At 52.4% G+C, this 66,945-nt stretch overlaps 3 protein-coding genes across 3 annotated transcripts in view; 1 reads left to right on the top strand and 2 right to left on the bottom strand.

The window, feature by feature from the left end:
* Window positions 1-17,542, bottom strand: part of PRAG1 (PEAK1 related, kinase-activating pseudokinase 1) — a 24,435-nt gene extending 6,893 nt beyond the window's left edge. Inside the window, exons 1-4 of the mRNA XM_057419123.1 lie at window positions 17,456-17,542; window positions 14,674-15,068; window positions 11,079-12,910; window positions 1,948-2,105 (exon numbers count right to left, since the gene is read on the bottom strand). Of these exons, the coding sequence (XP_057275106.1) occupies window positions 1,948-2,105; window positions 11,079-12,910; window positions 14,674-15,030 (2,347 nt within the window). The 5' untranslated portion in view covers window positions 15,031-15,068; window positions 17,456-17,542. The remainder of the gene's footprint in view (window positions 1-1,947; window positions 2,106-11,078; window positions 12,911-14,673; window positions 15,069-17,455) is intronic.
* A 21,431-nt stretch (window positions 17,543-38,973) lies between these two features.
* On the top strand, window positions 38,974-41,154 carry CLDN23 (claudin 23). Its single transcript, XM_057419053.1, has one exon. It carries the CDS (start codon window positions 39,149-39,151, stop codon window positions 39,848-39,850), a length of 702 nt encoding a protein of 233 aa, XP_057275036.1. The 5' UTR covers window positions 38,974-39,148; the 3' UTR covers window positions 39,851-41,154.
* Window positions 41,155-44,932: 3,778 nt separating this feature from the next.
* LOC130604580 (prolow-density lipoprotein receptor-related protein 1-like) lies at window positions 44,933-57,418 on the bottom strand. Its single transcript, XM_057419190.1, has 30 exons — window positions 57,245-57,418; window positions 56,511-56,630; window positions 55,988-56,107; window positions 55,680-55,907; window positions 55,359-55,472; window positions 55,139-55,258; window positions 54,732-54,857; window positions 54,427-54,633; window positions 54,092-54,260; window positions 53,784-53,952; window positions 53,332-53,557; window positions 52,846-52,971; window positions 52,369-52,584; window positions 51,837-52,145; window positions 51,425-51,637; window positions 50,672-51,247; window positions 50,071-50,286; window positions 49,636-49,874; window positions 49,423-49,552; window positions 48,911-49,089; window positions 48,618-48,804; window positions 48,067-48,285; window positions 47,684-47,867; window positions 47,225-47,426; window positions 46,990-47,154; window positions 46,521-46,721; window positions 45,885-46,428; window positions 45,621-45,749; window positions 45,330-45,437; window positions 44,933-45,258 (listed from the first exon to the last, which is right to left on the bottom strand). Exons 1-30 carry the CDS (start codon window positions 57,381-57,383, stop codon window positions 44,933-44,935), a joined length of 6,207 nt encoding a protein of 2,068 aa, XP_057275173.1. The 5' UTR covers window positions 57,384-57,418.
* Between the last annotated feature and the right edge of the window lie 9,527 nt (window positions 57,419-66,945).

Genomic DNA, 66,945 nt, shown 5'->3' with positions numbered 1-66,945 from the left:
ATGCAGGCTCAAAGCCATACCAACTGTGCCAGAGCAGCACACCCTGCTAGCTGCTCACCACCTGAGACCACAGATGCTGCCATGACCTGTCCTGGTCCTTCCTCACCAGAGTTTGGTAGCATGACATCCGTTTTCATTTGTCCCCTCCACTGCTAAGACTGGCTGTATGCTCCTGCTGCAGTACACCCCATCCTAAGCAGCAGTGTTGAGACACACCTGAGGAATGAGCAGCACCAATTTCACCTTCTGCAGATGATGAGTTTCCCAAGCAAGGCAGTTTTGGCACCCCATTTCTGACAACATGCTCAGAAACAGCTCTGTGGGAAGTGCTGTGAATCAGCACACGTCTCTCTTGCTCTTGTTCCTGGGTGCTAAGCTATATGCCTCCTGTTGAGCGCCTGCTCCAGGTGTCTGCCTGCATTGTACACCCAGTCGCTCTCCAGTTTCAGCTGCTCTGTAGCTGCACAGTTAACTGTGGAGCTCACAGCTCAACAGAGATACATGCCCCAAGCTTTAGTGAAAGCCAGACATCTGCATCATACCCTGCCAGGTCCTTGAGAACGATCCCCTCCATTAAAACCCTGTCAAAAGCCACAGGCAGGGATCGTTCAGCCTGGCATCTCTTGCCACTTCCAGTCCCAGGGGCTTTGACAGAGGATAGAGCCAAGAGAAATTCTTCAGTGTGCAGCCCAAGAGCAACTCAACAAAGGCATCTCTGCCAGGACATGCAGCTGAATCAAGATTTACTTGACAGAGTCTTACGGAACAAACGTCAGCACTGGAAACTTTGGCAAGTGGTCCACATGCCTGGCCAGCAAATGCTAAACTGCTCTTACCTTTATTCACGTGGTGCTGGGCTCTGCCCCAAGCACAGGGTAACTAATAAAAACCTTTCACAACTTTCCTACCATTGCTCTGGACCTTCAGCATAGAGTCCTTCTGCCTGTCAAGGGCTTAAAAACTCCCCCCCCCGCCTTTATATTTTACCATCTGACAGCACAGGCAATTAATTGGAGCTCACCTCACTGACTGACTGCACAGCTTCTTGCTTGCATCAGCAAGAAAAACTGCGTTTGGGTTATTCACTTAAAAACTCAACTTTCCCAAGATGAGCTGAAACAGTTGCTCCTCTTAGTGGAGGCAGAGACATTTTCTTGTCCAGTATCACTTTGGACAGCAAATTGCTTCTGTGCCCAGCAAGTAAAGATCCAACACATGTGAGTTTTTCTTCCCCGGTACAATTTCCTGGCACAGTTTTACTCTCAGGCTCCAAGTTAGCGGTGGAAAAATGGAGTTCCCAGAGCCCTGGCTCTTAATTTTATTGCTGCGCATTGTTGCTCTTGGAAAGGCAGAACTTCCACTACACGAAGGTTGCTTTTGCAAAGGGAATATTTTCTGAGCTGCTGAACACGTTAGTGCATGTCTAAGTTACGCACTGATGAAAAAAGTGACTTCATAGTAAGTATATTTTAATCTCAGTTAAACGAGTGCAGGCAGATTTTTCCCCTTCAAGAAATAACTGGCAACACAATGAGAGGGAGAGATCACCTCTCACACAAGACTCCTCCTGGTACTCCTCAAATCTACAAAGGACGTTCTACGGTAGGGCTACCTGTGACCTGTGCAATGTATGAAGCACGAGCAGGATAACGACAACTGCTTTCAAATAGAGGTTTTATCCAGAGAAGAGGAGAGCTACAGGATGAATAATTTGGCACTTGCTAAATGAAAGAGGGAAAAGCCCATGATGTTGGCCTGACTGTCACATTCATCTTAAATGCATTAAGAGGCAGAAGGGTAGAAGTGGAAAGGTGAAGGGTTGCTGAGTGAACTAGGTGACTGGATCCTCGCGATCTCTGCTTTGAGGATGCTGCCCCAGCAGTGGGCCTCAGAATGGAGGTAACTCCTTCCTCAGGTCCAATGCCACCTCTCCCAACGGTCACTTACTGCCATCACTGCCAGTCTGTGTGTCTGAATCGAGGCTGTCACTGGAGCCAGCTGTGAAGCTGACGTGGACGCTCCTGAATGGTGGGCTGAGGCTTTCAGCAGAGCTGTTGCTGACCCTCTCCAACTCAGCGTTATTTGAGTTCATTTTCAGAGCATGCCTAGAGAGAGTGAAAAAGAAGAGTCAGAAGACAGATGGCAAAAGATAGCCTGCACGCACCTGTACATGAAGACTCAAGCTGAGAATAGCCTTGGTCTCTGCACATCCATGCACACACTGTGCAGCCTTGTACCACACCACAGCAGCTCATTCCTGTGCACTTTTCTTCTTTCTCTGGCACCCAGGGATCACATCTCCCTGACACTGAGCAGGTTATAGGCTTGCAGCCCCTATGCCACCCCCCACGACAAACCAGTACTTGAGCAGAGAGAGCATGCTGAGCCAACAGCATCCAGCCCCAGTGTGTGACTTCTTTACCTAGCACCTGTGGGGTCTTGGACCACATTCCATCTTGGCTACCATCACAGGGAAGTGGGGACCCACCAGTGTTTGCCTTCAGTAAAGTTCTCAAAGGAAGAAGTGACATCACATCTCCCTTCTCCTTCATCCCTTTACAGAAGGGCAGATTGATGCTGGGTGTCAGAACCCAGTTCCTCCATGGTGGAGACTTAAGTGGAAGAAAGGTCCATCCCCAGCAGCTGTTGTCTCCTCAGTGCATCACAGTAACAACTAATCCCCTGAAAAGGAGAAGTGCCTTTGGAGAAAACAAGTGTCTGCCAAACTCACAACCTACCATGCAGCTTTTAATGCAAGAGCTACAGTTTTCCATGCCACTTCTATTTAAATAATAAATAAACAAACCATAAACTGGGCTCATAACCTGCCAGGTCACAGTTCAGGTGATCAGTTGTAGGCAAGCAGGACTTTTTACTAAGATAAAGAATTTCCCCTGCATTTTCTTCATTTTTCCCTCCTTGGAAAACAACAGAAACTGTTGAAACCAGGCAGCACATCAGAGCACCAAGACTCCTCCCAGCTTGGTACAGTTCAGACTCTATCATGCAGCAAATGAATGCTATCGGTCCACGTTTTTTCAGTAGAACTGCCAATCTGCTGATAGAATTCAACACGTTGTTGATTAAGAATGTAAAAAGGTTAGTGGCAGACTCGTAAGAAAAGAAAAAGGACTTCCATCAGCTGTCCTGCGGGAAGGTATCCAGCGTTTTCTAATCAGGAGGCTGAATGGCTGTTGAGAAAGACAAACAAAAGACGCGCAAGGCCATTTTCTTGTGGCACCCTGTTCACGTTCACGGGATCCCTCCTCTTCCACAACCCCCAAGCACGGCAGATGCCACGAGCGACTTCTATTTGAAGACTGAAAACCATTTCGTTCCCCATCCAGACAAAGCACTTACTCTCATGTCCACACCACCACATGGAGAGCAGAGTGCATGAGAAGCCCGGAAGAAACTTCTGCCAGACTTCCTCATTTGCCTGAGCAGCCTCAGCCTAAAAATATTCAGGCGGTGATGAAAGCAAAGCTGTAAAAACCACCTCAGGTAGAACTCGGCAGAGACACTGGTCTTGCACCAGTGATGAATCTACCACTCAAACCTCCTGGGGATGATTTACAGAACTTTGCAATGCGCCACACAAGTGACAGTTGGAAAATAGAGACAGAGGGAAAGTGAGACACACACGCTGAGGGGTTTAGCTCTGTTATGATTGGTGCTGTTGAAAGCAACCAACTGGTCTTCAATTTTATATATACATATAAATATCCACATATATATATATAAAGATAGATGTTTATCCCATAACTTTCTCAGACATTAAACTTTTAGTAATTTGGGGGTAAAAAGCACATGGGTGAACACCTGTGCGGATGCACTCTCTACCTGGCAAGAACCAAGAAAGCAATTGAACCCATAAGAAAAGAAGATTTTGCACCAGTGTTGGTCTCCATAAGAGGTTTTCTAACACACTCCGCTCCTTCCCCACCCCACCCCACCCCCCCCCCCGAAAAGGTGGTGCATTTCTGTTTCCTTCCCATCACTTAAACACAAATGCACAGATCTGCCTTACCATTCCCGCACTCAGAGAGAGATGGGACTTTGCTCGGCGGGGTCCAAGGTCCACCGCACAGCCACACCTATTCCTCCAAGCAACCTGGGCGCAACGCAGTGCCTGCCAGAACCATGCTGGCTGCTGCCTCTGCTGAGCTCAGCGCCGCAGTGAAGTTGGATGCACAGAGAGCCCCGTTTCCTCTCCGCGCCGCCGTGACTTATGTAAACTGCAGTTCCTGAATAGGCACACCGAAATAGAAATTGTTTGCCACTTAAACGACATCCTGCTCTTGTTTCAGATGTTACAGTCGGCCTGCTAATGCCGCCTGGAAATAGCGCTGCTTTACATCTCCCTCTTTTCCTACGGGCTGCCTGAAGCCTGGGCTGCAGCCTCCACAGATTGAAATACCGGCCACTATACCAAAGAATTACTGAAAACACTCGATGGGGTCAAACTCTCCCAGTTCAGTAAAATTCCACCCCAAAGCAGAACAGCCCATCACTGTGACAGCCTGCGAGATCCTGATTTACAGCCAACCCAAACCTCCTCTGCTTTACCAGCGTTCCTTCCACCATGCGTGACTACAAGGGCAGAGGTGGCTATGATCCTCTCTTGCTCTTTTCACCAGAGAAGATTGGAAATAAAGAGCATCAACCCATCTTAAACCTGAACGAATCATTGGGATTGCCCCCACTGTAGCTTGCTAACATCCATGGGCTCTACTCCCCTTCAGAGAGATGTAGCAGTGCTTAATCTACCTCCATTTAAAAAAATCCAATCTCAGCACTTTAAATGTAAATGGCACCTTCAAAAGTGGCACCAGAGCCTCCTTCATGTGCCAGTGCATAAAAAACAGGTCACAAGAGTCAGCTCTCCCAACCTAGTTACCAAAAAAGACAGGATTTCCAGCTCTCAAAATTACTCTGATGGCTTTAAATACACTACAATTACTCAACATCCTCTATGCAATATGCTGGCAAATTCAGGCAACCCTTCCCGTTCACTATTCCCCAGTTTTCTCATCCTAAACAATTCCATCCAGCTGGCTTTCCACATGATTCCCACAGTGCTGCCTAAAAATTAAGAAAGGTGGAAAACAGTGGTCTTGAAAAAAAACAAAGAAAACAAAAAAAAACAAAACATACCCCAACCAAACAAAAACCCACCCGTGTGGAGTTTTGTAACGTTGCAGAGGGACCCGGATCATTTGCCGTGCCCCACATTGCCTCTCTCGCCAGGGAGTGCTTTGCCTTTCCCACAATTCATGTTCAAGCAGTAGCCATGTGTTTAATCTCACATTTCCTAACAGATTGGGGTTCTACCTGATGCTGCTGTGGGACTCCAGCACTGCTGACTGCACACCTTGCACTTCTCAGAGAGAGAGAATGGATAGGGGCACCAAAGCATGACTCTCCTAACTGCAGCAGACACATGTGCCTTGGGGTACCACCCCAGGGATCCCTCAGACTCCAGGCATACCTTTGGCTTGAATTTCCTGCCTGAGATTTGACATGGAGATTTGGTTACCTTCCAAAAGGGCAAGGGACAGGGAGGTCTTGAGTGGAGAATGCTCCCCCTTGCTCCATTTCAGCAGCCATCACACACACACAGCCTGTTGGCAGCAGTGGAGGATGTCGGAAAGCATCTCTCCCTTGCTCACAGACCTGATCACAAGGAGCACCAGCTCTACAGCCCCATCACAGGGGTTTCTGTGCCTGCTGTGCCAGCAGGAAGGGTCACTCCTCCTCAGCACAGATGGGAGGACCTGAACAGATAACAGAGATGCTGAGCTTTTAAGTCATGCAACAGGGGAAGGAAGCAGAGGAGAGCAGGGAACCACCCACACATCACCACAAACCAAACCACGGTCCAGGAGAGGCCTGGTGACAATGTGAACAGGACACCCTTCCGCAAATAAATGCGGGCAGAAAAAAAAGCCAGACTGCATTACAGCATCGAATACAACACATGGCTGGACATAATTATTACACAAGAGGAAGCACCGTTGTACCATATGCTTGTCCAACATGAAATGTTAATAATTACATCTTTCTCCTCCCTCCGCTGCTGTTTCTTCCAGCATCTTCTCACAGATGCACAGGGCAGTTAAAAACCTGCATACAGCAGCTTACAACATTTGGGGCTTGGATTAGTACTTATCCTTATGCTACCCGCTGGCAAATGTTTAGAAACCAAAAATCGAGGTGAGGGAAAGGCAGGATTTTGAAACTCTCCTAGCTCTGTCCAGAGGACTGTGCGGCTCCTCCCTGTACCAAAAAGGTTTTATGTAGTGCAGGTTAAATTGAAACAAGGGTTTTCAGTCTGGAGGTGCAATGGAAAATTCAGATAAGGTGCAGAATTAAGACAGTAGATGGGTCAAAAATTAAATCTCTGCATGCTCCAATGTGGTGAAGAGGACAAACCATCTCATTTCCAGCTCTGCTTTTTTAAGTGGTAAGAATAGGAACCACACAGAAAAGCAAATGACATTCATGTAAAAGAAACAAACTCTCCCAAAAGATGGGCTGATAAATCACAACTTTTAAAAAGATATCCACTGGCAGAAGCAGCGTGAGAAATTCCCAATTAGTTTTGGGCAAAAAAAGCAACACGGGGAATCCTAAAGGTATATTCCCTCCCTGTCCTGGAGTGTGATTCTCTCTTCTTCTTGAGCCATATCCTCCCTTCTTTATTTTCTTTAATTGCTTATTTATGTATTTAAATAGACTCCACTCAATTTCTTATTTATTAATATTATTATTTACTATTTTTAAAGTAATAAATCTGGCTTGTCCTAGACAAGACAAGTCCCTGCTGTCATCTACTGTCATGGACAGGAGGGTCAGAGCTTGGGACACGGATGACTTCCGATTGCATCTGTAATTGCCACAGCAGCTCTATGTAGCCAGTCTGCTTTAGTTAGAGGTTAAATTCTGACACTGAGCTCCAAAAGAGAAATGGCTGCTTCAGGAATGGTAAGGAATAGGGAATATTCCATCTCAGGTGCTCTGTCACAAACCGATTCCTGGCAAATAACACACAGCACAGTCCCACCAGCCAGCACCACCTCCCCAGCAAGGAACAAACCTGCCTCTTTTCCTGGTGATCCAATTCCCAACTTGGTTGTTTTTTTGTAATGCTCTTGTTGTGATCCTTCTGGCAAAAAGCAGCAGTGGCAGCAGCAGCACCGTAACATGCAGTCTTGGCATAGCTCATGCTCATTTGTGTTTTCAGTGACGGCAGGTGTTGGGATGTGCTGTGCTGTACACCTTTGTTACCCCAAGCAAGCACATTCAGCATATTTCAGGAGCTATCTGTGGCGCTGCCTTTGGAAGCTGGCATTAATTATGATAAAAACAGCTCAAGAGCCAACAGTGTGAGATGCAAAACAGCATCGCTGTTTCCTTCCTTCGAGGCACATGAAATATTTTACCATCAAGGCTTTGCAGGCTAGAAGGAACTGTGAGGATCATTTAGCCTGACCCTCTGCATAAGAGAAACATAAATTTCGGCAGAGATTCATTCCTCATGCCAAGAAATTGAAGGCCACGCTAGAGCATTTCACAACGAAGAATCTTTATATCATCATTGCACATACAAGTCCTGGGGATCCCAGTTCCCTTGGTGAGCCCTTTCCTTAGCCAACTATCTTCCCAGCTTTTGGAAGAAGACCAGCCACCATCTTCCCCTTCCAATCTCTTGTAATGAGGCTCACTTTCCATTCCATTTCAGACCACACAAATCTTAAATATCTATAATCTTTCAAACAAGCAGGAAAAAAGGATTGTATGAAGAAACAGCTGCAAGAGGTCCACAGTAGCTTTACATAGGATGAAACAGGCACAAATTCATTACTTTCATTTTTTGTGCCAATTTTCAAAATCCCTAGAATCATTCCTTCTGCCATCCTAAGAGAAGCTTACTTCAAAATCAGGGTTTCCTCAGTGCCTGGCAGGAATTTACCCTCTTAAAACTTTTTTCCTTTTAATTGTGAACAAAACAAAAGGTGAACAAAACAAAATATACAGACTTGCTTTTTCCTTCTCTGCTTTGAAACTAGCTTGAACACACATGCACCTTTTCTTTAAAATAAGCAATTAAGTTTAATTAGGAAAGTCAATCAGGCAGGCTTCATTTTCCAGCATGCAATCAAATACTTTGCTGCACCTTGAGATCTAGAAGAAAAAGGATGGTTACATGACTTCCCTGCGTCCCAAGTCCCAAGCCCCAGGACTGTGTCACAACCAGGTCTACACCGGCTTCATCTCCATCCACACCTAAAAGGAGCCTTTCAAGCTGTGCTGAGGTGCTCTGTCTGTGTCAAAGACTGCATAAGCATAACAGTAGTATTGGTAATTCTTCCATTACAGGCAAGGACATACACTCAGACTGCCCCAGCCTAGGAGAGTATGGATATGTCTCAGAGTTATCGACCTCCTCCCTTCTTAAGGCATTTAGCTGCAGCCCAAGAGGACCAGAGGAGATGTTCTCCCAGCACCACATCAGAGCCATGTCATGACCCAAAGCTACAAGGAATGGCTGTCCAGGGTAACACAATCCTGCTATGGTGATTTTAAGCAGTTGTGCATGTAGCCATCCCTCCCACCATCACACGCAGGTAACAACACCCTGGTTCCTGCATCGACATGCTCAAAGAAGCCACACTTGAGATGAAAACAAGAGCACCCTCAAAGCAAACAAACAAAGCAACCAGCTGGCTTTTCACAGCTTGTGAAACCTGCCATCTGATGAAACTGCTGCTCAGGCTGGCGGTGCAGGGGTTTGGTAGCCCGAGGGAGGGCTATGCTCTTTAAGTAAGGTGCCCCACGGCTCCGCTGCAGCTATTAAGGTGCTTAGGAGGCAAATACATGCAGCACAACACATGGCCTGCAGCCACAAGGGGTAACAATGCCATCACCTACCTGAACCACCTGGCAGGGTTTATGCCAGGGATCCTGATCCTGACCATCGATACCACTTGTTCCCTGACCTTAGCTTCCCTGCCCATTTTCACACAGGCTTTCTAGCAGACAGATGCTTTCAGCATGACTCAGAAGCAGCATTACAGTTGGCACAGCCTGATCACACCAGGAGCATGAAACAGCCCCTCCAAAGAGAAGAAAATGCTCCACACCCCTCAGGACAGACTGTCATAACTCCTTATGGAAGACAACAGCAGGGCATGCCCCTGCTTTGGAGCACAGCTGGTCCAAGTCACCCAGCCAAGGGGACACCCTGACGTATCAAGGAGCCCCTTGCCTCCATTCCCAGCCCTCATGAAAGCAGAAAGGAAACTCCAAGCTCTGCCAGGGAAGCATCTTTTCCCCCAGTCCAGAGAGGGCTTTCTTTCCTCTGTGAGTGGAAGGAGGTCTCAGCACTGCAAGTGGAAGATGCTGCTGGGAAATATATTGCTGAGTTTGAGTGCCATCACCTTTCTGGCCTACCCAATGACCTCTGCTCTGCAGAAGAAAGAATGACGTTCTAGAGGACTTTCTCCAGGCAACTAGGCATTTCCTAAATGACTGCTCCTCAATAGCATCATCTCATCTCTGCTAGGTCACTGCAACACCTCATGTGACAAATACTACCCCAAGCCACAGGCTGATAAGGGACAAGTGGCAGCAGCCATGGAAGAAAGTTCACAGGATCGAAACGAAGCACGTCTTACTGCTGTCTTTGCTTTTAAAGGCAACAAAGCTCATCTGTGTACTCAGTTGCTTGTGGACTTTTTCTTTCCTCTGACTCTAGCAGACATGCAGCATCACAGCAGGAAGCACAGCATCAAGGAGAACTAAAACCTCTCATTCATCTTTTCCCTTTCCTTGAGGAACCTAATTTGTTCACCACTTGGTCAACTGAAAACACTAGTTCCCTGGGCTAGCTAACCTTTAAAACACTGACAATTCAGTATGAGAACAAACATAGGATGGGCCAACTCAACCACAGTCTGAACCTGGAGGTCATGGAGGCCTACGCATAAGCTTGACCATGGACTCCAAGAGCAAGTGTTGAGGGCACTTGTGACTCATTGACATGGGTGCTCTCCTCCGAGCATCCATCCCTTCTTCTGTGAACTTCTACATCAAGGAGCTGAAGTCACATCTGTTGTGCAAGGCACAGTCAGACGATGAAACTGGAAACACACAATAAAGCAAATACAGGACACCACAGAATGTGAGACGTGTCCCTCCCCAGCATGCACAGACAACCTAGTCCATTAGTTGCATGGAAAGGAAATAAATTTTTCTTTGCCGATTTTCTTTTCCTTTTTTCCCCCTTTTTTTTGGTGACACACACAGCTGCAGACACTGAATGAACACAAAGTATCGGAAGCCTGGGTTTTCAGTTGCTTCACAGAGCTACTTCCTTCCCAGATGGACAGCTCTCCCTCATTCACGTTTGTTTTCTAGGGCCCGCGGTGGCCCTGCGTGCAAACCTCACTTCAGGAGAGCTGGGAGGGGAAGGCTGCCTGAAGCCAAGCAGCTCCCACACACTGTGAGTGCATGTGGGGCAAGCTCCAGTTACCTGCTTGCAGGCAAGGAGCCCTCCCTGGGAAACTGCATCTTCAAGAGTTAACCTGGAAAGCCAGAAGACATTAGAGCCAAACTGAAAATGAAGATTTCAGAGCTATTAGCACCAAGAGAAGTTGCCCTGTTCTACCTACAGTAGCTGCTCACAACCCCAGATTTTCTACCCTATTCGATGAGAAGGAATTGTGCCGAGACAGAATGAAGCTGACCTCAGAAACACCAGCCATCCTGAGTGCAGACCTTGTTCTCATTTGAATATTGGGACCTAAGGCTGCACGTTGCAGCCCTGAAGGGCTTTTGCAAATGCATACAGCATTCAAACTGGGACTTGCAAAGATCTGACAGCTTTTTGGAGTAAAATGGTAAATAGTTTTCCAGCCGCGCAGTCACCTCCCACCCTCCTGAAAGCCCACCTTTGAACAGAAAAGGAAGACAAAAAAGAATGGGAAGCATCTCCTGGAAAATGAATCCTTGCAGCAAACATCCCTATTGCAAGTGGTTAATAGATCAGCACGCACACACTCACAGAGCTGTACCTGGACTGCTTTTTCGGCGGCGGTGGTGGTGGTGGTGGTGCAAACTCCACTCCATTGCTCTTGTCCTTAGGGAAATCAAAGGAGAAAGATGATGATTTGCTGATCCTAGCCTGATGCTCCAGCATCGGGCCATCATCCACAAGGTCAGCTCCAGCTCTTCCATTCTCAGCTCCCACTGTCCATGGGTGGGTTGAGAGCTCCTGCTCTTCCTCCTCTTGCTCCTCCTCCTCCTCCTCTATCCGGCACTGCTTGGTCCATGTTGGGGTGAAGTATTTCTGCCTCCTGTCATAGGATGAGCCTGCCAGGGCTCTGCTGGACTCCTCCACAGAGACCCCATTGACATGTGTGCACAGAGAAGGGGATGCCCCAAAGGTGCCTGTATCCGTATAGCTCCTTGGCAGCAGCTGAACACCAGCTCCCTCATGGCTATTGTCATCACCAAGCCTTACCGGGGGCACACGGTTCCCATCGCTGCCCAGCTGGCCATTTCGGGACATCTTTGGGGGAATGGCTGGGCTCTCAGCAACTGAAACCTTGGCAGGAGCTGCCAGATGAAATCTGGTGCTGTTTTCACTTCCAGATGCTTGAAAAATCTCTCCGTGCTCAATGGCAGGCGATGAAGTCCCAAAATCAGGGTGGGAAGTGGGGCTGATACATGGCCACTGAACTCCCACTGCTGAGTCAGGGCTGCTGAGGAATATTGTCTTGTGATCATCCTCAGTGTGCGCTGTCATTACAGTTATCTTGGCTGCCACCTGGCCAGTGGAGTCCTGGTATTCCTTCTCACCACCTAAAGCCCAGCTGCCATCCCTCCACATCCCATCAGCTTGCTCCTTGCCAGTGCTGCGGGCCAGCTTCTCTGCTTTTGCCTGTCCTCCACTAGCGTTCAGCAGCACCTTCTTCCTCTTGGTGCTCTCGGCATAGATGGGATCACTGCGGGCTGGCTCAGCAAGGCAAGGACGCTGCGGCTCAACCAGAGCCTGCTGAGGGGCGCTTGAACCCTCAGGCCAGGGGCCTTTGGTGACAGAGGCCTCTCCAGGGAGAGGCGAGTCCTCATCCTCTGGGGACAAAGCAAAGGCAGCTGTGTTGCTGCTCCCTGTGCTCTCAGGGAGGGCAGCAGGCTCAGCATGGAAAGCCAGCTTTTTCCTCTCTGAACACAGGGCATAGGGGAGATGATCACCCTGGTTTTTCGTGATGCAGAAGGCCACATTCACAGCTCTGCACTCCTCGTCACTGAACTTGACCGCCCGGCCACTTGGCCTGGGAATCTCGGGAGCATCCCGCTGTCTCCATCTGCATGGAGCAGAGCCATCCTTCTCACACCGGGTGCCCTTCACCTCCGAGCAGCGTGGCTCCCGTGAGACAGGGTGCTCTCCGTGGCACTCCGTGATTGAACAGTACTCGCCCCCCTCACTCTCAAAGCTGGAGGAGAGGTGACCACAGTCACCCTCCAAGGGGAGCGCTGCTCCTTCTGTGGCTTGGGAAGAAGGGTTTCTGTTGGGGTTTGTGCTGCTTCTGTCCCTCAAGGCAGACAGACTAGGGCAGGGGGCATGATGCGGCAGGGCAAACTTGTCTTTGGCTCTGTCTTCCTGCTTGCCCACTTCACCCACAAGCACCAGGCTGTGGATGGAGACATTTCTCTCCACGTGACTCTCCAAGCTGCGCAAGCCCACCATGGAGTAGCTAGGAGGACAGCAAGACAAGCAGTCGCTGGGCGGGTTGTGAAGGAAGGGCTTTCTCACACCTCCGTTGCCAAAACTGTCAAGGCAGACCCGCTGTGCATCTCCTGATTTCAGAAGGAGCTGTTTGCCAGAAACCATGCCCCAGCTGACCTGCATGGGCCAAAGAGACAAGTGCACTGTCAGGATGTGCATAGGCAAAATGGAAGAGAAATTAATATAAAAATAATAATAATAATAAACAGCGCAGCTCTGCAAAAAAGTTCTCTGGCATTCATCATCTGTTTTGCTCTGTGCTCACCAATAACTACTGCCAACCTTTTCTACTTAACCTACACTTGTCCTATTTCCTGGACCATTTGCAGTCGTTGCATTACCATCAATGGCAGTGCACTGAAATAAGGCACTCTCCTTTCTCTTTCTATGGGTTCTGTGCCAGAAACATGTCCAACCTGTCATCCTCCCTGTGAATCACTGTGCAATTAGGGGAAAAAAAAAAAAAAAAATCAGAGGGAAGGAATATTTGCACCTCTCTCTGCTTATTTTCATTTCATTTCACACTACTGTTCTGGAGTTCCACTCCAGAGCACAGACACAGACTATCACAGGTTATCCTGGGATAGCAACTTGGCTACGCTCAGCACCAAGGACTGTGAAGCAGGTGGGGAAATATATCCAAAATCTCTTCATTTCATAGAATTATAGAATCAGTTGGGTTGGAAGGGACCTTAAAGATCATCAAGTTCCAACTCCCTTGATACGGGCAGGGACACCCTTCACCAGACGAAGCTGCTCCAAGCCCCATCCAACCTTGCCTTGAAAACTGCAAGGGATGGGGCATCCACAACTTCTCTGGGCAACCTGTGCCAGTGCCTCAGCACCCTCATAAGTAAAGAACCTCTTCATTATATCTAATCTAAATCTACCCTCTTTGAGCTTGAAGCCATTACCCCTTGAACTATCACTACATTCCCTTTGTACAAAGTCCTTCTCCAGATTTCTTGTAGTCTCCCTTGAGGTACTGGAATTAATTATTATGCATTAATTATCGAAATTAAGGTACTGAAAGGCCACCAGAAAACAAGTTTGAGGGAGATCTATCCTGCTTGCCAAGGGAGGAGTTGGGCAAGGCAGAGTGCCTGATTTGTGCCTGCAAAATAACCCCCCATACCAGGGTGGCAGAGCCCTCTCCCATAGCACGACACTCAGCCTGGTGACAACTCTGCACACGCAGATCGAACCCCACCAGTGATGGCAGCCTGTGCTCATGTGCCCTGTACCCCCAGAAAGAAAGCAAGGTTGACCAGTGGGAGGCTAAGAAGAGAGCTGTGAGTTCTGATACTCCTCTGGGGCAAAGGTGGGAGACAGAGTACACCTACATGACGGGCAGGGTGACGCAGCCCCTGTTTCACCGGGCAGTGCTGTTATCAAGTGGTCAGGGATATGAACCACCCATCTGGATTGCAACTCAAAGCACTGGGGTTGGCAGCAGTGCTATACCCAGAGGGCACTACTGCTCTGGCAGAGCTTGGGACCCCAAAGAGCTGGGCTAGGAAGGTAGGGCACTTTCTTCCTCACCCGTGAGGACCATAGATCTAGTTAGCACTGTCTGCAATCAGACAGGGCTTCTTTCCAGTACATCTCCCCAGGAAAATAACTTTAACCTACATCCTCACTTACAATCCGGAAGTACCTAAAAAACAACACATATTTAAGCTCCTTTGCACATGCTTCGTGAGTAACAGCTCATTCAGCTTCAGCCAAAGGTACTTTGACAAGCCAATATATGTCTTTAAAGACCTGAGTCAAGACCAGAATTAAAAACAAAGGGAAGGAAATGGTTTAAACAGATATTCCTAGCACTCCTGAGGGGAGGTAAGTACAGGGAAGTCATGTTTGACTGGATTAATCATTACCTGTGACAGATCTGCATTCATATTCACATCCACCCACGAGTCAGAAACATCCGAGTTTATCATAGTTGGCTTCACGGCAATCGTTGGCTTTGAGAAAGGAGAAGTGTTTACACCTTCGTCTTCCAATGTGGGGCTCTCAGGCTTGGTCCTAACTCCATTCAGGAGCACGGCACAAGCTCCCACATCTGGGGGTGTTTGCGGCCAATGGGAACTCTTTGGGTTGAAGCAGTTTTTGCAGGAGCCGGGCTTCCAAACGTGTTCCACAAAGTCACTGCACGCAGACATCTTCAAATCCTCGTGGGTCAGACCGAGAGCCCTCTGCGTCTTCTGCACTGTCCTCCGCCGCTCATTTTGCATTTGCTTCCCAGAGCCACTCTTAAGGATCACTTAGTTACCTGAAAAAGTACAACACTGTCTGATTAGTTTGGTTATGCCCCCAAATGGGAAGATTTTGAGTAAGACAGGTGATAATTACACTTACTCTGCCTTACACAAAGGCTTATTGTTTACAAGGCTTTTCTCACAACTTAGCTAAAGCCCACACAATCACTTAAAAAGCCTCAACTTCTAAGCAGAGCTCTGTAATAGAGAAGACATCAAGCAAGCAGCATTCCTATGTGATTTAATTCCCTGTTTAATGAGCATGCATAACCAGCCTCGTGCAAGGTTTAGATCAAGGGTAAAGGAAAGAGGTCTTGGAAATAGCTGTTCACAGCCCCACGAAGCAAAGCCAGGCAGGAAAAATTCCTGTCTCCAAAGTGACATCCTCCCTCTGGAAAATAAAAAAGATTGGAGATACAAGGACCAGAATCAGCGACTGTGTAACCAAGGGGACAGGCAACAACCTTCCTTCACCCAGAAGCACCACTGTGATTACTGCTGTGAGACACAAAGGCTTCTCTCCCACCCAGTGCAACGGAGAAAGGCAATCAGCAAGGCTGGGGCTGGCACTGATTTGAGCAAGTGCCTGGCAGAAAGCTCTTATCTGGTTTGCCAGGAGCCACAAATAACAGTGTCAGCTCGCTGAAACGATTCATTGTCTGCAAGAGGAGAAACGTTTTGCTCTTGGATTACTTACAGACGAGGATCCCTTCCCATCTTCCTTCCCCAGGAGGAAATGCCCCAGGAACAAGACATTCCTGCATTCCTGTGCACCCCCTCCCCACATGGCCAGGTCTGATTGCACTTGCCAGTAGCTACCTGGAGCTAATAACTTTGGAGATACTTCAGACGAGGACTCCCACAAAGCTCCATGGATTAGGGAACATAGGAAAATGCAACTAGATGAGGGAAATTGCAGCAGCTGCTATAGGTGTCAGGGCACACAATTTCCCTACCTGGCTCCAGAGCTCTTCTCCCCCTAACCAACTTCAGGTCATCATCTCCCAGCCAGCTGACCCCCATGCAAACTGAGAGTCCTTCCTCGAGGGTCTCCAAGCAAACAGGCACTTTTACACCCCAGTCCTGATGACACAAGAGTAAAATTTACCAGCCTGCTCCTTCAGCACTTCCTCCCTGCAGGTATACCACCTGCAACACCACCGTAGCCACAGACACCTTTGCACCTCTAAACCAACCTACACTTAAATGAAGCCTCTTGCCTCTGGGCTCGGAGATGCCCTGGCCAGCCTCTCCAACAGTCACCTTATCGCATGGCGAAAAAAAAGGATACTTGTAAGAGTATTCTGTCTTGGTGGGAGAGCCACTGCCCCACAAGCATCATCTGAATTCAGATGCCACCTTTGGGAAGAGAGGCTTTGATCCGCTACCACATTACTGCCTGCAGAGTAGTTCTGTCTGGCAGGCTGATAAATTAGAATCCGTTTCATGAAAGAGCAGAAGAAAGAGGGATATGAATGGGATTCACAAATCAGACTGGCGCATGCCTCTTTCTTTTTAGGGAAGAGGCTGTTTCAGACAGGTTTTACCATGGACTTCAGAGTCCAAATGAACCAAAGGGCAGCAAATCAGTCTTGGTCATACCCCAGCACCTTCAACGACATTATTTACAGATAAAGCACCTTTAAAAAAAAATATTCTTTGTTTCCTCTCAGATCTATCAGGGAGTGTCCGGCATCCCCCAAAGCTGAACAAGTGTCCTGAGCCAGCCCCCCCAAAAAAGAAAAATCAAAGGGAGGAAAGCAGGGACCCGAGCCAGAAAAAAAGAACTCTTCACTTCTGGTTTAATAATCGGCGCTGCCAACTGCCTTTTAAAGACCGGGAGTTCCCTTTCTGCAGCTAAGCTAGCCGTTGTCTCTCGCTGCCCAGACGCCGGGGCAGGCGGCGCGGTGTCCTCACACCGGAGGGGCAGCCAGCACGCCGCCGCCCGGGAACACCGGCTCGGCCCCCCCGGCAGGCGCCGAAAGCCAGGAGCTGGGTCTGAGACACCCCCGTGCTCCGGGACACCGGCGAGGGGCTCATACAAAGGCTACCTGCTACCTAAGGTAGAGATGCTGGCTGCAGCACAAGGATGCTCCGGCGAGAAAAAAACAAACCCCCACGCCAAACGCCCAGCTCAAGCAGCTCTGGCTGCTGGACGGCCCCGGGCGTCCACTAGGACTGGGAAAAGTTTACCGGACAGGGCCCAGCGGGACACCCGGGGCGGGCGGCTGTGCCGGTCGCGACCGGTGCGCGCCTCAGCTCGGCTTCACCCTCCCTCGCCGCCCTCCGCCCGCATACTCCGCCAAGCGGCAGCGGCGGAGTCCCTCCCAGCCCGGCTTTGTCCCGGGAGGCGGTGGCCCGGTGCCCACCCCGGCGCGGCGCTGCCTTGCTCACCTCTCACCAGCCTCCCGTGGCGGCGGAGGAGCTCGCCCCGGCTCCGCTCCTCGCTGCGCCCGGCCACGGCCGCCACCGGGCGAGTGGCAAGCGGGGCCCCGCGTGGGTCGGGGGCAGCGGCCGCTCCTCCCCGTCCCGCCTCCGTCCCGCCCCCTCGGGGCACGGAGTGGGCCCGGCCCGGGCGGGCGGCACCGCTCTCAGCACACTCGTGTCCCCCAGGCACAAAGCGAGCCCTCCCCTCCCCGCCCCGCCCCTCCGGAAGGAGCACCAGCGGACAGCTCTCACCCGGGGCATCCCCCGAGGGTACCAACCCCATCGGAGGGTGCGGGCACCCAGCTACCCCAGCAGCCCCGCACGGACCCTATGGGGTCCCACGCCCCTTGCAGGGGCACAGCCAGCGGGCGCACATGCTCCCTCCCCAACACTCCACACCACGCTTGTTCTGGACCCAGCTGGAAGATACGGGGAACTAGAGCATTCACTCATCCTGCACGAGCGTGCCAGGTGAAGTTCAGCCCGAGGGGATGCTGGGGAGAGAAGTTTGCGGGGATGGAAAGCGGGATTTGACCCCCACCGTGGGAAAAAATGCAGACAGCATCTCGGGAAAATCCCAAAATCCCGTTGGCCTGCGGGGCTGGGAATCATGAAAAGGGAGGGGATGAGATTTTGCTCCCTGCAGTGGCTGAGTTGCGCTTGAGAGTGGGCGGGAAAGGGAGTGGTCTTTCTCACTCTAGTGCTTCCTCTGTGGTGTCTGGTTTTGAGCACCTAAATTCTCCAAAACTAGGGGAAAAAAAACAGGTAACCCCCTGCCCTAGTCAGGGCATTATCTCCATTCCTTACTTAAGCTCTCTCTCTTTTACCTCAACAAAGCATTCCTGGTCTCATACATTTCCTGAGAAAATAGTGGATTAAAAGGCAAATAGGTTTGCTTCATGGGAAACCCAAGCACCATGTAGAAAAACAGAAGCTGGCAATATGCACAGCACTTATCACAGAAAAAAAATATCCTTCTCAGGAACCAATCATCCCAGTAATTTCTTCTCCTTTGGGAATTTTGGCAGTGCTGCAGCTCACAAACCTTTTTGCTTGCAGACATCGCTACTGGCTGCTCTTTCGCAGTCACGGCTCTCTGCCTGTGCTCTCCCTTCATTTCTTGATCAGCTATTAAAATAGTCCAGAGGCACCACAGTAAGCAGAAACACAGGAAAATACGGGAACTTCTCCACTTAACTTGCCACACTGTCATGAAGACATCTGCTTAACACACCTCCCACTTCTTCTTTCAAGCAAATCACTCGCAATCAATTTGCTGCATCTTTTAGCATGCAGGATCCCAGTGCCCAGTCTAATGAGTAAATAAGCTTTGAGAAACACCTTCATCAGGAGAGAAACCTCTCTTGTAGCACAGAGCCACATCTCATGGGTGAGAGGGGAAAATGAGTGGCCCAAATGTACAACATTTTCCTTATTTTAAAAGGTTTGGATGAAAGAGCCCAGCTGAGGTTGTAGCTGAGGTCTGCAGGGATAGCTAATTTTGGCTAATTTCCCCATATTGGAGCAGTCTGAATTTCATAGCTGGAACTTCAAAAAGAGCCTCTGTTCTTTCCAATAAGAGTACTAGAATCTTCTAATAGCTAAGGTGCCTTGAGGTTCTCAGCATTCTCTTACGGAAGAGTCAGGGACAGCTCAGGGAAAGAAAACCATTCATTCTCTGTTCACACTGGAACAGCACTGGACCTGCTGAGTGAACTGTCCTGAGATGTTCACCCCAGGCAGGAAAACCTGTTCCATGCCAGAGGCCTCGGGATTATGTGATAATGAAAATTTCTGGTGAAGTCAGCCTGTTACTGTCCATAGATTTCAGTGGAGAATTGAACAGCCTCGAGTTTTCATAAAACAGTTGGTCTGCAAGGTCTGAGACGTGATGGCTTTTTGCATGGCTATAAAGTCTCGTGGGTTCGCCAGTACAATGTCCATCATTGTTCATTTTAGGTATTTCCTCAATGTCCAAGAAAACTCGCACTGAAGAAGCCCTCTCATGTGGAAAGCAGTACACAAAGACTGCTAAGACACAACCACGTGTCCTGGCCAGCCATATATCTTCCAATGTATTGTTTTCCGGAATGCTGACTCAGCACCAGGACACATGGCTTGGAGCAACCCTGAAGGCACAAAGGGAAACCTCAGGCAGACTGGAACTTCAAGCACTATCCCTTGCTGGAAGGAGCAAGGCCATCTCTGAGTCTTGCTTTCAAAGTGTTTCAGCTGTAAGAGAACCCCCCTTAACAGGAAGACAAACAAGCGTAAACCAACAGGGGGTTTCTCTGTGGGTGGACAAAGAGAGCAAAGCTTCCTGAAGATGGGCTCAGCCTTGCTCCTGGCCAGCAAAGCTGCCCTGTTCCCAAGGCTGCTAGCGCAATAGTACTCCAGGGGACCTGAAAAAACACAGCAACAGGAAAATACGTGACACTTCTTATCAGTTACACTCCACAATGTGCCAATGAGCAAATCCTAGTTTCCAGCCGTGGTGCACAGATCTCCTGGTCCCCATGTACTGGGACATCTTCCTTTCCCTGCCAGGACTCCAGCTCACCCATGGTGTCACAGCTGGAAGATCTTTCGGGTGGAAGTGGAGTGGCCCCATCTGTGCTGCAATCAGCAACAAGAGAAATTCACCTGTGATGGAGCCAGGGGCAGCCAGTGCCAGAACCTTCTTCCTGCCTGGGGAAAGAGCAAAGGGTCATCCTTTGTCAGGCTCCAGGGATGGTAATAGCTGCTGCCTGTCAACAAGCTGCTTTGGTCAATGTTCACCTCCGTGGAAACTGCCCCTCCATGCACTGCAGACCCTCCTTCTGTCCCAGAGGGTGATGGCTTTGTTTGAAATGCGCCTTTTCTCCACCAGCCCTCCCTTTCCTGCTGGAGCAGAGATGCTGACTGCCCATCAAAGCACCTGCCTCCTACCTCCAGGATTTCCCCTTGGCCCTGGGGACACTGTCGCCATCCCGACACCCCATCTCGCTATAGGAAGAGAATATACCTGGGGCCATAGGTGCCCTTTGTATTCAAAACAATACCATAAGATCCAACTCAAAATCCCCTCAAAATCCAGTTCCTCTTTCCTGGGAAGAGCAGATTAAAAGCATCAGCCATAAAGAATGAAACACTAATGTGATCTCTTAACCATCCTCCATGGGACTTACCCCCACTGATAACATCTGGAGGCCCAAAGTATGATCTCAGTAGGATCCATCTACCTTGTAGGACCGAAGTGAAGGCTTAAATCACTAACGCGACCCCATGTAGAGGCAGCAGCCCCTCATCCCACCCTGGCTGCTGCGACAGGCTGCAAATCAGTATGCCAACCAGCGACAGGCACCGCTATTCTGCTATTCCTTTGCTTGGGGGACTGTGTCAAGGGGGGAGCTCGGTTCTCTGTACCCAAGAGCAACAGTGGCTGTTCAGAAATCATGGGATAATAGCCCTTTTGATGGATGCTCTGTTTGTGCTTTCGGGATGTAGCGGTTGTGGTGGGGCTGGGAGGGGGGAGGAGGCAGAAAGGCATATGACAGTGGCGATAACAAGTGAGCTTTGTATGCCATGGCCAGGGGCTCCCACAGCTGCTCCAGTCCCTTCTCCCACTTGAGGTAGTTTGGGTGGAAGAAGAGGCTACAAAAGCTCAAGAGAACAAGAATGATAGATAGGATTTTAATGATTCAGTCCCTGCATCTCTTTAAAAAGAAAAACTGCGGCAGAGCATCTCCTCCTGCCATTCAGGCAGGGGCTCTGGAGGGGACAGGCTGCTCTGGGCTGGTGGTCTGGCTGCTGTGGTGCCTTCTGGACAGGGAATGCCCTCTAACATGTCTGTCCCGTTTGCTTCCTCTCCCTGTGTACTTGGTGAATACTTCCTGCCCATGATGACCAAGGCCTTCAGTTGCTTCTTGCCATCACTCAAGGGACTTGGTGTGAGAGGGAGCCTGGTGGTAACCTGGAGCATCCTCCGGGGAAAGGGCAGGATAGGCCTCTATCTCCAAACCAGCCTGTCCCAGGGAGCTGTGCAAGAAAAGGAACAAGCCTGGCGGTGGGCAGCATGGCACAGGAACAACCACCAGGGCACACAGTATCTAACCGATATTAACTCCATCTATCCCTGGGTTTATGTCACCTATCATCACCTACATGACTTGATAACAGTGTTTTTTCTTATGACCCTATTCTGTGTGGTTGGGGAGATAATGATGATAGCAGCTGGCTAGATTGCCAAAAAACACTCCCCCCCCCCCCCCCCCCCCCCCCAAAAAAAAAACAAAACAAAAAACACCCAAGCAGAAAACCCACACCCCAAAACCCATACGCACTTTGTAATCTCTGTCCCAACAGGACACGAGCACAGCCTCACAGCCAGCCTGTATGGTTGCTCTTATTAAGCTCTGAACAGCTGGGGGATTTGGAGATGGATTAGCTAATACAATCCAGGCTCAATTAGCAAAGGAAGCATGGCTATTCCAGCTCCCATCAGGACAGATGTGGGCAGGACCTCCAGAGGGTTAATCACAGGGCAACTGGTACTTCATCCACAAATAACCAAGCTGCCTGTGCCCCCCCATCCCACCCATGGCTGCTGTTGGTGTGGGAATGCTTGCCCTTGCCAAACACCACCTTCCCCCCTGGACCTGGCCAAAACCCGCTTTCCTGCCCATGGGATGGAAGAGGGAAGGACTAACTACAGTGGGGAGGGAGAGCAGGCGTGCACGCAGGTGCAGAAAGCTGGCAGCCAAACAAAGGGAGATCGCAGGAGCAGATACGGGCACATGCAGGCTCCAGTCACAGCTTTCTATGAGCAAGACCAAAGGCAAGGAGAAGGGGGTGAAGGAAATGATTTCTCATTGATGGGAAGATGCTAATACGCACCAGCAATGGGATACCAGTGCTTCATTTGAAAGTGGGACTCCTGGTCAGGGCTTTTGCTGTCATGAATGCTCTTTGCTTGGCCAGCAGGGAAAAGCAGCAGGCCCACTGGGCTGCTGGGGCATTCTTCAGGACAGACTTCCAAGCGCTTCCTGCCACTTTGGGATAAAGCAGGGCGCACATCTCTAAGCAGTTTAATGGGCACTGTCTTCCAAACTTACTCGCATACCAGTCTCCTTCAAAAGCTGAACCAAACCCTTGTGGATGCCAGTTGACCATCCCCAGCCTCAGCTGGTTCCTCATTTCCAAAAGCTACCCTCAAATCTCTCACCTGCCTTTCCGGGTGTTTTAAAGACACATAACCCCTCATGTGCCGAGACACAGAGACACCCTTGCCAGAGACAGGCCTCCGCTTGCAGAGCTGGTGAACCGGTTCCTGGGGTGTGAGCTGCATGGGCAAGCTCTCCCACGCATGGATGGGTTTCGCATCGCCCTGCTGGAGACTGGCTGCCAAACACCAGCTCTGTGTGGAAATGGGCTTGGAAAGCATGGGTGGGGGGCACAAGCACTTGATGCTTTGGAAAAGGTTGCTCTCAAAGCCAGGGGTGACCAATGCCAAAAAGCAAGATGTGAATGAATTCTTCAGTTCTCTGAAGACAGAGAGGTGGTGAGGGACAGGGCTTGGGTCAGGCAAAGTGACTGCACAGGAGATGCAGCAAACCAGACATGCTTTCCCAGCCTTCCTTGGATGAGGAAGGGACAGTCTTTCAGAGCAACCTAATGATCCTTGACCAGTGCCAAGCAAATGCAAACACATGTCAAGCACCTTCCAGGTGCCAGCTAGGGAAATAAACCCACCAGCCTCTTCCCAGTGCAGCTGCTGGGACTCTCACGGAAGAAGCACTGTGAGGAAGCTTTGCAATACCACATGGCTGCGTGTCAGAGTACCCCAGGGTCTGACACTCCAGCTGCACTCAGAAAGCATAGCTAGGTCTGGAAAATCCATTGCCATGGAAGGAGCAGACACACGGACACGAGGCACTGTAGGAGGGCACACCACTGATTTCTCCCTCTCTCCAATAGAACTGGCTTTTTCCCTTGTTCCTCAGCAGTGTCTGGTGTTTACCAGCACTGGGAAACATTTGCTCCTTGCACTCCTTCCAATGGAGCGTGGGAAAAGCTCTCACCCGAAACAAAAAAACACGGGAATTTGCTTTCAAGTCTATTCTTCTCACTCTTTTTCTCTCCAAGTGAAAAGCCCTGAGCTGGCTTTTTTATTTTGCAAGGCAAGTTTTCTGGCCAAGGGAAACTGGCATTTGTCTCTCATGCTGTCAGCAGAGTGACAGGCATCAGTACAAGCTGAGAGGCACTGGTAAAACAACCAGGACGGAGGGAGTGGTAGCACTGCAGACAGGGCCTGCGTGTACCTCCCCCCCCTTTTAGGTAAGGGCAATGGCACATTTCAGCTTCACTAGAAATAAACAAGGGCTTGATGTGGGGGGCACTTTGCTCCCAGAGGGTATGTAAAGCCCTTGGTCTGGTGCTTGGCTCGCTGAGGCAAGAAAAGAAGAAAGGAAAATTAGCATGAAAACAAAAATGGAGGTTGCCTTCCCTGCTTACTGGCTCTGGAGTGAAAAGATAGTGAACAGAAATACAAAAGCATCCTTCCCTGTCAGCAGCAACATCAGGGTTTCTCCCATCACTCACCCAGCTACTGTGTGCTGGATCTGTCCAGCAAAGGCAGCCCCTGCACTGGGACGTGGCACATGCAGGCATCAGGTGTCGTCAGCTCTGTGCTGAGGGCTGGAATGCAAATGTACACCAGTCCTTACCAGCACCTCAGCCTTCAGAGCGCTGGCAGGAGGAGGCTTCCCATCCCTCCAGCCTGTCCCTTGGCCTATCCACCTGGTCCAGGGCCCTCGCTAGCCAAGCCTGCAGGAGGGCAAGTGGCCTATTTGTGACAAAGTGAGGGGGATGCAGGGAGGCAGGGAACTTTCAATCACAAAGAGGCAAAGTCATGTGCTTCCTTGCCCGGGGGACCAATAAACTCTTTTCCAGAAAACAAGGCAACAGGAGTCTGCAGGACTCGCAAGACAGCATCAAACCTGGAGAAAGCAGAGCTCTCTGGGAGCTGGCTGCTGCCCTCCTGCAGGCAAGTACTGCTGCAAAGTTGGTCCCTGTGCCCAAGGATGCTGCTAGGAGAGGAATAAAGGCACCCCTGTCCCCTCTCCTTCCCCCCTATTACCCCTCTTTCCAGTATTACAGGGCAACCGTGGGGACCAGCAAAAGGACAACTGTAAACCCTAATATGATCCAAGAGACCCACTCTATGCCCAGGCAAAAGATGGAGAAATACCCTTTATACCCAGAGGCCAAAGGCAGATCTCCCACACTTCCAAACTTCATCCTGCAAGTCACCTGGTGCCCCCAGCACAGTTTTTCTCGTGTGAAACTCCCTCTGCAAGAGGTGCCTTAGGTGAGCAGCTGCAGAGGCAGCCAGGTCCCAGAGGAGGTGTTTGCTCTCCCCATCTTCCCCACGCACACACCCTCCTTTTAATTGTTTGCGCATCAAGAAACAACTTGACGTACCGCAGCTTCCCAAAGGGAGGCAGGCACTGAGCTAGTAACCTGAAACTGCCTCTCAGGGAGACAGACAGCACCCACCTCCCTCTGTTCCCACATCCTCTCCCCCTGCTCATCCCTGCCTGAGCAGCAGCCGCGTCCTCCCCGTGCTCTGCTCCTCTCTTCACTGTTAATGAGCCCAGAGCAAAAAAGCACAGAGCTGCCATTCAGGGTCTCTTCACACACCAAAACATCTCTGTGCATTAATAACCCCTTTCAAAAGCCCACTTCCTCGCACGCATCCCTCCCCCTCCAGCCCCCAATGCTTTTCAGGAGTGACTGTGATTCATCTGAGGTGCAAACAGCGCAGTAAAATTTTAATACAGCCTGAACATGATGTGAGAGCGATCAAGTGTCTTTTAAGCAGCCTGTCTGTCTCCAGCAACTGCTTTGAAGGCAAGATTGCTTCAGCGCTGCGTGAAGAGCTTCAAAGAGAATATTTGGGACTGATTTTGACATGACTCAGAGGAGGCAGCAAGCCTCCAAACACAGTTCCCTCAAAGGATGAGCGCTAACAGAGGAACGTGCCAGCTCGCTGGACCAGATGGGAAGGCCTAGGGGGACCAGAGCTACATGTACGTATAGGATACCTGCTGAGTGCTGTGACCTAGTCCCTGTCTCCACACACTGCCTTAGGGAAGACATTTCCCCAGCCACTGGTTGCATTGCATGCTAACAGCCCTGAGACCAGTGATCTGCCCCAGCTGTGATTTCAAGGGCTGGAAGGCAGGAGAGAGTTCTCCATGCGCCAGGGTACATGGGTTGATTGAAAAAGTATGAAAATAAGGCAAAGCACTTGGGTTAGCCCAAACAGAGATGCCGATAGCACCCAAGGACTCCTCTACAGCCAGTAAACAAAAGGCAAACAAAACTAGTGTCCCAGAAAGTGAGGACAGAGCGAAACAGAAGAGGTGTTTCCCAAGAGGAATTTCCCAAGGAGGATTTGGAAGCCTCCATGAGCTCAGCCAGAAAATATCCCTCAGCTTTGCTGCTTCTTAGTGTCGCACACTGTTCTTTGACTCCCTGCCTACCCCCCAAAACCTGCAAACAGCACAGCACTGCCCTCACACAGGGAAATGCTCTGGCCATGGAGACGTTTGAACTCAGCCCGGCACCACAGAAGGCCAAAGCAAGAAGCTGAGGTCTGCACCTCCAGACATCCTGCCACAGGGGAGCTGGCACCTTCTGATGATGTTTCAGTGTCTGCTCTCACACCACAGGCAGAACATCAACCAAAATCTGTGTTGGTACTGAGCAGCTTGCACAGCTCCTTCCCGGATCATCGCTTCCCATTTACCTGCCAAACTGGCCCCCGTGGTACATGTCATCCCTGGGCTGCTGGAAGGATGTTGGGAAGGTGCAGGCTGCAACCCTGCATATCCTGTGCCATCAGGAAAGGGAGGATGAAGACACTGAGAAGAGGGTAGAGTAAGTCTGAGTTGGTAAAACCCCTGGGGACACTGTAGTGTTTGACCTCCAAAACGGAGTGGCCTGACTCAAGTGAGGGGGACAAAGGCAGAGAGCCAAACCCAAGCACACAGCTGAAGGTGCATAGGCCCACACAGACTGGAAGTGCACAGGCACACACTCCCAGGGCAGGGACAGTAGCCCTCATGATGTGGAAGGAAGGAATCTTTTGATATGAGTGCAAGGCAGCCCAAATGACTGCAGGGGGGATGTCTGGGGGAGTTCAGGCAGCTGACCTCTACTGCCCTGCAGAGACAAGCCTGAGAGGACCCCAGAGTGCACAGACCTGCACAGGGTTTGAGGGAGCACCACCACTGAGATGTAGGTTTACATGAAGGTGGTGCAATTTGTGAAGGTGATTTTGAGTCTGGAGCTATCCATGGAGGTGTATCAACCTGGTATCAGCTTCAGGGTCACTTCCTGCTCCAAAGAGACCATGCAGGGCTACATTCATGAGCAGGTTTCCCTGCAGAAATATGTTACTTAGCACAACTAGCATCTGCGCTGACACATTCTGAGGGTTTCAGTTACTCGGGGACGAGCAGCTGAAGCAATTGGCCTAGGAGCAACAAGTGCAGAGAGCAACCCACCCTAGGCTGCACCCAGCCTGAGAAATCCCAAAGGGGGGCTTATCGGGGGGGGGGGGGGGGGGGGGGGGGGGGGGGGGAAATCAGTGGATTTCAGAGCTCAGATGTATTTGCAAGAGATTTGCAGGCACGTCTCCTTTTACCTTTTACTGGAGTTACCCCCAGGAGGGAGCAGAGGCACCATCTCACCTGCAGCAGGGTTGTTTAAATGCAGTCAGCAGTCACTTAGCCTTCAGCAGGACTGGGCCAACACTATAAACATATCAGCAAGGTGCCCAGGATGAGAACAAACCTTCTTACACCCAGTTTGGGCTCTCTCATTTGTGGGAAGATGCAAGACAGTGACTTATCTGCTTCCTGGAGGTCTGCTGCTCCTACCAGGCTGCAGTCAGCAGTACTCACAGGAGAATGCAAGCCACCTTCCAAACTAAGGATGACGGGAAAGTAGCCAGCAGTGCTGTGAGTAAACAATAGGTAGGAAGGCTGAGCAGGTGGTGTGACAGGAACGGATCGCAACATCAACAAAATGAGGCTTCAGCAAGGTCACCATCAGCACCTGCACGTAGGCAAAATCCCCCAAACCCTCTCCAGGAACTCAGTATGCTGGGGAGCCTATCTAAGGTGTCTGTACAGTAATGCATGAAGTACAGGGAATAAACATGAGGACCTGTAGATCTGTGCGCAGAGCCATGATCTTGTGGTGGGATGGCTCCCATGACTAGAACGTAACGGAGGGATACAGGGTCATCAGGAAGGACATGACGGGAAGATGAAGAGCGGGAGTTGCCCTTCGTATGAGAGAGCAGCTGTGGCATGTGGAACTCCGCCTGGGGATGGATAAGGAACCAGATAAGAGCTTAGGTGCTAGGAGCAAAGGGAGAATGGGTAAAGGTGGGTGTCTGCTATAGACCGTCTGACCAGGAAGAACAAGTGTATTAAGCTCTCTACAGAAAGGAGCAGCCTCATTTCACAGGCCCTGGTGTCGTGATGGGAGACTTCAATCACCATGATACATGCTGGAGGGACAGCACAGCAGGACGTAAAGCAATCCAGAAGGCTCCCAAAGTGCACTGATCACAAATTCCTTTCCCAAGTGGCAGGGCAGCCAACAAGGAGAGGTACTCCGCTGGACCTCAAACTCACCAACAAGGAGGGGCTCACTGCAGATTCAGTGCTTTCTAGATCCTAGCTCTTGTATTGGACAGGCAGTGCACACTCATGCCTTCTTCAGCATACATGGATTTATCAGCCTTTTTCATACTGCCTCTCAGACATCCCCTCTTTCTTCCTCCTAGGCACTGCCTCAGGCTGCTGGTGTTCCCCTGTGGAGTGTATTCACAGCCTAAACAAAGCAGCACCTGGCAACAAACAGCATGCAGGAGTGAGACAAGGCACTACACATTGGAGCAGCACGGGTGAGAAGACTGGTTTATAAGCAGAGTGCAATACCATCTGTCCCTGGATGGCTATCACTGTAGAGAAGGCACATGTAGAGTGTGGTGAGAGCCCCACAAGCACTGAATCAGGCCAGGGACAGGAGACACGAGTTTGATCATTGCCAGGAGTGCCAAAATGCCAAGATACTGTGCCAGGCTGTAATGTGCAATAGTCACTGTACCATGACGGTTTGTACTGGTGTCCGTACAAACTGGCTCTCGGAGCAGTGCACCCACGGAGGGGTGAGAAGACACATAGTATGTTTCTGTGCTATCACCCTTCCCAGGGGCTGTTTTTGCTAAGTTAAGATTTGACCTCTCAAGAGCAACATCAGACAACCCAGGTCCCCCTTTGGTATTTTATCACTGGGCAGTGATTTATGGAGCAGTCCAGGAGCAGCTCCAGCCAAGGCAGACAAAAAAACAGCTGGATCAGAACTGGATCTTGTTTGGCTTTGCAGCTATAGCTGACATCTAGTTGAACATCTCTTGGAAAGGGCAGTCTTGCAAAGACAAGCCTGCTGGAACATTACTGGGCTACAGACACCAGTCACCCAGTGAAATTCTCCATCTGGTATAATGCCAGACAAACTCAGAACCAAAAGGGAACCTCTGCCACAAAACCCCTCTGCCTTCTTTAAAACCAAGTGTCAGGGTCTGGTACTGACTCTTCCTGAATGGAAAGGAAAGCCTTGCTCCCTGATTCCAGCTGCTGACCTTGTCTTGTAGCTATGTGTGCATGTGTCCCTCATGGAGATGGATCAAAACACAACTGGGAGTGGCTGCATTTAATGTGGGTAGAAAATGTTCAGAGCAGCTGAGAGCTGGAATTTGCGCTGTGAGTAAGAGGAGCTCTTATAGAATGAGTTAGCGGATGTTTTAGGTGATTCATTGTCTTCTGATAACTGCCCAGCTCCCGAGGCATTGCTGGCATGCAAGCACAAGGTAGGTCTGAGTGAATCAGAGGGCCCAGGGAACAGTTATTGGTGATAGTTAGCAGAGACATGCACAAGTTTGTTAAGGGACCAGGCTGTAAACTGCCACCATTTTCCAAGGTCTGCAGTGCACTTCCTGGAAAAACTTGGTTTTCTTTGCTGCCAGATTTGGGGTGTGCCTTGGGAGGAAGCCCCTTGCTCCATCCTCCAAAGACAGGCACTGGCGTGAAAGGCTAGAAGAGCCAGGCTGAGCCATCTGTATGTGATACCTTCTGCCCACTCTTCAAACACACGTCTGCTCTGTGCCAGGCAGTAAGAGACAACAAGGTCTTAGTGGTGCTGCCTGGATGACCCTCTGTGTCTCCAAAATATGGCAGCACCTTTCCTTCCCTTTCCTGCTGGCCTCCAAGATTCTTTGGCCTTGGTTTCTCTGCCAAACACCTAAGCTACAATAATTTGTTTGCCTCTACAGCTGTCAAGAGTATTTGACATCTTGAGTACCCACAGGTTGCTCTGGAGAGGCCAGATGAATGGCAAGGTCTGGAGGATAAAGTTGGCAACAAGGAGCACAGTACCAGCTCATACCTACATTACCACTAGCTTCTCACTTTAAACCAGAGGTCAGGCATTTGTCATGGAGCAAAAAGGAGCAAAAAACACAGAGCACTTTGCAATGCAGCTCAGTGGCCTTGCATATGTCCCAGGGCAGACTTTGTAATCATACCTTATCCTAGTTATTGCTGCAACAGCAAAGACAGCAAAACAACGGAACAGGAACCAGCACCCAGGGCATGTAGGGCAGTCCTGGCCATGGGAAAAGATGCAACCATTCCCAGCCTGGGCTATTAAATCACAGATTCTGGTGCTCAGGAAGCTCAGCAGCAAGCTTGCAAGTTCAGACATTTCTGTAAAGCTATTTCAAATGCAGTGGCAGGCCTGAGGGAGGAATGCAAGGTCAGCTCTTCTGCATATGCTGTGTTTCCATTGTACATATGAGCAATATAGGGTCACTTTACAGGGCACTAACACCTGGCCAAAGGAAAAAAAAGGACTGGTGTGCCCAAGTGCAATGCAGATGTGCTCCTGATGCAGGACAATAACCCAGCTTTGGTATGTGTTGGATATTTTCATGGCAGCATTGTCTGGAAGAGCCCTCCACAGTCTCTGGTCTAACTTCCATCTTGAAGCAAGACTGTCGCCAACACTGATGCAGACAGCTTTGTCTAACCAACACTCAGAAAGGCCCAAAAGTGGCAAGCCATCACCACCCCTCTGAAGACCTGTCCCAGGGCTGCTTCTCCTCTTGGGGAAGACATTTCCTAATGTCCAGGCTAAAATCCCAATGCTGCAGGGTAATTCCTTGCAAGCAGCTTTTTATGAAAGGGGGGAGGGAGGAAAAGAGAGGATCAGAGGAAAGATCTGAGAATTAGCAGAGCTCAAATGTTTGGAGGTGGCCTTAGACTGAATTAGCTAACTCTGTGCCCAGTGTTTTCATTGTCAATGAGTGCCTACCAGTAAGAAGACAGCTTGTGTGCTGAAAAGCTAGTGATGGGATAAGAGAAGCAACTGTAGGAGGGTGAGGAGGAAGGACCAAGGAGTGGGTGAGACTATCACTGTTGTTCATTTGAGGAAAACACATGGAAGAAGCTAATGACTCTGCTTCCTTTCTTGCATTTAATTTTCACATTAAAGTTGAATCTAGAGGCGAATAACTCACTGAAGGGATCAATTACCCTCCACAAACCACCAAGATAAAAAGATAACTAGCTGAGCCTTTGCAGTCTCCCTCTCAGGCACCTACAGCCAAGATCTTGCCCCGGCATTTAGCCATGATGGTGAGCAGAAAAGGGGTCGGGAAATGGGCCAGGATTGCGAAAGAGGAGGTTCACGAACTTTCAGCTAGGTGAAATGTGTACGAGCTGCAGCAACACTCATTATCACAGGGGGAGCCGTCTCCAGTTCCCAAGCCACCCTCTCCAAGAACTGCTGGAGGGCTAGAGCAGAACCAAGGAAATGGCACAGAACGAGCGCAGCATTCTGTTTTAAAGGCTTGAAGTCAAGTTATAGATCCATAATTCAGTGCCTGGAAATTCGACTTGCACAAAGGATTAATTCAGAGGCACCAAGAAGCTAATATGGGGGCTGAGAAGCAGACAATTGGGATTTCTTGAGAACTATTTAATACCAAACCATTTAAATATCCTCTCTCAAAGATTTAGCAGATATAGGGTAAGCAGCAGATGTGATCATTTTGACCTCCACAGAGGGCTTTGTGTTATCCCATTCATACTTGTCAGAATGGGAAATACCATTTAGATGAAAGATGGATGTAAAAGTAGTGCAAAAATAGTACCTTGATCTGGTGACAAGAGCTATTCATGGCTTACAGTCAGACTAGAAGGACATATATAGAAAGGAACAGCAGGAAAATGGCTTTGGTTTTGGTATTATTCAATGCTTCTATATTGTGGACATAGCCATGCTATGCTGCATCAGAAATATTGTGGATAATGTTAAAGAAAACAAGACCAGAGGAATACCAGAAAGTAGATTCATTGGATAACCTTGAAGACCTGGCAAAGAAAGGATTTGACATCATTCAGATGAAATTCAATCAAGTGAGGTGTGAAATGCTTTGAAATCAGATCAATCCAACCCAAGGGAAGAGTGGGACGTGGGATGACACAGGCCACAAACCAGGAAGGGGAACATGCTGGAAGCAAGCCTTCCTCCAGTGGTGGAGAAGAGGACACATCACACGTTTTAAGGATGTTGGCAGCTCTATTCCCATCACTGAATAAGTGTTAGGGACCAAATTGGTGCCACAGAGGGATTCATACTTAGGGCATGGAGGTGGTTGACCCTAGCTTTCCCTGTCCATGACTGCTGTGTCTACCTGCCCTCTCCTTCCTGCCCAAGTGGCCGGCAGAGGCAAGGATGATGGGGACAGGCAGCTAGCCAGGGCCAGCTGCTCTCATTACAGCCTAACCTTAATGGAAGTCCACCAGGACTTGGGTACCAAGTTTCCATGTAGCCTGCAGGGTTTGCTTGCTTTGAGAGGGAGCTGGTCCCAGAAAGATGCTGTGGCCAAGGACAACTGCCCTGGACACCCACAGAGAAGGGACGCCCTGCAGCCATCTGCAAACACCCAGCCACATCAGTGAGAAAGCCCCATCTGAGTGAGGCACAGGCCAGTATCACCAGTAGAAATCTCTTCTATTTCCCAGGCCAAGAATGGTCAGGCCACCCCATCCTGGAGGAAAGACCCCCATCCTGCAGTTCTCCATGTTTTATCAGGTGACCAAAATCCCATCCACCTACATGACAGCTTTCCTCTGTCACTGGTATTAAGATTCCCAGTCTCTGAGTGAGGGCATTTGTACATCCCAGGGCCAAGTGATCCTGTAGCTCATGCGAGCTTTCATGGAAAAAAGTCCTGCCAGGCACTTCATACAGGCAGCACACGGGGAATCCTTCTAGGAGAAGAGGAGTCTCGTGAAGCTTTGAAGCAGCCTGGAATTTTAGGACAAGACAGGACTTCTGTGACATTTCATAAAGAACATCCTCACCCTGAAGATTTAGAATCAGTCTTTGAAATACAGCAGCAGAAAGCCCTCTGATGAGGGCTACCGATAATGCTGTTTACCCAGTGAATTTACATTATGAGAGGATAAGAACCATGGCAAATGGTGATATTCCCCTTCACATACTCTCCTCCTGCCCCAGCCCATATGCCAGTGGCTTTTTGGCCATGCATGTATGTTTAAACATTCAGGTGACAGGTCCAGGCAGCACACACTGTTGTTTTCTCCAAGGGAACACAAGGCTAGAAAGAAGCAGATGGTGGCCAAACTGCAGGGCACAGGCCTACAAGGGTAGTATTTTACCTTGATATAAAAGGGAAGGCACAAGATACCCAAGATTAATCCTGCTTTTCTTGTACCTATACTTCATATTCTCTGTGGCTGGTGATTTCACTAGCTTTTCCATGCCAAAATCAATTAGTTTTGTCTCCACTGATGTACTGACTGCCTCAAAAGTATGTGTTGATGGTATCAAGTACATTGAAGGCAGGATGTGCTGCATGGATCTGACTCTTTGCCAAGAAGAAAACTGTTAGCAGGGGGATTGGAACTAAATGATTTTAAGGTCTTTTCCAACCCTAACTATTCTATGATTTTCTATGATTTTCCTTTCATTTGCAAGATTTTCCTGACTAACCTGGAAGAGTCCTGTGCTTTTCTCCAAAGGGGGCAGGATTCTCCTGCGCACCAAACCTGGGCAATCTGTTCACCAGCGAGTTACATGGGAGAGAGACACAGCAATCTTTCCATCTTAAACTATCAGAACAAAATTCCCATAGCCTAGAAGTCATGCTGTTTCTCAGTTCCCAGAACAGGCATGGAACCCAACTGTCTCCTGCCCAGGGCTTTCTCAAGAGGAGAGGTTTAAGCAGGCCTTTTCTCCTTCAGCCTTGGCCATACATCCAGTGGTTTGGCCCACAGAGCTGACCCAACTGCTAGAATATACATAAAGGCACAGTCATGAGCCATCTGTGCTTTGGTTTCAGGCCTTTCAGCCCAACAAGAGACCAAAGTAAGCGCAGGTGAGTCACATGTACAGCAACTACATGAACCCCAACATGAAGTGCTGCTTTTGCCTTGCCAGTTGCAACGTGCTCTGCACCCACGGGCATTGGCATTGTCTTTTAGCTCCCAAGCTCTGTGGCCCAGGAACTGGACAAACATGCAGACTGACACAGCTTCAGCTGCTCTCTTCTCCCTGTCTGAAACCCATAACGAGGACTGCGTGTCCAAACCGCTCTCAACCATCTCAGCATCGAGCCAGACAAAAACAGATACAGCTGCAAAAATGCTTTTCAGATATTCTCTGAACTGAAAGTAAAGACTCAGAAGCAGCACTGGCAATCTGGCAAGTTCAAGTGCAGCAGTTTGAAAGTGAAGGAGTTTAACGGGTGACTGAATACCTGGGGGGCACCTAATAAGGCTTTCAGCAGCTCATTCCCAAGACCTAGTCTGAATAGTGTTCAGAGTCACAGCTGGGCTGCAGAAACAAAGCGGGAACAACCTCAGCACTCACTGATGGATTTACTGCTCCCTGCAGGCATTACAGGATGCTGCCCCCAAATTGCACGGGTTTATGCAGCTCCCTCATGCTGAGTTTTGGGTAGCATGAGCAGCCAAGACTCCTGTGGGCCACAGGCCTGAGCATAGTATGCTACTGCTGGGCCACAGCCCCAGAGTGGGAACTGCCAGCACAGGGTTTGCAAGCCATTGCACACTCAATACATCCTCTGGTCTCTGATAGCCCCTCTGAAGTGCATCCTCAAGGCTACCAACAGCACCATGGCCAGTCTGGAGGGTGGCAGGTCAATGGGCAAATGGAAGGTTAATGAATCTGTCTGCAGACATCTTGCGCTGAAGGCTGGAGAGCTGGAGCATGGAGCCACATCCTGGGTGCTGATCGCCACTGCCCATGCTCTGGGGAGGACACGCAGAAGTCTGTTCCACATTTAGATAGCAAGGAGGACCCTGTCTTTCCTGGGGGCTTGTCCTTGGCCTCCCAGCGGGCACAAAGGCAGTAGTGTGTGTGTCCAGGGAAGAAGCTGGGAGCCAGTCTGGGAGAAGCCCATTGCAACTGCAGCTGTTTGCACAATGCAGAGCGTGTCCTGGCTGCACTCACACAGTGCTTGGGCCATGGCTTGAAAGCAATGAGTTGCCAATGGGACACCCTTCTTTTGCAGTTACAAAGTCCCCCACTCAAAATTCTAGAACAAAAAGCAGCAAAATGGAATGGTCAGAACCAATTCCTTCAGTTCAGACACCTGTTTAATGAGACTTCCCTGCAGGATGTAGTCTGAGGAGAGGCTCAGACAACCAGGTCTTATGCTAAACAAATCCAGCATGGGCTGTTGGAGCCATCCTGCTTTGCTTCCAGCCTGCAGGGTTTCAACCGCAAAAGAGAGGCAAACACAGGTGGCTGGTAGAACTGTCCAAGGGGCTAGACCAGGGGAAACTGCAGCCCCCCAGAGCGCCATTCCCAGTCAGTCCTGATCTCATACAGCGGGCAAGACGTGGTGCTCTGCCAAGTGAATTCTCCTAAGGTGAGAGAGGCTGAAAGATACAGCCCGGATCAAGCACTGTGCCTGCTGGGCACCTGCCAGGCATAGGGGAGCCCAGCAGGGCACAGCGCACACACTCTGTTTGTCATGTCTGCAGTCCTGAATGCCACATGGCTAAGAGTCCAACATGGCCCCTTTGAACCCAAGAACTGGTCAGGTACAATATAACTTGCATGACATGCCGGCAGTATGGTGGAATGGGGGGACCTTACTGTATACAATGCAGGCAAAGCCCCAGGGTCAGTGCGATGTAAACAGGAATTGCCAGCTGCAGACTTCTGCCTAACGGCCCTGGCCCCTGCTCTTCCCCACACAGCAAACAGGATGCTGAGAGATCCTGCTGCTGCTGAGGACAAGCTCCGCAGCAGTGAGTGGAAGGAGTCAGAGTAACCCCTTCACAAATACACAGCCTGTCCCATCCTGGTCTCAGTGTCATGAGCACAGCAGACAGGGAAGACACAGAGCTGCCTTCATGCAGGGAGCCACTTTTTGAAAGCACTAAGGGTTACAGAGGAAGCTATGGAGACTGCTGTGTGCATGTGCTCCCCAGCTGAGGCCATTTCTGGCGTTAGGAAAGGCCCAGCTGTTACACCAAGCTCTGCTCAGTTCTATGATAGCGCTGTAACCCAAAAGCCACTAGTCCTACCTTTGCTGATCCTACACTGAGCCACTGTCACATAAGAGACACCAGTACTTGTCCAGTCTGGGGTCCCATCACCACCAGTGGCTTCCAGCAGTCACCTAGGGAGGAAGGGAACAGGCTGAACACAGCAATACTGCCCTGGATGCATTCCCAGCCTTCAACAACACAGGGTATCTGAGGCTGGAAGCAGCCACTCAACACCAAATAGCCCACCATGGATTTCTTTTTTAGTCTTTTTTTTTTCCTTTGTAGTCAGTCTCAAGCTCTGACCACCCTGCCCTGGATCTTTTCCAGTTCCAGTTAGTTCAAGGCCTTCTGCTGCTCCTCCAGTTTACAAAGAGGGTTAAAAGATAATAATACAACACAAGCTAACTCAGCCAGGTCTGGATAAAGTTTCTATCGCATTCTTAAAGAGGTGACTCTGCCAAGGTAGGAAAAAGTAAGTCACAGCCTTGGAGAAGTAGGAAACACCAAGAAAGGTGGCTCTTCCCACCCAGCAGCTTAGGGGAATTGTGGGAAGGAAGGCAGTTTTAGCCAGGCCATTTTATCTCTGAGACCAGATGGCTCTAAATGCTTCCCCAGAGCTTGGAGAGGCCCAGGCTCTGATTTGAATTGCTTTTCATACTGCCTCATTAGAAAGTAAAAGGGAAGAAATGAACAATCTATAACTTCGTGGCATCAGGAAACAGCTCTGTTAATCCCATTTCCTTTTCAAGCTTACTCAGGGCAGGTCATTCAGCATCAGGGCCACATCACCTAATCTGCTTACCATTGCCCCACAGTCAGGAGCCTGGGCACCAGCCCAAAGGGCAGATGCATCCTCCCAGGCATAGTTAATAAATTGCAAAAGCCCAGGTTTTTAAACCTGACCCTGGTGCTTAATTGCAATGCTCCCAGCACCCGGCTTCCACTTGCTGATGCAGATCCAAGCAGTGGCCACCTCCCATACCCAGCCCTGTGGGAGTGAGGGCAGGAGGTGCCAAGCATTGCTGGGGGAGCAGACAAGGGGAGAAGGAAGGTGCTATATGGAGAGGCATCCTAGGGCAGGCACTGCAAAGCACAGGGTTGGGTTACCTGTGGGACCCCTGCATCCTGAGCTGCAGGCCTCTAGGTTTCTTGGCCTGTCTGGACAAAATGAGGGCAAATCTGACAACATGCAGAATTCCTCCCTTTCCAGCAGTGCTGGAGCATGGCCCACACACAAACATCTGGGATGGGGAGCAAAGCTCTTTTCAGCCACACAGGGCTCAGGGCTTGCTCCCATGTGCTCACAGCTACAGCTCAGCCTGTCTGGTCCACAGGTGACCACTGTTTTACCTGCCAGCACTGCCACCAAGCTGCACCTTGTCACCTCAGTAAAAGCTTCCTGAGCTTGGGAGGAACCAAATGGCACTGACAAGTACTCATCCATGGCACCCAGGATCACCGTGCCACCAGCTCACCTCCAGCCCATTCTTTCTGGAGCAAGGGGAACTATGTCTTCTCACACCTAACCTGCACCTCGTATCCAAATGGAAAGAAAAACAGTCAGGTCAGGACTAGAAGATTTCAGGCTCTTTCAGCTCTGGTCAGGGCTGGGGTCCTATGGCAGAAGGCAGCCTTGGGCAACACAAGAGGCAGGCAGCAGCTGGTGTGTTGGTTGGACCCACAGCTCCATGGGCAGAAATGGGCAGCTTAGCATGTCTGGAGTAGGGTGAAAGTTAATGAGACTAACCAGTTAGCTTAGGTTCTTAGCTGAGGAGTGCCAATTTTTAGCAAACTACTATCTGCTTACAACAAAGCTGGATGTCCCCGGTCTGAAGCTAGGCACAGCTGGCTGTCAGCATTGCTGCCCTGCAGGCACAGCTGGGGGCATGAGCCTCTGACTGAGCCCAATCCCCCCTGCCTTCCAGCTGGGCTGAGATCCGGTGTTTAACCCACAGAGCAGCACGGCTTTGGGGACACTCAGGAATAGCTGTAGGACACAGGCATAGGAAAGGTTGCTGAGGCACAGCTTCTGTAGCACAGACCCACGCAGACCCCGTGGCAGCGCAGCGGTGCAGCAGAGCACACATGCAGCCAGCCCTCCAGATCAGCTGGGGTACATCATCCCAGAGTAATACGCAGAGGATGCTGCCCTCTTTTGGGCCCAGCGTGACTGGCAGTATGACATTCAGAGAGGCCCAAGACCAATGCCTTTCGTGGCTCAGAATCCCACATAGGGGTTCTCAAATGCGGTGACTTCCTGTACCTCTCTCAATGGACATCCCAGGCACTTTTCCCACTGGGAGCCAGGCTGCTGTCCCTGCGGGTGGCCTCTGAGCGCAGCCTGGGAAAGGAAGAGCAGGGCCGACCTCAGGAGTGCTCTTCGAGGGACGAAGGAGATGCTTGCTGGGATGAAGAGCAAGAAGATAAATGATTCTGTGATTCTATGAAAATGCAGACCAGGGTCTGGGCAGGTCTCCTGGGCTTTTGGGATACCACGCAGTCCTTACGAACTGTGAGACCCGCTAGCATTTCATCTTAATCAATGACTTTCACACATTAATCCAGTAGATAGTTTAATTGATGGAGCTACAGCGGGGTCCCGCTCTTCCCCAGCAGGAAAACGTGGGGACGGAGCGCTGCCCAGCCCTGGTGTGACACCGAGATGTCCCAGTGCCACCTCTATCCCGTGACGGCTGCCTGCCCCCGGGCTCCGTGCAGGCGCTCGGGGCTGGGTGCCGGCCAGCCCTGCCTGTGCCGGGCTCCTCCCTGCCCGCACTTCCTCCTGCCGCTGGCACCTCCCCATGCCCCGGGCACAGCCGGGCTGACCGACCACCCTGCGGGGCTCCGGGGCTGCTGCCTCTCCTTGGGGCACCACTGCCTGCGCCGAGCAGCGCTGGGGCACCAGGGACACCTCCTCTGACCGGGTGACGAGCAGCGAGCCCCGGCTCCCCCGGACCTCCCCGCGGACCTCTGTGCCTCTTCACCACCTCCCCAGCATGCGGACACCGACAGCGATGATCGTGGGGCTGGTCCTGTGCCCCTGCGGGCTCCTGCTGACGCTCACGGGCACACTGGCACCCAACTGGCGGCAGGTGAGCCTTATACCCGACCAGCCCATTGACCTCGTCACGGAGCAGGGCATCTGGGACATCTGCACGGAGCGGCAGAGCAGTCACAACCGCCTCTGCGGGCAAGCTGATGAGCTGGGCTACTTCAAGGAGGTGCCTGTGCAGGTGGCCCAAGGGATGATGCCCTCCTCGATGGTGCTCACTCTGGTGGGCTTGCTGGTGGCTGCCCTGGGGGTTCGCTGCTGGCAGGAGGAGCCACGGCACACGCTGGCTGGCGTGGCAGGGATTGTGTTGCTCCTTTCAGGGCTGCTGAGCCTTGTGCCTGCCTCCTGGTACACCCATGAGCTGTGGGTACTGCCCGCACCGGAGGGCAGCACACTGGTTGTAGGCTACAGCTTGGTGCTGAGCTACTTGGGAAGCTGCTTTGAGATCTTGGGGGGGCTGGCCCTCGCCCTCAGCTTCCACCACTGCTGCAAGAAGCTCAGGGCCCCCAAACTGCCTTCCAGCCCTGTGCTGGAGGCTGAGCCATGCCCCACCACTGGGGCTTACCGCAATCCCTGGGATGTGTTGGAGGACGAGCGACATGGACAGCAGTGGAGGAGCACCCTGCCTTGTGACTCTGACTTGTAGCCCCAGCACAGGGACAGCAGTGGGCACCGTGCCTGCCTGGCACTGAGAGGAGCACTGGCTCCTGCCCCTCCAAGCCATGCCCTTCTCTTGGGGTAGCTCAGAGCAGGCTGGAAACAAAACCAAGGACTTGGCTTGAGTCTCTGCAACCTCCTCAAAAGCCTGCTGTGCTCCAGGTCCCTCAACTGTGCCAGAGCTGTGCTGGGTTGAGGATCAGCCCTGGCTGCAGTCTCTCCATGAAGCTTTTAGCTCATCCTCTTCCACTGTGCAGCAGCTTGGGCAAAGGTAGCTCCAGTGTTCCCACGTGACTGTTGTAAATAAAGTTCAGTTAGCTGAATTCTTTTAACTATATTCTTTTGTATGAGTAGTTTTGCTTAGCATGAGTAGCTAACATTGCTGAAGCCTTAAGCTGCAAGCTGCAACCTAGAAAAGTTGAACTTGCCTTGAACTGTTGCTTAGTTAAGTGAAAGGAGTCCCTGAGACCAGTGCAAACTGGAAGATAAGGAAGCCATGACCATCAGCAGGAGCTGTAACCTATCCAGATAAAAGCTGCTAACAACCTGCCTGGAGACAGAAGAAGAATCCAATAAGGAACAAGAAGCCTCCAGAACAAAAATCACAGTTTGACCAAGAGGCATGTGCAAGGCACATGAAGAACAGGTACATAGACTGTAAGGGTATGAAAGCCCAGGGATTTCATTGTTCCGGGTCCCTCTCCAGAGGCACCCAGCTCAAGCTGTCCCTATGGATCTACCACTCAATTATTAAATTATTTTTCCCCTGGCATTGGATGTCTGACACTCTGCTGCAGGAAGCTTAGGGCAAAGACCTTTCTTTAACAGGTTGGTGACCCAGATGGGATCCTAGGCCACCACCTCCACACCCTCTGGTCTCCATCCAACTGTTGGCATTGGGTGAATTCTGCTCCTGGGACCTTTGGAGCAGGAGGCATGAAAGGGTGAGTATTAAAAATTCTCTAAGCAGATTCAGAAACAATGCTGTAGTGAGTTTGAGTCCCTCCCTCGCTGCAACTTGCTTATGGGTGCGCAGCCTGATCAGCATTAGCTGCACATACAAGGGGTCTGAGTTCCTCTTAGCAATAAGAAATACAATCTTTTAGATACAGACTATTGACCAAGTCTGTGATGAAGATTGAATCTATCCACACATAGACTTCTCTCTGAGAAGGAGTTTAGAAAGCAAGATGGTCCTTTCTAAATCTTGTGTCTCCTTGACAGGGTTTTTTTTCTGGTAATGGTGAATAAATTTGGTATAGAAAAGGGGACACCCTTGGCCAATGTACTGCAAAATTGGGGAAATTTAGTAGAAGTCATTAAAGCATGTGGGGAGCTAGGAGTGAACTGGACCATCAGCTCAGTACAAGAATACAGGCAGAGACCTGATGAGCATCCTTGTGACTCCTGGGGATGGCTCCAACAAGCTCTGTTCAAATACAGAGGAATGACACCACAGAACTTTAATGACACACTCAAGATTGCCAGCATGGCAAAGAGAAAGTTTGCAAGAGATTTTGTGTGTGTCTGTATTCATGTACGATGGTCTTGAAGAGGAGCAGAAAGTTGAACTAATGAAAGAAAGGAACACAAAATAGCAGGAGATTCATTTGTTGGCAGCAGCATTAGCCAAGAATTTGCAAGTGAGAGGTGGTACAAGTGAAGGAAGAGAAAGATCAAGCAGAGGTTTTAGACCAAGGCCAGGAGATAGAAGAGAACAGAAAATGTCAGAAGGAAATGTTATTTTTGTGGGAATCTGGGAACCAGAACAAAAGGCCAGGTTTGTCAGACCCAAAAACTGTGTATGAGAAGGGTTGCTCAGCAGAAGAAAAGAAACAATTGGGACAATGGGAAACAAACCAAGATGACAAAGGAATAGGGACAATTGGAGGAAAACCTGTACTTCCAAAGCTGCAACCTGTCCAGATAGAGCAGCTAAGGGCATGTCTGGAGACAGAGCAAGAATCCAGTCAGAAACAAGACGACCCCAGACCAAAAATCACCACTGGACCAAAGAGGCATGTGCAAGGCATGCAAAGAACTTACAAAGCACAGGTACATAGATTGTAAGGGTATAAAACCCCAGGGATTTCTTTGTTCTGGGTCCCTCTCCAGAGGCATCCAGCTCAAGTTATCCCTATTGCTCTACCACTCAATTATTGCATTACTGTTTTCCCTGGAATTGAATGTCTGACACTGCTGCAGGAAACCTCAGGCAAAGACCTTTCTCTTTAACGTGAACAAGGTACAGGTTAGCAATGTGCAGCCTTCTAGGCTGGCAATAGGGATGGGGAGCACCTCCCACATGTCTCTGTTCAACTCAGGGCTGTGCAAACAGCAGAATAAATGAAGAGGAACGGATCTGTGCTGTGGTATGGTTATGGGCTTTCTGCCAGGCAGGCTAGGCCGGGAGCCAGGGGGTACAGCTAACCCAGCTCCCCTGTGCTTTGCCTGAAGCAGGGAGAAAAGGTTTGTAAAAGAGAACAGGTTGCTTTTATAGCACCTTTCTCAGGGACTTTTCCCCCACGGTCAAAAATCAGCTCTGAAAGAGGTTTCTCCTTCCTTGAGCACAGCCACTTCAGAGGAGGGGAGAAGAGATCACAGGGTAAGAAACTAGTGTATATTTCCCCTTTCATCATTAGCTTGGTGTGAGGCAGTAAAACTGGTCTCACTGGTTTGTGAGGGACACTCAGGAGGTCAGAAATGCACTATAAAATCCTGCTCAGCACCCAGAATAACAGGGCAAGAGCTAATCCAGCTTCTTTGCAGAGCTATTCAGACAGATTTCTACTCCAGACAAACCCAAAACACCCTGGTCAACTAGCTAAGCCTTGCTGCAGAGGGACAGTGGATTAAGATGGAAGGAAGCAGGAAGGGGTGCCATACAGAGGACCTTGATAGGCTAGAGAGGTGGGCCCACATGTAGCTCATGAAGTTCAACAAGGTAAAAGGTCCTGCAGATGGGTTGGGGCAATCCCAAGCACAAATACAGGCTGGATAGAAAACGGACCGAGAGTAGCCCTGAGGAGAAGGACTTGAGGGTGTTGTGTGAGAAGAAGCTCAACATGAGCCATCAGTGTGTGCTTGATGCCCAGAAAGCCAACCATATCCTGGGCTGCATCCAAAGGAGCGTGACCAGCAGGTTGAAGGAGATGATCCTGCCCCTCTGCTCTGCTCTCATGAGACCTCACTTGGAGTATCGCATCCAGCTCTAGGGGCACCAACACAAGAGGGATGTGGACCTGCTCAAGCGAGTCCAGAGGAGGGATACAAAGATGATCAGGGGGCTAGAACACCTCTCCCATGAGAACAGGCTGAGAGAGTTGGGGTTGTACACCCTGGAGCAGAGAAGGCTTTTGGGAGACCTTTCAACAGTCTTCCAATACCTACATGGGGCCTACAGAAATGTTGAAGGATTTTTTACAAGGAATATAGTGGCAGAACAATGGGGGTGGCTTTAAACTGATAGAAGGGAGATTTAGATTACACAGAATGAAGAAAACTTTCCCTGTGAGGGTGATGAGGCACTGGCACAGGTTGTCCAGAGAAGCTGTGGCTGCCCCATCCCTGGCAGTGTTCAAGGCCAGGCTGGATGGGGCTTTGAGCAACCTGGTCTAGTGGAAGGTGTCCTTGCCCATGGCAGGAGAGTTAGAAGTTGATGAGCTCTGAAGTCCCTTCCAACCCAAACCATTCCATGATTCTATGAAGGGGTTCCAAGTGTGGTTAAGGGATGGCACAAGGTGTATACCCTTGCAGTAGAGGATCAAATTCAAGTGGTTCACAGGCTGCATTGGAGCTGGAAACTTCCTGAAACACCTCCCAAAGGTTTTTGCTCTGGACTCTAAGTTTCCTAGAGCTTAAGAGAGCTGGGAAGAACAAACTGTCCTCCCCTCCCCAGCCCCCACACAAACCACAATGGCACCAGAGATGCTGCACAATGTTCCTTTATGAACATAAAGTATCGGAGCGAGATGTTCCTTTCCTTAGCGGGGCCGGCAGCTCCTGCAGAGATCAGAGATGGCTGCATCAGGGTTGAGTCTGAGCTAGCCTTCCTGAGCCCACCCTACACCTTGGTACAGGAATGGGACAGTCCCTGTACCAGCCAGACTTCAGGCACCCCCCCCTCTCTCCCAGCAGGAGAGCAGATACTATTTCAGGACTGGGCACCAATGACCTGGGGAGGGATCTGCCTATTAGGGGAGCCTTGGGGCACCCTCAGGTGGCAGGGAGGTCCTTATCAGAGCCTGCTCCAGATGCTGCTCACCTCTTTCCCATCATAAGCTTCATTTACAAAGGTGTCACTCTTCGGGGGAAGCTCTTCTTCCTCTTCATCCTCTTCCTCGGGATCGCTTTCACGGTGGTACAAGGTCAGCACCCGGGTAGAGGCAGTGCTTGAGGTCCTGCTAGGAAAACAAGAATACAACTGAGAATGGCATGGCCATCTCCTTGAGATGGGGCAGATCCCAAGGTCCTGCCACAATCCCCCGTAGTAGCCTGCAAGGGTGATGGGAGTTTTCCAAATAGCCCAGGAATGCCTTAGGACACCATGCTGCCCCTGGGTAGGCAAGGCAGACCCTGTCCCTCTCCATCCCCAGTTGTACCTGTCCCAGCAGAGCCCCAGAGCTCACCTCCTCCGACTGTCCCTCCTCCGCATGTAGGCCAGGGCCCCCACACCAGCAGCAGCAAGCACCAGGAGCACGGCCACCCCCAGGGCAATAGGTCCTGCAACAGGCTGCACCTCTGCCTCCTCGCAGTAGTCACCACGGTAGCCCAGGGCACAGTGGCAGGTCACTCTCCCAGCCTCGATGGCACAGTCCCCATGCAGGTTACACATCTCACTGCTGCACGGCACAGCCCCCAACACCTCTTCAGTGCTGGGGGGTACGAGGAAGGGCTGTCCACGCTCCCTGGGACCAGGGACTGCAGGCACACTGGGGCCGGGCTGCCGAGACTTGTGTGCAGCTCTGGCTAAGGTTGGTTTCTGTTCTTCCACATGAGACATTCCAGATGTTGCCATCACGGGGAATTGGGTCCCCACCTCCAGAGAAGGGCCTAGCGGGGTGGACATAGATCAGTCACAGGTGAGACCCCCCCTTCCCGAACTGGGGGAAACTGGGCAGGCAGCACCCCTGCACACACCGGCTGCGGGCAGGCACTCACAGTCAGACTCATCAGAGCCATCAGCACAGTTGGGGTGCCCATCGCAGACCTGCTCTCTGGAGATGCAGGTCTGGAGGTCAGGACAGGCCTGGAGCGGGGCTGGGCAGGGCAGTGCCTTGGTGCATTCCACCCCTCGCACCAGGCGGTAGCCAGGGGAGCAGCGGCACAGCCGCCCTGCAGGGTTGGGCAGGCAGAGCTGGGCACAGCCGCCATTGTTCTTCGCACAGCCGTTGGTGCCTGCCAAAATAGCATGGATTAGCATGGCCACCACAGGGAATGGCTCAACTGCCCAGATACCCCAGACCCACCTTCCTGAGAGAACTGGCTGTAAATCTTCATGGCTACCAACTCTTGCTCCATTGGGAACCACCAGCTCTCAACCCGCTCCAGACGGCTGTGCCAGATCCTGCTAGACCCTGAAGATACACGGGGTTGGCATTGCTTCATCTTCTTCCACAAGGGTGCTCAGGATGGGAGGTGGGGACCCCCAGCCTACCCTTCACCCCAGGAGGGGCTGCCTGCAGCCCTCAGGGGCTCGCAGAGACCCCGTGCTCTGGTGCAGCAGGAGAAGCTGGGCAGAGCACAGCAGATGGACTCACCGTTGGCTGAGGTCGTACTCCAGAGCAGAAAGCCTTCTCCAATGGCAAAGAGGGAGAGGCCATGCAGTCCCTCCCGCACCACCCGGGGACGGGACCCGTCCAGCTCGATGCTGTTGATGGTGCCTCTCTCTGCAGGGCAGATGCAGGGACATCAGACGTGGGGACACAGGGGTCTCCAAGGCTGCCCCTTGGGGCTGTGCCCTGCAGACCGAGCGCCTGCACCACCGCTACCCCCAGCAGTGTCCCTGCTCAGCCCACACTCACCACGGTCTGCCCAGTACAGCCGGGTGCCAACACCCCCAAAGGCGAGGCCAGTGGGAGCCCGGGCTCTCCTCCAGAGCACCCTGCGGCCGGTGCCGTCCATGGCTGCGCACTCCACGACAGCACCGGGCCCGCGGTTGCCAGCCGCTGTGACAAAGCACATGGTGGAGGCGCGAGGGCACAGTGCCAGCCAGGCAGCGCCCTGCAGCCCCTTGCTGAGCAGTGCCAGGGCCCACCGCCCCCCAGAAGCTGCCACGTGGATGCTGGGCGGCTGCCCCCCAATCCAGTACAGGTTCCCACTCAGCCAGTCCAGGGCCAGGGATGTCACCATGCCCTCCACAGCCACCACCTGCTTCCAGGACAGCCGGCCTGAGTCCTTCAGGCGCAGCAGCCCGATGGAGTCACCCCCCACCTCTGCAAAGTACAGGCTCTTGTCTTTCACTGCATAGTCGATGGCTGTCAGGTGGACCACTTTGGCCAAGGGCAGGGCCCGGTGTGGAGGGAAACCTTGGGATCCAGCCATCGTGGGCAGGTCCTTCAGGTAGACCTAGGTGAAGAAGGCAGCAGTAGGATGTGGACCCTGCTCCCTTGACAGTGATGAGGACAGCAGCCCCCAGGGCAGGCTCCAGAGGATGGTACCTGCACCACAGCTGCCTGGGACACCAGGAGGGCAAAGGCTGAGTCGTGGAGGGGCAGGCAAGTGGTCTCATCGGCGGCCAGAGTCAGCCCGGCAGGGCACCGGCACTGCCCAACGTGTCTGGCGCTCAGCAGGCAAAGGTGGGAGCAGCCACGTGCCACACATGGGTTAGAGGCCACAGGGCGCAGCTCTGGGTGCATCACCTGTAGAAAAGCAGGCTCAGCCTCTCAGCCCTACTAGACCACCAGCATGCAGCAGTGGAGCTGAGCATGACCCATACCATGCCATGCTCCCAAGGCCCAGACACAGCCTGGCTGGGGGCAGGATGGTAAGACAGGGATGCTCCAAGAGAGACCCTTGACCACAGGGACTGCTGCCCAAGGAGCTCTACACTCAGACAGCAGGGCCATGCACGGTGGGAGCCCCAGCAGGGCTGGCGCAGCAGGGTTTGGGGGTCCCTCAGGTAGGTACCTGGAGGCCATGGGGCTGCCCGTGTCTCTTGAGCAGCACGGTCCTGTTCTTGCCGCTGGCCTTGTCCACCTGCTGCACGGACCATGCCTTCCTCTCTGACCAGTAGAGCTGCCCCTCGCACACAGCTGCTGCAAAGGGGCTCCGGACCCAGCTCAGCTGCAGGACCTGGAAGAGAGGCCATGAGTGCCCACCCTGGTCCCCATCAGGGCCCCATCACTAGTGCCCCACCACACACCTTTACACCAGTGCCATCCAGATGGGCAGAACCAATGCTGCCCAGCTTCTCATCCAGCCAGAAGATCCTCCAGGTGGGGAGGTCGAGGGCCAGTGCAGTGGGCCAGCCCAGCCCCCGGGCCAGCAGCATGTGCCGCCTGCTCCCGTCCATAGTGGCCTCCATCAGCCGTGGATGGCTCCCCACCTCTGACCAGTACAGCAGCCTTGTGGGAAGAGAGGTGCTAGCACGTGGACTTGCCACAGCATCATGGGCAGCCCAGAAGAACAGCGAGGGGCTTTCCATCCCACTGAGATCTCCACCCAGGACAGAAGTTGCCTGGTCTCCTGCCCTAGTTACATAGCCGTAACAGCACCCAGGTGGGGTGATCCCAACTCTTTCCCAGCTTCTTGCCTGACTCCATGGAGGAAAGTGGGGCAGGGATGGCAAGGAGGTCCCAATGTCCTCTTGTCCCAGCCTTACCCTGCCAGAGGCTGGAGCACCAGGGAGTGGGGCTGGTCCAGGTCTCCATCCATCACCACAGTGTATTCTGGTGTCCCTCTCCAGGTAGCTCCCAGGCGAGTGGCCAGCACTTGCCCTGCTGCCCCATCTGTCCAGTACAGGTTCCTCCCAAGCCAGTCCACTGCTATACAGTCTGATTTTACACCTGCAATGCACCCATGAGGTGAGTGCTGATAGCTGCGTGGCCCTCTGACACAGCACTCCCAGCCCAGATCTCCTCCACGCCAGGAGCTCCAGCTCCTCCCATTCGTGTTCCCACCAGCACCACACAGTCTGGCACCCCACTGCAACCTGGAGATTACAGAGTCACAGAGCAGCCAAGCCTGCTAACTGTCACAGCATACCTTTCACCAGTGTGCCTTTCTTCCCCGAGTCAAGGCCCTGCCAGCGGATGCTTTCTGTGGCCAGGTCCATCCAGAAGATCTTCCTCTCCACCAGGTCATAGTCAAGCGAGAAGACAACGCGATCCTTGTCAGCAGCCAGCAGCACCTCCTCACGTCCGCTCCGCAGGCCATAGGACAGCACTTCCGACTGCACAGCCACCAGCAACAGGGGCTCTGGTCCTGGGGCAACACAGAGCCACCCAGACATTGCTCAGCACTGATGGCCCCACGGCCTCAGCACATGCAGGCAGGGAATGTAGCACTCTCAGACACTGGAGCTTGCTGGGGCTTGGCCCTACCACACAGCATGTTCTCCAGCTAGTATAGATGGATCTTCCAATCAGCTCAAAGCTGAGTGGAACTTCAGAGGCAGAGGGGACAGGGCCATCCATGGGAAGGCTACAAGGCTTCTCCCATTGGCAGCAGGCATGGGGGCAAAGGTACCCACCAGCTGCTGGTATACCCCAGAGTGGCAGGGACCCTCAGCACTGCTTGACCATCCCATGTCTTACCAGTGAGTTTGCAGATGCGGCCATCAGGCTCCAGCAGGTAGCCAGGGAGACAGCTACAGTTGTAAGACCCTGGAGTATTGAGGCATGTCTGGCTGCAGGCTTCCTCACCCTGCTCTGTGCACTCGTCTATGTCCATACAGGACAGACCGTCATCAGCCAGACGATAGCCCGAGCCACACCAACACCGCTGTGGGGAAAGAGGCTGTCAGGGTCCCCCCATCGGGAGACACATGGGGCTCCCTTCTACAGCTAGACCAGGGGTAAGCCCCTAGACCAGGGCTGCTGGCACTCACAGGGCCCAGGGGTGATGGGTAGCAGAGATGAGCGCAGGACCGCTGGCAGGGCACTGAGCAGTTCCTCCCCTCATCTGAGCCATCCGCGCAGTCCTGCTGGCCATCACACACCAAGGATGCATTCAGGCAGGCCTCCCGCCCACATGGGTACTCATCACTCTGGCAGGGAGCAGGTTGGCCTGCAGGGACACACAGGAAATGCTGCCCTGAGCCTCATCCACCAGATGCTTTTCTCAGCTTTGGCAGACTTAGCTGCTCCCACAAGATACCATGGGATCACTGCAGCTATATCCAAAGCTGTGCCTGTAGCCTGGCTTCAGGCTATCCTGATCCCAGGGCCACCAGTCTTAGAGGAACAACAGCTACCCAGGACCTGGAGCCACCACAGATGCTGGGAAGAGCACACAGGGCCTTTTACCTCAGCACAGACACATCACCACTTCCCTCTGTGCTGGGCACCCACCAACTCCCCTGGACAAGACACAGAGGGGATAAAGGAGGTTGCTGCTCACAGCCAGCCTCGTCGCTGCCATCTGTGCAGTCACTCTCTCCATCACAGCGCCAGACATCAGGGATGCACTTATGGCCATGGGAGCAGCCCCACTGCCGGTCCCTGCACAATCCTTCCTCCCAGCGACAGCCCTGCAAAGGCAGAAGGTGAACAGGGCCACCAGCCCTCCCAAGACCGAGTGGGGGACAGGCAATGTCCCCACCACCCCACCAACCTGCTCATCTGAGCCATCCGTGCAGTCAGCAGCACCGTCGCAGAGCCAGGCCTCTGGCACACACTCCCCACTGTGGGGACATGCCACCTCGCCTGTACGACAGAGCAGTGGCCGGGGCATGGCACAGCCCTCCTCATCCGAGCCGTCCCGGCAGTCACGGTCACCATCACAGCGCAGGGCCAAGGCCACACACTGCCCATTCTGGCAGGGGAACTCGGCAGGGCCACACTCTTTTGGCACTGCAAGCAGGGACAGGGCTGAAAGGTGGCACTGTCCCCATCCCCATCCCACCAGCTCAGGGTACAGCCCCTCCAGCCACTCAGCAGGTTGCCCAGGGCAGTGCATGCTCCTGGACCCAGAGGAAACCCAGTCCACCCACCTCTGGGGCACGCACCACCCAAGGAGCCCCTGTCCCATCCAACCCCAAGGTCTCACCACAGCCCTGCTCATCGGTGTGGTCCAGGCAGTCGGCATGGCCATCACACAGCCAGCTCTCTGGGATGCAGCGGGTGGCACCATCACAGCGCAGGGCACACTCCTGTGTGGGGCTCCAGCAGCCTGTCTCATCTGAGGCATCGGGGCATTGGGGCACCCCATCACAGCGCTCCCCAGCCCCAATGCACACAGCTCCGCTTGCACAGTGGAAGGCCCCTGGGGACACAAGGGACCTTACTAAGCCTGCAGTAGGCAGCCAGGGTGCCCAGCCCCTCTACTAGCCCCCCAAGATGCAGAATGACCCCACACAACAGCAACTAGGGGCACTTGGTCCCTGCTAGTCAGTGCACCTCCAGCAGCCTAGGACCCAAGCAAAGCAACTGAGGCAGGCTCAGCTCAGTCATATCAAGGTCACTGTGAGCAGCAGTGTTCCTTTCTGACAACACCTCTGGCCCAGTCCCAAGCTCAGGAGAAATCAGCATGCCACAACACAAGCATCAGAGCCCAGTACACACTCAGACTTTCCCAGTGCCCTCTCCCTCCAAACCCACCAGGAAGCAGCCAGAAGCCCCAGCACAGAGGACAGAAGAACACCTCCTACCTGGGGTGTCACAGAGCTGGGCACACCCATCCTCATCAGAGCCATCAGCACAGTCTTTCTCCCCATCACACATATACTCCTGGGCCACGCACTCGGTGCCATCACGGCAGGGCACATGCGTGCGAGGACAGGACAGACGGAGGACTGGGGTCAGGCGGTATGCAGGGCTGGATGGGAGGGATGAAGTAGGTGGCACTACCTGTGCAGGACTGGTTGTGCGCCGAGTGGTAGTAGCTGGCTGTGTGGTGCTGGTCCTGGTTGGCAAGGACTGAGTGGTGCTGGTGGTGCTGGTGATGCTGGTGGTGGCTCGCCGCACAGTGGTGGTCTTGGTTGGTATGGTCTGTACAGTGGTTGGTGCAGGAGTGGTTTTGGTCAATGTGGACTGGCTGGTGGTGGATGGTGTTGTGGTAGCCTTGCTGTTGGGTGCAGTAGTGGTGAGGGCAGTGGTGGTGGTCTTGCTTGGCGTAGGTCTCGTGGTGGAGGTGGTGGGCTGAGCAGCAGTGGTACTTGTAGCTGTTCTTGTAGTGGTAGTCACAGGGGGAGGGAGTGGCAGGGCAGACCCCTTGCTTGGTAGCACTGGTAAAGGGATGAGAACATGACCCTGGATTTGGAGGTGTCCCTCCTGACCCCTCTGAGAGCACCCCACATGGCTGTCAGCAGCCAGGCACCCTGCCCCAGCTCTGAGCAGCACAGGCCACCCAACCCCATCATGTACAGCACCAGTGCCAGGCACACAGCCACAGCCACTCTTACCAGCCTGCGGCTCCGAGACCACGAAGGCCACCACTCCCTGCACACCTGCTGCTGGTATGGACACCACAAGGGACAGCGTCCTCCGGTCCCACAGCAGCAGAGCTGTCCCATTTGCAGACACCAGGTATGGCTCGAAGGCAGCCACAAGGCCATGGGACCAGCTGGGTGCCAGGGTGACTGCTTGCTGCTTGGTCAGACTCAGTGCCCGCAGGCCTGTGAGGCAGAGGAACAGTAGGACCATGAGGACTGCAGGCACCAGCTAGTGGTCCCACAGCTATGGCAGGGACCTTTGAGCTGAGGCCAGGGGCTCAACCATGAGCACCATATTGCCTGGGCAGGGACCTGATGCATGTAGGTCACTCCTGCCTATAGTGACCACCTCTGCTCCCTGCTCCAGGCCACCACGGCTCACCTAGGGATGAGCTCCACAGCAAGCTGAAGGCTCTGCTATCCATGGCTGCAGGCAGGTCTCCAGGCCATGTCTCGTTCCATGCATCCCACGGAGCACCCCCAGCCAGGCTGAGCTGCTGCAGGGGCTGTCCACCAGCTAGCCAGTACAGAGTGCCCCGCTGCCAGTCCAAGAAGAGGTGCTGGATGCTGCTGTAAGAACGGTGCAGGATGCGCGAGGACATATCAGACGCCCGGATCACTCCGATGTCCCTCCGGTTACATGCGAGCCAGTACAGGTCCCCCGAGCGGATGTCCACACGAACAGAGCACACTTGGCAAGAGTAGGCAGACAAGCAGTTATGGGACTGTCCCATGACCCTGCTCCTCTGCCTGGGTCCCCCTTGCCCCTAAAACCAGGCCATAGCTATCCAGTGCCTCAGCACAGCTCCAGGATGGGTACCATAGGACTGCTGTGCTCTGCCCCCAGGAGAATCTCAGGCCTCATGGAGCACCAGGAAAGGGATCATGCCCTCCATCACCCCATAGGGTCTTACCTGGCAGCCCAGTTGCAATGGCCTCTCTCTGGCCAGGGTGTCCCACAACACGCAGCAGTGTCCCACGATCATCTGTCCCATAGAGCACTGACCTCTGCCAGTCCACATCCTGCAGATGGAGGGGCTCCTGCCACTCTTGCACCCGTTTGCTGTGTGCTCCAGGACCCACCTGCACCAGGGAGATGGTCTTCCCTGATGCATACACGATGGACAGCTCTGCAGGGTACGAGAGCAGTGTGTGAGTGCAGCCCCAGGGGCACCAGACAGGGTCACCAGCATAAACAAAGGCATAAATGCAACAGCACTGGTGTGTGCCAGGAACCTCACCCCACTAAAGCCACAGCCCCTTATGCCCCCCCTCTAACTTCCACCAAACCTCATCCCACCAAAGCCATAGCCCCGTATGGCCCCACTCTGAGTCCCACAGGGATGCATCCCACCCCAGACAGCCAAGCCCACCTCACAGACCCCACTCACCTTCACACTTCCCAGAGGGCAGGAGGAAGAGACCCTCTGGACATGCACACTTGTAGCCCCGAGGGTGCACAGGGGACAGGAGGCAAAGGTGACTGCACAGGCCAGGAGCACAAGCAGCAGTATCCCCTAGGAGCAAGGGAACATTAAGATCTCAGTTAGCCATGACACCTCGTGCCTCTCCTGATCCCCCGAAAGCTCGGGCTGTCCTGGGCTGGATATGTCTGGCTACCCCACGCAGGGTAGCAGTATCACATGAGGCAGGAGGGCTCAGCTCTACCCAAAGCCATGGGACTCAGCAGCATCCCTTCTGTTACAACCCAACACCCCCTCACCACAGGACCAGAAGAGCCATTAGGCAGGAGCCAGTGAGCTCCAGGACACACAATAGTCCCCCACAGCACCCCAGGAAGCAGTAGGGATGCCGCCAGCCCTGCACTGGTGCAGGTGAGTTGCATCAGAGTATCACAGTACCATCAGGGTACTCACGGGGGGGCTGCTGCAGCACGTGTAGGACAGTGAAAGCTGAAACAGGAGCACGGAGCAATACCGCGTGCTCCCGGGGAGAGGCCCGGGTGGCCGACACCAGCTCCATGCCATCGGTCCAGAAGAACCGGCTCTCGAACACAGCCAGGCCCAGCGGCTCCGTGTGGCTCCGCAGGACAGCAGGAAAGGAGTGCCGCCCGCCGCCATCCACTCGCAGCGTCTCAATGGACTGGGGACAAGGCAAGGCACAGTGACTGTGTGGCACTCACACAAGCTGGCACTGTCCCACAGGCACAGCGGTCACAGTGGTGCCTTCCCCCTCCCAGCCCAGGGATGTGTGCCAGACCTGGGCACTGCTCCCTGACCCCAGTGCATTAGCCGTAATCACAGTTTAACCAGGGCCACCCTCCCAAATCCCACCTCATCACTGCCCGGCAACTGCATCACACCCCTACCTCCTTGTACTCGCTGATCCAGTACAGCCTGCTGGCCACATGGTCCAGGCTCAGCCCCACAGGCTCCTCCATGGACACCACAGTAAGCTCCCGCCGGTTTGAGCCATCCATACCAGCTGCAGCAATGACTGTTCGGCCCCTCTGCCCACGGTTAACCCAGTACAGGGACCTAGGGGAAAGCACTAAGCACCCACTTCATGGCATATAAAACCCGTGCTGCCACAGCTCCACAGCAGGCATGATGTGGTCAGCACCAACATTGCTCATCCAGGAGCCCAGGCCAACCCCCTGGCTCACTGGCTCCTCACCTTGCAGCAGGATGCACTGTCAGCTGCTCTGGTACCACATCCTTACCCAGCACCGTCACATAGCCCCGGCCATCACCCAGCCCTGCACAGATGGCTGGAGGGTGGCTGCTGGCCCAGTACAGCTGCCCTGTGAACCAGTCCACGGAGATGCTGTTCACTTCCTCGGCATCTGCAGGGACAGAGCAGTTTAAGGCATGCCACTCCTGCTCAAGGCTGAGAAGCAAAACCCAAGATGCCCCTTCCTCTATGAGAGGGGCAGGGCTGGGGTGGCAGCCCAGCTTTCAGCACCCCTCTCAGCCCCACTGAAGCACCCAGCATCCTCACTCCTCCCCCACCTGGGTAGAGGGGCTGCGTGCCCTTCCCAGGGTGGTGAACACGAAGCTCGCCGTCCTCTGTGAGCCAGTAGTAAGTTTCTCGGAGCAGGTCATACACCAGGGCTCGGGGTTCAGTCTCAGTGGAGAGCAGGGGCCGGTAGACTTGGGTCCGCACATCTAGAAGGGCCAGGTCCTCCCCCACAGCCACCAGGATCTGCGTTGCATTGTCTGCCAGGGCAAGGGGGATGTCACCCGGTGAGTGGGGCCATGGCTAGCTGGGGCACTGCACAGCCCCCAGGCATGCCAGGCTCCTCGGCTCTCCCTACCTGATACTTCGCAGGCCGTGTTGTGCCACAGGGTGTAGCCCGGGAGGCAGGAGCAGCTGAAAGCACCTGGGGTGTTGCTGCACAGCTGGCTGCAGGGGCTGTACTCCAGGGAGCACTCGTCCACATCTGCAGGGATAGGTGCAGCCAGGAGCACACAGCATCACTACCTCTCCCCAGGGACCACAGGCAGGCTCCCTAGATACCAGGACCTAAGGTCCCAACCCCAAAATATACTAGCTGCTGCTGGGATGTGACTGGACACAGGCTTTACAGGGCCAGGCATGACAGGCAGGCAGGAGTAAGGTGGAGGCAGGTATTCCCACAGGAGCACTAGCTCTGGGGAGACCCCACTCTTGGCAGCTGAAGCCACACATGACTGAAGCATGCACACCTTGACCTCTCCTTACCAGCACAGCTCTGTCCATCCGCCTGCAGCATCCAGCCAGCCCCACAGGAGCACTGCACTCCCCAGTGCGTGTCAGTACACGTCTCCGCGCAGCCCCCGTTGCGTACAAAGCAGCTCCGACCTGCGGGAACACAGTCCAGGGGTGACATGGCACAGAATAGCTCTGCAGCTCCCCCTGGCCCCAGCCACACAGGCAGTGCCCACAGCCACATGCAACTCACCGCATGTGCTGGGTTCGTCGGTGCCGTCCAGGCAGTCATCCTCATCATTGCACATCAGGGACTCCAGGATACACTTTCCCTCGTCGCACCTCACCATGCCAGGTGGGCAGGGAGCTATGGCACACACAGCTTGTGTCAGGAGCTCACAGGGGAAGCCATGGGTCCCAGATTCATGGGGAGAGTCCCACAAAGCATCAACAGGTTCCTGCAATGCTTACCACCATTCCAAGGGAAACTGGGGCCCAGGAAGGCAAAATACCCCCTACGTTACGTATGGTCTAGACGGGTCTCACCCCACTGAGGAGCATACACGTTACTTACCACAGACATCTTCATCTGAGGAATCGCCACAATCATCAATCCCATTGCATTTCCACTCAGCCATGATGCACACCCTGTTCCTGCACTGCCACTGCCCAGGCAGACATGGCTGCTGGGGACACCCTTCCTCATCCCAGCCGTCCTCACAGTCCTGGTGCCGATCGCATAACTCCCAGTGTGGGATGCAGTGGTGGGTGCCAGGACATTGCACCTTCTTTGCCCCGCACACTGGGGGAACAGAGCAGCACTCACACCCTGCCCTATGTCCCAGGCACCCTACTCAGCCCTCCCCGGCAGAGACCACCTACCACAGTCCTGCTCATCAGAGCCATCCATGCAGTCAGCAACACCATCACAACGCCAACTGCTAGAAACACACCGGCCATCGTCACACTGCCAAACATGGGGGTCCCCACCACAGGCAACGTCTGCAGGGATAGCACACCGTCACTGGGACCTCCCACTCTGGCACAGCTGCAGGGCACAGCTACAAGGGTTCCCACTATCCTGGCAGGGGCAGGCGCTGGCAATGCCCAAGGGGCTCTGCCAAGCAGCTGGACCACAGCAGCCCCAGTCAGGATTCTCTGGCAGGTGGAGTGCTGCCTCCCGCAGCACGGGACCCAGAATATGTCCCGATGCCCCAGATATCCCCCAGGAGGTCTAGGGTCCCTTCAGGGTGCCACACAGGAGCCACCTGCAGAACCAGCGAGGTGCCTCTGCCCTGCCCTACCCCACCATCCCCAGAGCACCAGCGCCCCTCAACGTCCATGCAGTGCAGATCCCCCAGGCCACTCCACTATAGGGGAGGGGTGGCAGCTTGCCCCTGCTCACCGCACTGCTCGTCCGTCCCGTCAGCACACTGCTGCTCGCCATCGCAGAGCCAGGGTACGGGGATGCAGCTGGCACCGCAGGCAGCCTGGCGTGAGGCTGCACATGTGGGGCCGGCGGGCACTGTGGGACAGAGGGACCCCGGCCCGTGGTCAGCCTGGGCGGCCGGGACACGCACCCGCCGGCACCCACCCCATGAAGCGTACCGTCCAGCACCCGCCCGGTGCAGCTCACCCATCGGCACTCCCCCCATGCAACTCACCCACCGGCACCCACCCCACGCAGATTCCCACTAGAGAGTCCTAGCACAGTCCCAACGGGAGGGAGGCTGGCACGAGCCAAGGGCACTCCAGGACCTCCTCTAGGGCTGGAGGAAGAACTGCTGCCTCTCGTCGTGTCCCCCGTCCCCCCGTTCCCCCCCCCCCCTCCATCCCCCCGCAAAAAGTAGGGACCCCCCAGCCTCCCTAGGCAGCCGGACAGGGCTCTACAGGATGCAGGGCCCCACCATGCTGCTTCCCACCCTGATAGTGGGAAGCATGGTACTGGGGGCAGGGACCGCTACATCACCGTAAAGGGGGGAAAACAGAGACACCCATGGTGGCCCATAGGGACCTCCCATAGACCATCGCGGGGACCAGCAAGCAGCCAGGAAGCAGCGGGCGCCCACCGCAACCCCTCGGGATGGGGCAGGGACCTCCCCAGCCCAGCCCAGCCAGCCCTCCCCGGTCCCGGCTCACGGGCGCGGCGGGTCCCGGCTCCGGCGGCGATCGCGGCCAGGCGCGGCGGCGGCGGCACCAGCAGCAACAGCAGCAACGGCGGCAGGAGGATGCTGAGGAGGGCGAGGAGCAGGCGGAGCGGCGGCGGGGGGCGGCACATTGCTGCGGAGGGGGTGATGTGAAGGGGGGCTCCGGGGGCCCGGCCAGCAGAGGGGAGCTCACCGCTACCGCCGCCGCCGCCGCTTTTATGCCTGCGCGCGGGCAGCCATTGGGCACCGCGGGCACCGCCTGCCGCCGGCGGAGACCCTGGCCCGCCCCGCCGGCAGAGACCCCACCCGCGGCCGCCGACCTCGGCTGGGCACCTGCGGTGCCAGGGCCGGGCGCGCTCTGTGCCCGCAACCCCCGGGAGAGGTGGGAGGGAGGGACTGCAAAGGGTGCCCAGGCCCGGGGGCTGCCTTATCGCCAGGGGTTGTTGTGAGAGCCGGCCGTGTGAACCGGGCCCCGCAGCATCTGCGCCCGCGTGTGAAGGCAGCGGCAGCCTTGGACGAGGGGCACCCTCTGAAAACACAGGCGCCGGGGTGGCCCTCGACCTTGAGGGCTGCGGAGAAGCCGTTGGAGCACAACAAGGAGAGCAAAGGCAGTGGCTGGGGGAGGAAACAGCCCTGCAAGAGGATAAGGCACCTGCTGCTGGCTCCTGGGAAAGAGCCCCCTCTGACCGGGGAAAGCTGAGGAGCATCACCTAAGCCGAGGAAATGGGCACTGGGGGTAGCAGGCCCCTTGCTGCACACCCTGGGGAAGCTGCCGGTGTGTTGCCCCTCAAGTTTTTGGCTTGCCAGCCAGCTGCAAATAGTGGTATAAGTTTCTATGCACCCCCAAGACCAGTCTGTCCTTCAGGCACATGCATTGGCCGTGGATGCTCTGCATTAATCCCTTTTCATCTCCCCACAAAACCTTGCTGCTTGTTAGCTGAAACCGGGTGGTTGCTGCTGTGGGTACACACTCATTAGCAGCACTGTCTGTCTGTGAGATGTTTGCGCGCACACAAGGGGTGTTTGCTCAGGAAGAGAAAGCTCTGGGATGACCTCCTGCGTGCCATTCAGGGCCGGCACAGAAGAGCTGTGGCACAGTCAAGTCAGTCGGGAGCTCAGGGCAGAGGTACTGTCAGGTAGATGGAAAGACCAGGGTATTGCACAGCTCTGTCAGGTGGCCCAGAGCACTGACACAAGGGAGAAGCTCCAGAGACCGTTTGTCCCATGATGTGGTGCCCCATGAGTGCTAGGTGTCCCCCCGCACCAACAGCATTGCACCACAGCCCTCATACATGCCCCTACCAGTGCTGCAGCCCAGGGGGCAGATTCACCGGCTGTCCTCATTCTCTGGGGCAGCCTCCCAGCAGCCCCAGGCAACTGGTTTCCCCAGGCAATGTGCAGGGTACCTGAGTGTGCAGGGTACTCGAGTGTGCAGGTCCCATGGATGATGAGCATCTCTGGGGCATGGACACCAGGTAAGGGGGTCCCTAGTGTTTGGCAGAGGGAGTAGAAAGGACAGATGGACAGACAACAGAGCAGTATCCAAGCACCTCCAGGGGCCACCCCAGTTCTGCCACCCCCAGCGTACTCTTCTGTCCAGCACAGCCTCCACCCGGGCACTGAGTCTGCACCACCGCGAGAGCAAACCCAAGGAAAGGAACAAACAGACTCCTCCCAGGAGCAATACCTCTGTGATGGGCAGGAGGAGGACAGCACTTTGGGCAGGACCCAGCAGGGACCTTCCTGCCCCCCTGGGGTGTCCAACACAGGGTTTATTGACTTCCAAATCCTAGTCTCACACTTCTGGGGGACTAGTGGGCTCTCCTTGCCCACCTGTCCTTGCGTTCAGTTTAATTCAGCACGGCCTTTGCCTTTCCTTGGTATCAGTCTCCTGGGCGGTGTAGCTACAGCAGTGACAGCCCGCAGCAGCAGCCTGGGAAAGGCAGGTGGCAGCAGAGGCACTGTGGAAAGGGCTCCAGAAGTTAGCGGGTGCAGCAGCAATCTCCGGTGCACCTGGGCATCAGCTTGGTGAGCTGCGGCAGCAGAGATGAAGAGGACATCTGCTGTGGCCGGCCTCTTAAAACGCAGGAGGTTGTTTTAAAAGCATGATTTTAAAATAGAAGTATTTTAAATAAACATGTATAGATAGAAAAGCATACAGGTGTATGTATGCACAGGCAGTGGCCCACTGTACATAACTACATTCACATGGACATAGAGTGGCTTTTGCTCTATAAGGTACTGGGCTTTTATTTTTGCCCCAAATTCTGGAGAGATTTGCTTTATATTTTCGGAGTTTTCATTACAATTCCATCAGTTAGGAAGTTTCCTTTTCTCAGTGACATTTAAGTTCTCTCTTCTCTGCCTCCAAAAGCTAAGGAGGGCTTGAAGATAGGAAAAGGCTCCTGCTGAAACAATGAGTGGGAGAAAATCTGTGCTTGAGCAACAGCATGCAAAATACTATACAAAAGTCGAACGCCATGTCCCAGTAGTGAAAAATAACATTTTCACCTTTAACTATTCCTAGTACGGTGAATATCCAAAGGCAGTTTCACATTAAATAGTGTGATTGATTTTATGTTGTTCACATAAAATTACATGTATCCTTTCTGCTATATGATGAATCAATTCTTTTCTCGCTACTGGTGTAAGAAGTTTTAAAAACTATTCCTGTTCCTTTAAGTGACTTTTAAGCATTCTTTTCCCAAAGATGAGGGATGTCATGTTTCTAAAAAGAGTATTTCAATGGGACACCCTCCCCCACATCAGTTATTAAACCTCTGCAGCCTTGCTCCCATAAAGAAAGTACAGTTCTACTTGACTTTGTGCTGTGGATCTGTGCTCAGAACTAAACTGCAATCTGCTCTCTGAAATTTATTCCAGCAGAAAAACTGGATTCCATGAAACACCCATTTCTTCCCAGGGAAACATCTTATTTTATGTTTAAGTTCCTATAACCAGAGTTCCAGAGCATTCCAAACTATTTTAATCAAGATATTTTCTATTTTGGTTTCAAAAGCTGAAGCTTTTCCTAGACAACAAACCCCCTTTTTCAGCCCTGAACACACAAGCTGAATACTTTGTTCCCAAGAACAATTCCTGCTTCAGGATCTGGTCCACAGCAACCTAAAACATCAGCCATGCAGAGTGGTGCCCCTGTGCTGGAAGCCTCCCTGACACACCAGGTAATCCCAGTATCTCTGGCCTGGGACAGCCTTACAAAGTGGGTGACAGATGCTTTGCCAGTAGGATAGGAAATGGCTGGAGACACTGTCCTTCATCTCTCATGTTTCTACCTGTTTCTCTTAGCAGCGCTGTCTTTCTTTTGCTTAAACATCCTTCAAACCCATACCCCTGTGTCCAGCACACATGTCCAGAGCCAGCCCCAAAGCACACAGCAGCAGTGGCAGCAGCATCTGCCTCAGTGAGTGTTTTAATAAGCAACGAAATGGTCCCACAAGCGGTACCTTTAGCCTCCAAGACGCTCAGCACAGGCAGGAGGAGCACAAATACGAGAGCTTGGGACAAATCCTCCCATTTCCTGAAGGCCAAACAGCTCTGGAAAAATAAGTTTATAAACCTAAGGCACTACTGGGGAGAACTAGGAAATATTAGCACCTGCTGTGATGCAGCCTGGCAAGAAACTCAAACAGCATCCTTTACCAGAGTGTTCTTTTCCCTATTTAAGAGGGTTGATTTTGGAAGGAATGAAAGGAATTGAAAGAAAAGGCCATCTGGAGGACTAATTTTATGAATGCACTGAGGAAGCAATTTGTTGCTGTCAAGCAGTAGCAACAAGAGCTACACTACTCTCATCACCCTAGAAGGGGTTGGAAACCTGATGCATTTGCCCTCATTAGATTTGTTTCAGAGCAGAACAGGAGACAAAGATCTTTTTAAGAGAGTGAACTATCAGGATAAGGAAATTGAGCTGGTTTTCACCTCTTTCACTGATTCTGAAAAATAAAGCTTCTGCTTTAAGGTGCCCAAAATGCTCTAAAAAGGTTTGCTTATTTTCAGAAAACTCTAGTCTTGTGATTGTATCTCCCCCACATCCTTGTCATCCTGCTCTTCCCCAACCCAGTTATCTGTGAGACCTGGGGAAAGATGGAGAAGGCAACTGGGACCTCCACTTACAGGTGACACAGCCCCCCCCCTCAATACCTCTCATTAGGGCTCCACCAACAGCATCTGCCTGTGAAGCCTCTCCATGCCGCCACTGGGGAGCAGCCGAAAGCAGCAGAAAGGTCCTGGTTTTGCAGATGCCCGCTGCTGAGGAACCATCGTCCTGCTCTTCCCAGGTTCTGCGAGTTATCTGTGAGACCCGGGGAGAATGGAGAAGGAAATCCGGACCTCCACTTGAGATGCCATAGCCCACAGCCAGCCTTACAGCATCCCTGTCTCACATCCCACCTTCCAGCCTCACAGGCTGCCACAAAACCCTTCTCAAAGCTTCCCTGGACCCTCGTTGAAGTGGGACAAGGTGATACAGGCTCTGCTAGGAGGCCATTCCCAGGTTTAGCCCAGGACAGGATGATGGTGGGGAAGTTTCCTAGCCTTGGTAGCTCTGACCTGGCTCTGGGGCTCTGACGTTTCCACCTCGGCAGCAGGAAGGAAAATAACCTTCAGCAAACACCAGCAAGGCAGAAGCATCTCTCCAGGGTCACAGGCATGCAGGTCTCTCTGGGAGACAGCTGTGCTAGTAGGACATTAGGGCTTCTCACTTGGTGACACACACACTCGTGTGTGTGCCTGTATACATACACATATATAGACAGATGCATATATATATTTTCATACACCTATATGGATGTTGAGGGATTGCTTCCAGTCCTTTGATACCCTGTTCCACTGGTGTGCCTCCTACCAGGCAGGTCCATGAGGTCAGTTTATCCTAGACATGGTATTTAAAGCAATATGAAGTGCTGCTGTCTGCCCTTGCTGCAGATTATGGCCAACAGTGTGGGAAGATAGGCAACCTACCCATGAACAGCTGAGTGGCCCTTGCACAGATTGCCTGCAATGATTAAGCAACGCTGTGGCTGGATGAGGGGCAGTATTCACTGCCACTTATAATGAATGCAGGTTTAATTCATCATTATGGATGTCTTGTCGGCTCTCATGGGCAGTGGCTGACCCTTCAGTATCTCCTCTGGCTTCATCTCTGTGCCCCACCATGCTTTCTGGCATAGTGCCTTCTCCCTTCACAGCTGTGACAGTTGCACATGCTTCCTGCTCACCTCTCCAGCCAGTCCTGCTTTAAACCAAGCTGCCACCTCACATTAACATGTTTCTACCCCTCAAGACCTGGCAGGAAAGTCAGGGGCTCCTTACCCCAGAATAACTAGCTGGTCACACCTTGCCCTTACCCAGACAGAAGTAAAACTCTTTGCTAAAGAAGTGGCAGAGTTCTTCCTTTCTATTCTGTTTTGGCATCCTCTCTTAACAGCTCCAAGTTCCTCCTTGCCCATACTCTGTCTCTGGCTCTGCATTCAACACATACAGCAAACCCCTGGCAAAGATGCATTCTCACTGTGTCCTTTGGTTGTGTTCATCATCTAACAGAGTAAAAACCCAAATCATGAGAAAAGGCCCTCCTCTTCCAGAAGCTGCAAAACCAACACTGCTGCAGCACCACAGATACTCATCAGCATCACATCTTTTTTTTTTATCTGCTTAGTAAGGCATACCAAGATAAACAATACTCTTTATCACCTCTTCTCTAGATGCATGTAACTTCACAAGAAAATATGATTTGTTATTGCTTGGAAAAGCAGCCTGGCTTTATTTAACATGCTCCTAGAACAGTTCCTCCTCACACATCTTTGACTGGTTTTCAGAAAGGAATTTAGGTTCCTGATTTCTAACTGTCTGCAAATCTTTCATCCTTCTCTATGTCCTCATATCCTCATATCCTCATGTCCTCATATCCTCACCCTATGAAGGGTGCATCTGCTCTTGGCCACTGCTGTGAGGCTCAGTCAGAGCAGGGACCAGCTCATACACATCATGGCTTCTTGTCCAGCTTGCCATGCATGCTCCTTTCATGGTGCTGGTTGGGATCTGGGTACACTCAGTCCTCAGTGCCAGAAGCACGGTAGGTGTCCTGGACAAGAATGTGCTGCTCAACTCATGATATTGCGCTGGAGTCTCTGATACCTGTTTTCAGTGTTTGCATTAAAACCTCACCTATTTTGATTACTCCAGACCTGGGGGGACAGTGAAGCCCCTGTGATGTGAAGCACATCATAAAGGCACTCATACAGGAATCAACAGCAAACCTTCCAGGGTCACTTCTCTAATGACTCTAGACAGTACTGAGAGCTGCAGGGAGACAAAGAAAGCCATAAACCAGGCCAATCTGCTCTCCTCTCAGGCAGTCACAGCAGATCTTACTGCCAGCGAGCAATAAAGCATTATAACCCTGGGACAGCCTGTGCTCCACACATCAGCTCCCTTTCTTGTTCCCCAAGGAGCTTTGAACAAAATTAAGGGAAAAAGCCACAAAGAAAAAGAAATGTTGCTTAAGGAGAGAACTGGGAAAACACGCAGTTCCCCCTGAAACCTCACCCAGGTTCCAGTGATCAGCTTTTCTTGAGCCAGACAAGGTGTCTCCACCTAATAAGCCTAGATGGCTTTTTCTTCAAGGTATCCCTTTTTGAACTCTTGCAAACCTAGATATTCCACAGCAAGGACTTCCTCCTCTCCTCTCAGCTCTGCACTGTGGGCAGAAACCAGCTCCACTTGTTTCCTTGTGACAGGATGCACAAGAGCTTAACCTGGTGAAGGACAGTTTCTCCTTGCCTGCTCAGAGCTGAACCTCATCCATCCTCTCAAGGCTGAATTACCCTGTCCTGTTTCCATCCCAGACCTTTGAAACTCATTGGTGCTCTCCTCTGACATAAGATGACCGTAGCTGTGCAGACTATCTGAGACATGAGCGTGCTGTGGCTGCAGATACACTACTGCAAGGGGCATTTCCATTTTGTTGCTTTCCTAGATACTCCTAAGGTCTGTCTCAGATATGGTAGGGGTTAATGCATTCCTTGGCATCCCAAGAGCTGCAGCTAGCAGGTGCAACAGGGCATTCCTTCTGCTGGCACATACCTGCACAGCTTCCTGTTGATCAGGGGCTCTGCTGGGACGTGGTGTGGCCAACCCTCATTCTTCACCTAGAACAAAGGCTTCTCACCTTGCACCATCAAATCGCAGCTGTAGGATATCATGTACCCGAGCACTCCTTGCATCTCTGCCTCTACCATGCAATGAATTGCCACTTATTTTCAGGCTAATTCTTCTCCTCCAAAAGCTCTTCAGAGGCAGCCAAGAGCATGTTGTGCTAAACAACTGAGTTACCTCAACCTGACACACACACACAGAGATGACAAAACCAGATTAGTGCTGACTACGGAAGTTCTCCCATTGCCTTGCAGGATACTGCTCTTCAGCATCAGCACTTGCACTTAGTGGAGCAGATGGCACTGTGCACTCCAGGGGAGAGAATGGCAAGTGCTGGAGACCCAAAGTGCTTTAAAGTAAATGCATGTGTGGTTTTGTTCATCACAGCCCATTCATGTCTTTCTTGATTGGCACTGCTGGAAACAATGGGGAATGTGCTTTGCTGTTTGCTTCTCATACCACAAGAGCATAGAAGACACCTTTTGGTGTGGGGTTCCAGGAATGGCATGCTAACATCAGGCTGTCCACAGATCACCTTGAAGATATAAGCCTAGGAGATCCAACAGTTGTGATCATTCCCTTCCAGTTCTAGCTACTTTATAATTCTAGGACCATAGTGTCTGGGATCGGTACAGGTCTGGTGCTTTCCCAAGCACATATTTTGCTCAGGGATTTTTGTCACCTTCTTCTTTCCTGCTAGGCCTCCAGACTACAGGATTAAGAGATGAAAAGCTGCAGGATGGAGCCAGCCCCCTGCAGTTTGGCATCACCATGCAGCCCCTACTGCTAAAGCCAACCACCAGAAGCTGTTCTTCTTGCCTAACAGATACTTGGAAGGTGGGCAGTTGGAGCAAGAAAGGCATTGGCCCAGGCTACTACGGCCATTTGTGACTGTATGGCACACATTTTGCAATGGGCTTTGGTATGTGCTGTATTTAGTGTTTGCTGTTCCATGTCTGTTTGCCTCTGGAACAAGCAGAGAAATCCCAATGCTCAACCAAAAGGGAGGAGCACTCTGGGAAGATCTGATGGAAGCAAGAGACATAAGCAGGGTTGGTATTCCTCCCTGGAATAACACTGCCTAAATCCTATTGATTGCAAGTCTCATGAAGGATGAGCATTGTGGTTTTATTTCATGACTCATGGCAGCTTTGCAGTGCCAAACTGTGCTGCACACCGCTTTATACTCACTGGGTTTTTAGTCCCATGCAAAACGTTGCTGTACTGCCCAAAAGCAGGCACCAGGGGAGCTGGGGCTGTGTCCAGAGCGTCTTGCTTAATCCCACAAATACCAGTCCCCACAAAAATAGAAACAATCGCCTTCTCACAGAGGAGCTTGCTGTATCAAGTTTCTAGTGCACACAGTAACCAAGATAAATTAGTATTATCTTTGTGGCTGCTAGATGAAACGGTTTCTTTCTTCTAATGTCAAATAAATGTGTGTTTTGGGGTGGCAGGGGGCTTTGGAGTATGTCTGTGGCTTTATGACATATTGTGCCCACTGAATTCTTTGCAATGATGACATGGAAAGTGTGCTTGAAGCCAAAAATGGAGCGTGTTTGCCATACATAGCGAGCGTGTTTGCAGAGAGAGGCTGCTCAGCTCATCAAGCTGCCCACATTATTTAAACCAATTCCAAACCTCCAGCAGGCCCTGCAGTTAGCACATGAGCTCCAGAGCTGAACATATGGGACAATGCTGCCATAGCAAACACACTGGGATGAGGCTGGGAAACAAGCAGAGGAGAGAGCCCTGTAGCCACGACTCTGGCACTGCTTCAATTTTCATATAAGAAGTATTCAAACGGGCTTGTCATGGCTGCTTTGGAGGCCAGTCTCCCATCTCAGGGCAGGGTTTTCATTTCCAAGATGTAGTCTGTCTTTCATTTTACTGCCAGCATTTTAATGCATTTCAAATGAATACATGCAAAAGATTTGCCTACATGCTCGCTACTGCTCGCTGTAACCTCATATTGTCTCAGGTAAGACGCTCCACCAGCTCTCCCTGGAAAACCCGAGGGAAGAGTTTTACATTTCCTCTAATTTGGGTTGTCTGTTCAAGTGGGATGCCCAGCAGCTACCAAGGTCCTGGTTTTTAAGGTGTGCGAGGCCTTTCTTAGAGACTGGCAGTCTCCCAGGAGGTGCCAAAATGCACCGGGAAGTGCTGACAGCCACCTCTCGGGAAGCAGGCAGTCTCTGCATTTTCCCTTCAGAGCAATGTGGGAGTGTCGGTGCCGAGCATTTTGGTGTCCCTTGGGGGGACTATGCCCAGGACATAAAGCACTCTTATAGGGTGGCACCCTCTTTCATTCCTCCCAGCTCACTCTTGTCTAACCCCCTTTCCTACAAGCAAGGGCTGTTTGATACTGGCCATTCAGGTGGTGGGTCCCTTTCTCAAAACCTTTTAAATCCACAGGGCAACAGCAAGCTCTAAGTTAGCATTAGTCTCAAGCATAAGGGTCTTCAGTACATCCTGGTTCCATGAAAATCAAGCCCAGTAGAGGCAGGGGACTTC

Source organism: Pezoporus wallicus, unplaced genomic scaffold (genome assembly GCF_028554395.1).
Source record: "Pezoporus wallicus isolate ANWC-B61680 ecotype Strahan unplaced genomic scaffold, APGP_CSIRO_Pwel_v1 contig_2384, whole genome shotgun sequence".
Lineage (NCBI taxonomy): Eukaryota > Metazoa > Chordata > Aves > Psittaciformes > Psittacidae > Pezoporus > Pezoporus wallicus.
The sequence above is the reverse complement of the archived record's forward strand: the minus strand, read 5'-3'. Positions and strand labels throughout refer to the sequence as shown.

Excerpts from the sequence above, each read along its gene's own strand:
- CLDN23 (XM_057419053.1), top strand. The coding sequence starts at position 39,149 with ATGCGGACACCGACAGCGATGATCGTGGGGCTGGTCCTGTGCCCCTGC.
- LOC130604580 (XM_057419190.1), bottom strand. The coding sequence starts at position 57,383 with ATGTGCCGCCCCCCGCCGCCGCTCCGCCTGCTCCTCGCCCTCCTCAGC. Across the intron at positions 48,286-48,617 it reads CCGCATCTGCAAACTCACTG|GACCAGAGCCCCTGTTGCTG; the intron begins GTAAGACATGGG and ends GTGTTGCCCCAG. Across the intron at positions 47,868-48,066 it reads GAAAGGCACACTGGTGAAAG|GTGTAAAATCAGACTGTATA; the intron begins GTATGCTGTGAC and ends GGTGCATTGCAG.